This window comes from Primulina eburnea, chromosome 1, assembly GCF_022965805.1.
Source record: "Primulina eburnea isolate SZY01 chromosome 1, ASM2296580v1, whole genome shotgun sequence".
Classification (NCBI taxonomy): Eukaryota; Viridiplantae; Streptophyta; class Magnoliopsida; order Lamiales; family Gesneriaceae; genus Primulina; species Primulina eburnea.
In genome coordinates this window covers 45170920-45243008 of record NC_133101.1, presented here as the reverse complement: position 1 = coordinate 45243008, position 72089 = coordinate 45170920, and the positions used below count along the sequence as shown (strand labels likewise).

General features: G+C 34.6%; 1 protein-coding gene across 1 annotated transcript; it reads right to left on the bottom strand.

Moving 5' to 3' along the window:
- Positions 1 to 38221: 38221 nt before the first annotated feature.
- On the bottom strand, positions 38222 to 51720 carry LOC140807248 (uncharacterized). The gene is made up of 3 exons (XM_073164030.1): positions 51465 to 51720; positions 38828 to 39837; positions 38222 to 38728 (listed from the first exon to the last, which is right to left on the bottom strand). Exons 1-3 carry the CDS (start codon positions 51718 to 51720, stop codon positions 38222 to 38224), a joined length of 1773 nt encoding a protein of 590 aa, XP_073020131.1.
- Positions 51721 to 72089: the final 20369 nt, after the last annotated feature.

The window sequence follows — 72089 nt, the reverse complement described above, 5'->3', positions numbered from 1 at the left end:
GATATTGACCGATGGGATACTTAGTTCAGTTTGTAACAAAACTGAACTACCTTTTTCGAAAAACATTTAAATTCCTATAAGTGTTTATTCAACCCCCCTTTCTAAATACTCCTTAGTCAATAACCGATCCTAACAAGTGGTATCAGAGCAAGGCATATCCTGTCAAAGATTATCTATCCTCAATCTAATCACTATGTCTTCATTCAATAAGATTCCAATGTTCTCCAGGGAAGATTTTGATGATTGGAAAATCAGAATGCAGGCTCATCTAGTTGCACAAGACGATGACATGTGGTATGTCATAACTGACGGACCGATGAAAATTTTGAAAGCAAACACAGCTGTTGCTATTACTGAAGGGGCACCTCACCGAATTGAAAAGCCTCGAGATGAGTGGACTACATAGGACAAAAGAAAGGCAAATCTAGACAATGTTGCAAAAGACATATTGTATAAGACACTGGACAAAGTCACGTTCAGTAAGATCAAAATGTGCAAAACCGCCAAAGAAATTTGGGAGAAGTTAATTCAACTTTGTGAAGGAAATGATCAAACAAAAGAAAACAAACTTTCAGTTGCCATGCAGAAGTTCGACAACATCAGAATGAAGATGGGAGAAACAATGGATGAGTATGATGAAAGAACAAGCTGTATCATCAACGAACTAAATGAACTTGGAAAAGTATATACAAATAAAGAAGTAGCGTTGAAAGTAATCAGAGGACTTCCCAAAGAATGGGATGTCAAAACTATGGCAATGAGGGAATCCAAAGATCTTAACAAAGTTGAACTTCATGATTTATTTGCAGATCTAAAAGCATATGAGTTTGAACTTCAAACTCGAGAAGGAGAACCATCTACTCCAGCAGCAACTACCGCCTTGACTGCTGTTAGAAATGAATCAACTGGTTCAGTTGAGAAAAATGCTGATCAGCTGAGCAATGATGCCATGTCTCTATTCATTAAGAAATTTGGAAGATTCATGAGGAAAAATCAAGGAAATTTTCAGAAGAATTATCAAAGAAACAACTCCAGAGAAGAGTCTAATGTATGTTTCAACTGTGGCAAATCCGGTCACTTTATTGCCAACTGTCCAAAGCCTAAACAGGATAATCAAACTTCAACTGAAAGAAAGAAGAAGATGTATGAGCACAAAAGAAGATCTAAGGACGAAAAGAAGCCTTACAAGAAGAAACATGAAGTACTCCTAGCTGAAGACAGCAAAGCCAAATGGGCAGAAACTGACAGCGAAGAGTCAGATCCAGAAAGTTCTTGCAGTTCAAGTGAGGATGAGGAAGAAGTAACATGTCTATTGGCAGATAACATAGAAGATCAATCAAGCTGCGAGCAGGTATTTGATTTTAGCTCTATTGATTTTACACGAGAAGAACTTATCTCAACTCTTCATGACATGGTCAATGAGTATCAAAAGCTTGCTTTATCATTTTGAAAAACTCAGAGCAAAGCAAGATGATCCCAAAGACAATAAAACAAAAACTGATGAATCAGTTGAAATGTTGAGTCTAAGAAGGGAGATTGCTGAACTCACTGATGAAAGAAGCAGGAATCAATCAATGATTCAAAAAATGTCGCTTGAAAATACAAAGCTCAATGAGCTCATTCAAGTTTGGAACAAATCATCTAAAGCTTTAACTAATATACAGAATTCTCAGAAATCAGTTGATGATAAAACTGGTTTAGGATTCTGTAGTAAAAATGATTTGTCTTCCCAAGATACTCAACCAAAACTGAATATGAACAAAGGGAAATATATTCACTTTGTAAAATCAGTTATGGTACAAAATCAAGAAGAGTCGAGCAAACTGATTGAACAGCCATATCAGAATATGATTAAAGGCATAAGATGTGGAATTGGATATAATCCAAAGGGTAAGACTGACTCATGGAATCAGCAACCAAAAAATCTCAGCAGAAAACATTCATATGGCTACTCAAACTACTACAACAGTAAGCCAATTCAGAAAAGATATCGGCTGAACAATCAGTTGAAAAAGAACAAAACACATGTTGTATCATCCACACACCATACACCAAGCACACACAGACAGGGAAGGACCATATGGAATACAGCAACAGGACGGTCAGTTAGACTAATTCAAGTCTGGATTCCTAAAGGACTAATCAACTTTGGACCCAAATAGAAAACGGTACCAGAATCTTATTTTGTGTTTAATTACAGGCAATAGAAACAAGCATTGGATCAATATGGTATCTGGACAGTGGATGTTCACGACACATGACAGGAGATTCAAAATTATTGTCTCAACTAGTTAAATACAATGGTCCAAACATCAGTTTTGGGGATAATTCCAAAGGTAAAACTGTGGGTAAGGGTAAGCTTATCCATGGTAACTTCACCATTAATGATATTTTATTAGTCGAGAATCTTAAGTATAATCTGATAAGCATTAGTCAGTTATGCAATAATGGATTCTCAGTTCAGTTTGACAAACACTCTTGTTCAGTCAAAAACTCAACTGAAGAGATTATTCTAGCTGGCAAAAGGTGTGGAAACACTTACAAAGTCAGCTGGAATGATCAACCTTATACACCAGTATGCTTTATTGCGTCTAAATCATCTCAAAACTGGTTGTGGCATAAACGGTTAAATCATTTAAACTTTAAATCTCTTGCCTATCTGAGTAAGCATGAACTTGTAACTGGTTTGCCCAAAATAAATTTTTCACAAGAAAAACTTTGTTCAGCATGTCAGTATGGAAAACAAGTTCGATCCTCTTTCAAAAACAAAGGCTGTAAATCTTCATCCCGATGCTTAGAATTATTGCACATGGATCTCTTTGGTCCAATACCAGTCATGTGCTTAGGGGGAATGAAATACACTTTGGTGGTCGTAGATGACTTTTCAAGATTTACTTGGGCTATATTTCTCAAATCCAAAGACCATACTGCTGCACAACTGATTAAACTCTTCAAAAGACTTTTAAATGAAAAATCAGTTGGGATTGGTCGAATCAGATCTGATCGAGGAACTGAATTCATCAATCAAACACTTTCAAACTTTTTAGAAAATACTGGAATCAAGCATGAATTCTCAGCAGCAAAAACACCTCAGCAAAACGGTGTAGCTGAGCGAAGGAATCGGACTCTTAAGGAAGCTGCTAGAACGATGCTTGCTGATTCAGGCATTTCTCAAAGATTTTGGGCAGAAGCAGTAAACACTGCATGCTACACTCAGAACAGATCAATGACTAATAAAAATCACAAGAAAACACCATATGAGATCTGTCATGGAAGAAAAAGCATAATCACTTACTTCAAAATATTTGGCTGTAGATGTTTTATTCATAACAATGGTAAAAATTATCTAAAAGCATTCGATGTCAAATCAGCAGAAGGAATATTCCATGGATATTCATCAGTTAGCATAGCTTACAGAGTATTTAATAAGAAAACCTTGAATGTTGAAGAATCTGCACATGTTAACTTTGATGAAACTGCACTAATCGATAAGCCAACTGATCAAGTTGAGCTAGCTGATCGATTTACAGATATCAGTCTGGAAGATGATGACTCAGACGAAAGTTGTAATAATCAGAATATTTTTCATACACTTGAACCTGAGATATTGGATCAACCAGCTGAATTGGAAGCAAATCTTGACAATCAGTTAATGGAGCAAACTAATGGAAATCAATTATCAACTGAATCAGCTCCAACTGAAACTGAGAACATTCAGTTACCTAATGAAGAATTTGCTGGCTGTGAAGCACCCAACACTGAATTTAGATGGAAGAAACCACATCCTCCAGAACTAGTAATAGGTAACCCATCTGATCCAGTAAGAACAAGAAATCAGATGCTCAATTTATTTATTCATTCAGCTTTTGTATCTAAAATCGAACCAAAGAAAACTGACGAAGCTCTTGCTGATCCTAATTGGATTAATGCAATGCAAGAAGAGCTAAATCAGTTTGTTCATAACAATGTCTGGAACTTAGTTCCAAGACCAGCTTCTAAAACTGTTATAGGTACAAAGTGGGTATACAGGAACAAACTGAACGAAGACGGTTCAGTTGTGCGCAACAAAGCAAGGCTCGTAGCACAAGGCTATAGACAAGAAGAAGGGATCGATTATGATGAGACATTTGCACCAGTTGCAAGACTGGAGGAAATCAGAATATTTCTTGCCTATGCATCCTTCAAGAACTTTAAAGTCTATCAAATGGATGTGAAAAGTGCATTTCTAAATGGCCAATTGCAAGAAGAAGTTTACGTTGAACAACCTCCAGGTTTTGTCAATCATAATTTTCCTAATCACGTTTATCATTTGAACAAAGCATTATATGGTCTCAAACAAGCTCCACGAGCTTGGTATGAAACCTTATCAAAATTCCTAACTGATCATGATTTTACTGTTGGATCAGTTGATAAGACTTTGTTTAAATTCTCGAAAAATGATCATATCTTACTTGTTCAAATTTACGTTGATGATATTATATTTGGGTCAACTAACCCCAAATTATGCAAGAAATTTGCTAAGTTGATGCAGGAAAAGTTCGAAATGAGCATGATGGGTGAGCTGACATTCTTTCTTGGTTTACAAGTGAAACAACTGGACTCAGGAACATTTATCAGCCAAACCAAATATACCAAGGAATTGCTGAAGAAATTTGGCATGGAATCTTGTTCAACAGCAAGTACTCCAATGAGCTCATCAGTTAAATTAGACACTGATCAAGGGGGAATATCAGTTGAGACGACACTTTACAGAGGTTTAATAGGTTCTTTATTGTACCTAACTGCTAGTCGTCCTGATATTATGTTTGCTGTATGTATATGTGCAAGATTTCAAGCTAATCCTAAGCAATCACATTTTTCTGCTGCCAAACGTATCTTGAGATATCTTAAAGGCACGCAAAATGTTGGATTATGGTACTCAAAAGACTCATCTTTCAATTTAGTTGGCTATTCAGATGCAGATTATGCAGGATGCAAGCTTGATCGGAAAAAGCACAAGTGGATCATGTCAGTTTCTAGGAGACAGACTGATCTCTTGGTTCAGTAAAAAGCAAACATCCATAGCAACTTCCACAACTGAAGCAGAATATCTTGCTGCTGGAAGCTGCTGTGCCCAACTGCTTTGGATTCAGCAACAACTGAAAGATTATGGTGTTGATGCAAAGGAGTCACCGATATTCTGTGACAACACAAGTACAATCGTTATAACATATAATCCAGTTCTTCACTCCAGAACCAAGCACATAGATGTCAGACATCACTTCATCAGGGATCATGCACTGAAGAAGAACATCAGATTGGAGTATGTATCAACGGAACAACAAGCAGCAGACATCTTCACAAAACCACTACCAGAGGGTAAGTTTTGTTATTTTGGAAAGATTGTTGGTTTAATTGATTTATGTTAGATATTATAAGAAATATAACTTCTTCAACAGAATTAAATACAGAAAATAAGAACACAAGAAATTAAAAATAATATTTCATTAAGAATACCAACGTTCCCAATTTACAGAAGAAATCATAGACCCAACTGTATCTAGCCATGCTCTAACCCAATCATTCAACTCATAGATTCGAACTCTGGCAAATGCCCTAGACTTCAAAATCTTATCAACAACATGCCACTCCTTCCACAGCAGTGCCTCTAAAAGACATTTATCTTCAACCAACTCTCTAACATGGCTAACCTCAAAACGAGCAAGATATTTCAGTGCTCTCCTTTCCTGAGCACGAGTAGGAATGACACCACTATCACTCACATTCTTCAACTCTTGAATCTTTTCCCAGGATGTCAATACCTTTTGAAAGACATACTTCTCCATTTTCCTTTTAATTTCAGCTAAACGAGGGGCTGACTGATCAGTCACATGGACATGAGTGCTACTGCCTGTATCAGAATCAGACATATTGAAAGTTTTACTGATAATATATCACATTGTGATTACTATTTATAGGAAAATGAAGAAGCCAAAGAGTTTTAAGTCATTAAATATGTCTTTCCTATTTACCAAGGACTTTAAGTTATAAGATTAATCATTAATTACTCATATTAGTTTGAATCTTATAACCAAATTATTAAAATTAATCCTTTATCAGTTTATTTCTTTATCACAACTGATATCAGTTAGCGTTTAAGTGTTTATATCTCATCGCAGATCATTGTGCACAAAAACAAAATAAAATGACACATTAATCAAAATAAATATTTCATTCATCCATAAATATTTGACAGGATTACATGATCATAAGTTTCCTTCACACTAGCTATCCACATGTTCATCCAAACAGCTAGTGCTGAGGAAGAAGTTTTGCAGAAACCATGTGAAGATGCGATGCTGTTAAGAGTCTCCAACTCCTTACGCAACATCAATTCATAAAGGTGGCCCTCCTTGAAGGCATCCACCTCTGCAGAAATTTTTAAGTGCTCTCGCACTTCTCTCAACTGGGCCATCCGCCTAAAGGTGGTGACCCTTCCTGAGTTGTACAGAAGCTCTAGCTCCTGTAACTCTTCCCAGTAGGGAAGACTAGCATAGAAGACCTTGTCTTCTATCGCAGCTTTTTGTGCCTCAAGTGAAACTGGAACGACATTTGAACTACTTGCTCCTGCCATTTCTTCTTAAAAGTTTTTTGCTGATACTTGTGACTAACTTTTCAGTCTTATTTATAGGACAAAACAAGGAAAACGAAAGGACACTTCTCTCTGTGACGTTTGATATGCCAAGCACTATACTCGTCTTTAATCATTACTGTCTATTACCGTCATTTTTCCTTAATGCATTTATTTAGGGGGAATGATGGTTTAAGAGATTAACTGAGAAGACAGTTGTTAGTGAATTCCTAACTGAAAGGACTAAATTTTTCCTAAACCGATCGTTCAGTTGAAAATTCTACTAATCTTCTCATCAAAGTTAATAAATTAAACCTATTATATTCCAAATCAAATGACGTGACTATCTGCTAAATCATGATGAATTTAAGTTTACAACGTGTACACGTTTTTAACCGCTCAAAATTGCACACACATGGCATGCGTACATTATTTAAAAAAAAAACACAAATTATTTACGGACTGACACGTGTCCAAAAATTTGAATAGTCACGAACATATGTACAATTGCCCGCTTCATTTCAGTTCTACTTTTTGATTATTCACAAACTGCCGAAAGTAAGAACAAATATCTTCTCTAAATTTCTCTTTCAGCAAATCACCCAGTACGAAATGACGACTCAGATTCCCGCTTACATGCTTAATGCTATGTCAATCAATTTTGGATCCATTTTATCTTTCGGAGATGATGAGGTCAAAAAGGTGTTTCAAAAACTCGAAAATGCTGGACTGAGAACATTTCTGGGACAATCATCGCAGGATATATATCCAAAAGAACTTCAAGATTTCTATTCCTCTGGCAAGGTTGACTCAGAAGGTATCATAAATTCTACTGTCAATGATCAGTCGCTAACTATATCTGAAGATTCTTTTGGGGAATTATTCTCTTTACCTTGTGACGGATTAGCACAACTTTCGGATGTCAAAGCATCTGATATTGATGAAATGCAAATCCTTTTATCTGCTGATGGACGGAAAATTAAAGTTTCCGATCCTAAGAAGGAACTGAAACATGAAATTCAGTTGCTTGCTGATATACATACATCAAACATAATATCAGTTGAGACGACACTTTACAGAGGTTTAATAGGTTCTTTATTGTACCTAACTGCTAGTCGTCCTGATATTATGTTTGCTGTATGTATATGTGCAAGATTTCAAGCTAATCCTAAGCAATCACATTTTTCTGCTGCCAAACGTATCTTGAGATATCTTAAAGGCACGCAAAATGTTGGATTATGGTACTCAAAAGACTCATCTTTCAATTTAGTTGGCTATTCAGATGCAGATTATGCAGGATGCAAGCTTGATCGGAAAAAGCACAAGTGGATCATGTCAGTTTCTAGGAGACAGACTGATCTCTTGGTTCAGTAAAAAGCAAACATCCATAGGAACTTCCACAACTGAAGCAGAATATCTTGCTGCTGGAAGCTGCTGTGCCCAACTGCTTTGGATTCAGCAACAACTGAAAGATTATGGTGTTGATGCAAAGGAGTCACCGATATTCTGTGACAACACAAGTACAATCGCTATAACATATAATCCAGTTCTTCACTCCAGAACCAAGCACATAGATGTCAGACATCACTTCATAAGGGATCTTGCACTGAAGAAGAACATCAGATTGGAGTATGTATCAACGGAACAACAAGCAGCAGACATCTTCACAAAACCACTACCAGAGGCTAAGTTTTCTTATTTTCGAAACATTCTTGGTTTAATTAATTTATCTTAGATATTATTAGAAATATAACTTCTTCAACAGAATTAAATACAGAAAATAAGAACACAACAAATTAAAAATAATATTTCATTAAGAATACCAACGTTCCCAATTTACAGAAGAAATCATAGACCCAACTGTATCTATCCATGCTCTAACCCAATCATTCAACTCATAGATTCGAACTCTGGCAAATGCCCTAGACTTCAAAATCTTATCAACAACATGCCACTCCTTCCACAGCAGTGCCTCTAAAAGACATTCATCTTCAACCAACTCTCTAACATGGCTAACCTCAAAACGAGCAAGATATTTCAGTGCTCTCCTTTCCTGAGCACGAGTAGGAATGACACCACTATCACTCACATTCTTCAACTCTTGAATCTTTTCCCAGGATGTCAATACCTTTTGAAAGACATACTTCTCCATTTTCCTTTTAATTTCAGCTAAACGAGGGGCTGACTGATCAGTCACATGGACATGAGTGCTACTGCCTGTATCAGAATCAGACATATTGAAAGTTTTACTGATAATATATCACATTGTGATTACTATTTATAGGAAAATGAAGAAGCCAAAGAGTTTTAAGTCATTAAATATGTCTTTCCTATTTACCAAGGACTTTAAGTTATAAGATTAATCATTAATTACTCATATTAGTTTGAATCTTATAACCAAATTATTAAAATTAATCCTTTATCAGTTTATTTCTTTATCACAACTGATATCAGTTAGCGTTTAAGTGTTTATATCTCATCGCAGATCATTGTGCACAAAAACAAAATAAAATGACACATTAATCAAAATAAATATTTCATTCATCCATAAATATTTGACAGGATTACATGATCATAAGTTTCCTTCACACTAGCTATCCACATGTTCATCCAAACAGCTAGTGCTGAGGAAGAAGTTTTGCAGAAACCATGTGAAGATGCGATGCTGTTAAGAGTCTCCAACTCCTTACGCAACATCAATTCATAAAGGTGGCCCTCCTTGAAGGCATCCACCTCTGCAGAAATTTTTAAGTGCTCTCGCACTTCTCTCAACTGGGCCATCTGCCTAAAGGTGGTGACCCTTCCTGAGTTGTACAGAAGCTCTAGCTCCTGTAACTCTTCCCAGTAGGGAAGACTAGCATAGAAGACCTTGTCTTCTATCGCAGCTTTTTGTGCCTCAAGTGAAACTGGAACGACATTTGAACTACTTGCTCCTGCCATTTCTTCTTAAAAGTTTTTTGCTGATACTTGTGACTAACTTTTCAGTCTTATTTATAGGACAAAACAAGGAAAACGAAAGGACACTTCTCTCTGTGACGTTTGATATGCCAAGCACTATACTCGTCTTTAATCATTACTGTCTATTACCGTCATTTTTCCTTAATGCATTTATTTAGGGGGAATGATGGTTTAAGAGATTAACTGAGAAGACAGTTGTTAGTGAATTCCTAACTGAAAGGACTCAATTTTTCCTAAACTGATCGTTCAGTTGAAAATTCTACTAATCTTCTCATCAAAGTTAATAAATTAAACCTATTATATTCCAAATCAAATGACGTGACTATCTGCTAAATCATGATGAATTTAAGTTTACAACGTGTACACGTTTTTAACCGCTCAAAATTGCACACACATGGCATGCGTACATTATTTAAAAAAAAAACACAAATTATTTACGGACTGACACGTGTCCAAAAATTTGAATAGTCACGAACATATGTACAATTGCCCGCTTCATTTCAGTTCTACTTTTTGATTATTCACAAACTGCCGAAAGTAAGAACAAATATCTTCTCTAAATTTCTCTTTCAGCAAATCACCCAGTACGAAATGACGACTCAGATTCCCGTTTACATGCTTAATGCTATGTCAATCAATTTTGGATCCATTTTATCTTTCGGAGATGATGAGGTCAAAAAGGTGTTTCAAAAACTCGAAAATGCTGGACTGAGAACATTTCTTGGACAATCATCGCAGGATATATATCCAAAAGAACTTCAAGATTTCTATTCCTCTGGCAAGGTTGACTCAGAAGGTATCATAAATTCTACTGTCAATGATCAGTCGCTAACTATATCTGAAGATTCTTTTGGGGAATTATTCTCTTTACCTTGTGACGGATTAGCACAACTTTCGGATGTCAAAGCATATGATATTGATGAAATGCAAATCCTTTTATCTGCTGATGGACGGAAAATTAAAGTTTCCGATCCTAAGAAGGAACTGAAACATGAAATTCAGTTGCTTGCTGATATAATTGCTAAAGGGCTCTTAGCAAAAGCAGGATCATTTGCTGCCCTTACATTGGAAAAGTTTCAAGCCATTACTGCTATTATGACTGATCAAAAATTCAACTGGAAACGGCTCATCTTCAACATACTGAAGAATATGTTTTTATCGTCAAAACAATGCAAGGGTTTTGCCGTACAAATCAGTTATCTTTTGAAAGTAAAAGGTTTAGTGGATGCTAACTCTGAAAGATTATCGAAATTCAAAGTGTTCAATGCAAAGAACACTATGCCACCAAAATTCAACCTGGACATTTCTCCTGCCAAATTTGTCAAGATTAAGAAAGAGATTGGAATTGATAAGGCGACTACAAAATCAGAGAAGAAAATCAAAACTCTACCTCAACGAAAGATTACTAAAAGAAAATTGATTCTGAGTACAACTGATTCAGAGAGAACTCCATCACCTCAGATTATCAAGAAAGCAAGAACTCAAAGAGTGTGGTCGGTTACTGAAGTCACCATTGCTGCTGATCAGTCAATGACTACTGAGAGTCAGCAACCGATAGAAGCTGTTCCCTTGAACATCATTCCACCTGACGATTCAGCTAGAACAAAGAGGGAATCAGTTAGGGCCAAAGCTCCCTTAACTCAGATATCTCGACCAATTGGTGTCGCACCCGCACGCCCGAAAGGCATCAAGTTTGTAGAAATGGTGGATTCAACTCGAACTGGGTTAGAAATTCCACACCTCATGAGTTCTGACAAAGGAAAAGGGAAGATGATTGAAAAACCTCGACCAACAAATCCGATTCAAACCCACATTGACCTTGTCTGGGCAAAGGTTAATGATTTTGCAGCTTCAAAAATTCAGGCCTATGATGATTGGAAGGCCTACCGAACTGAAATTTTTGCTAAGAAACTGAAGAACAAATCTCAACTGAATAAATTTATTAAACTGGAAGATTATGTTCTGAAGACAGTAAAAACAGCCTCCATTACTCTAGCTATGGAAAGGAAAACCTACTTATTTGATCAAGTGAGAGCAAAGAAGTTGGCTCATATTATCAGCAAATTGAAGAACAACTATATTCCCACAAATCCAACTGCCTATGCTGATCAAGCAGTGATCACTCAGCTAGATTCTGATTTGGTTGGGTTGCTATCTCAGATTAAATTTTGGGAAATGGATCAGGAATTAGTCATTCATCAAGGAAATTCAGACACTGATGAAGAAAACGAAGATGACGAATCACTCACTGAACAGCAGCAACCATGGTCGGAACTGGCTCTTGTTACAACTGACGTACCAGTTCTAGAAAAGCTTCAGTCACCTCCTATTGAACAACAACTATACACCGAAGCTGAGATTTCCTTTGCTAACATCGATGAGATCATTTCAGTAATCGTTCAGGATTCTCACTTGAGTAAATCTACAAATGACAATATTGATCATCCAGTTGATCAAACCGATGAAGAGGCTCCTATCTCTGCAAAAGAACCAATTCAGCAAGCTTCATCTGCTGACATGAATACTTCAACGGACGATCTTCTTGCTTGTCAAGATCCTCCGCTACAGGAACCGGTGCTCAATTCTCCACCATCTGTTATTCTTAAGACCAATTATTCTGCTGAACATAATTCATCTCCTCCACTTACAGTTCAAGGAGAAATAATTGAAACTGATGTTTCGATTCAAAATGTTGATGATCCAGTCTCAACTGACCACAAATTAGTCGTTTCTGAACACATCACCAAAGAAGCAGGATCCTCCTACCAATCTCCTCCTCAAAATTCTTCAGATATTGATCTTATTCTGGAAGAAGTTCAGCATTTACAGAATAATATGGAGCAAATGATCTCTACCATCTCTAAAATTCAGAACACGCAACTATCTCATACTCTAAAATTGGATCATCTAAATGAGTCCAACTTAGAGAAAATGAATGCTCTTAGAGTCAAAATGGACTCCCTTGTCAAAACTATGGATCAAACAAAGCAGGGGTTACTCGATTCCTTATCTACAGATCAAGATGTAAACAGTCAAAGATTTCAGCGACTGGAAACCTTTGTTTCAAAGCAAATGGAGTTACTACAGACCTCCTTCACCACTATTGCCTCAAGCATCACATCAGATGTCAAAATTCTCTCCCTTCATGTTAAAAAGCTATCGGACAAAATGGAGGTATTTGACAAAAAGGGGGAAAACAGCTAAAGAATTATCTGAATGAATCAGATTATTATCAGATTATTATCAACTGATGTTATTTTCTCCAACTGATGTTATTCTCTCAGAATTTATATTATCTACAAGGAATTCTGCTATCTTATGATTCAGTTGCATAATCTATTATCAACAAAGAGCTGAGTTAAAACTCTTGGTTTTGTCAAACACCATAAAGGGGGAAATTGTTGGAAACTAAATTCTGGAGTTTGACAAAACATAAAATCAACTAATACATGAAAGCATATTCGGCAGCTGAACATTCAACTAAAATCAGTGGACACAAACTGATCAGTTGAGAACTGATCAGTTAAAACATTCAGCCGAAAACATTAAAGCTTCTCAACTGAAGATACCTCGGGAAAGATAATTCAACAGACAAAAAGACATATCAGACAGCAACTGAATATGGAAAGCCGCACTGCATAGAAAAACGTATTTCGGCTATTGAGATTAATACGCCGTCTTACAATAAATGATGAAGCGGCAATCAAGAACTTTGTCCAAGAAATGATAAGGTGGCAATCAACGGATACGAGAATTTGAAATTACCGTTGAAAGATAAATCTATAAATATGACTAAAGAGCAGTTGACAGATACACGATTGACCAATCTCAAACTTGCCATTACCTTGTCAAAATCTCAGCTCACACTTATTAGATCTATTCGTAGCAATCAAGGCTACACATTGAGCAAACTAGCACTCTGAAATATTGATAATTCGATAAGTGCTAAGTCCAGTTACTTACAGAGATCATTGTATTATACTAAGAGTTTCAGTTCAGGCAATAGATAAGTCCTAACTGAAGTGGGTCTGTACAAGCGTTGTACTCGATCAAAGTCTTTTAGTGAACAACCTATCTTTGTGATAGAAGGGGTGACGTAGGAGTTATTCAATTCTCCAAACATCCAGAAACATATTGTGTTATCTTTACTTCAGCTTTTTATTTCCAGTCAGATATTCTATCTTTCAATTAGTTTATTTTCCGCAACTGCTTATTCAGTTTAACTGATTGATATTGACCGACGGGATACTTAGTTCAGTTTGTAACAAAACTGAACTACCTTTTTCGAAAAACATTTAAATTCCTATAAGTGTTTATTCAACCCCCCCTTCTAAACACTCCTTAGTCAATAACCGATCCTAACACAAGTATTCAAGGGTTTTATAAAAACCTCTGGCAAAATCTTTGCAGATGGACCAAATATCTTCCACCAGATTAAAAACCAATTTGGAACTGGATAGTGAAAAACATTTTCACAAATCTTTAAAAACCAAGTATGTTTCCATTTTTCATTTTTATAAAACAAAGTTTTATTAAAACTTTCAATATAATCCCAAAAATTAAATTTAAAACTCATTTTATGATTTTCAGAATAAAACTCTTTTTCCACCAATGGGGATATACCCCATTCTTCAATAGATATGATCTTCTTGATGATAACTTTGAGAAGTTATAACTTCCTTTCTGCTGAGTATTACTGAAAAAGTGAGTTATATCAACACTTTTTGTAGATATCAGAAGATTTTCATAAAATCCTCTTTGATTATAAGAACCATATACATATGATGTATTGGTTAGATATCTTTCCATGATAGTCCATGAAGTTTTTTCCCATTGTGTTAGATATGAATTTTATTGTGGCGATGATAACTAAAACCAGTAGACCAGCAGACCAGAACAACAGACTAGCTTATCAGTAGCTGCTGCTCTAGTAAAACTAAACCAGTAGAAAAGGGATAACTACACAAACCAGTAGAGAACGTTTTCTAACGTTGCTATCTTAATTGTTACCGTTAAAGAGTTCCTAGTACTAGTATTAATTGCAGCATTAAATACTATACGGAGTCATTTAATGCATATTACCCAATTAAGTATAAAACAAGACTGATTGTTTTATAGCTTTTCTGCAGGAACTTGTTTCGGTAATAAAGCTGATTGTATCAGTTATCTGAAGACTTCTCTGATTGTGAACGTTGAACTCAGTCGATTATATATACTTGGATTAAATCCTTGTTCGACACGACACTTCGCATAATAACATTTTCAAGGAACAAAGCTACTCTCTTATCAAACGAATATCATAATTCCTTGAGCACTTTAAAAGTTCAAAACAAAGAAAAGTAGCACACGCTTCATAGCTTATATCTGATCTTTTGTAGATCATCTTGTGCTACTAATTCTTACACTCTTCACGATCTTTACTGCACTTATACTTTATCAGAAGAGTCTGTAATCTGAAAAGAGACTTTTCAGAACTTTGTGTTTCGCATTTTTGTGAGTTGAGAAACTAAGAGTTTCAGTAGGCTGAGGTGTAAGTCCTTCTGAAGTGGGTGTGTACAAGTGTTGTACTGTAATATCCAAAGTTTTTTAGTTATACCTTCTGGAAACAGAAGAAGGGGAGACGTAGAAGAGTTTATCTTCGAACTTCCATAAACAACTGCTGTCTACTGCTTTATTGTTTTTCAACTACTTCATCAGATTGTTTCCGCACGTTTTATTGTAATCAGGTGAAAGTATTCGCACAAGATCAACTACTATCCTTAACAGGATTTTAGTACCTCATCAGAACGAAAAACGAGTAGAGTTTATTCACCCCCACCCCCTCTAAACTCAACTTCGATCCTCAACAATTGGTATCAGAGCAGGTTATTCTTGTTTGTGAAAAATTACAACAAATGGCACACTTCAGCAAGATCCCAATGTTCTCTAAGGAAGATTTTGACGACTGGAAGATAAGGATGCAAGCTCATCTTGCAGCACAAGATGATGACATGTGGTATATCATCACAGATGGTCCACTGAAAATCTTGAAGCCTAACACAGCTGTTGTTGTTACTGACGGTGCACCACAGATGGTCGAAAAATAAAGAAGTGAATGGACCAGTGAAGATAAGAAAAAGGCCAATCTTGATAATGTGGCGAAGGATATACTGTATAAAACTCTCGACAAGAACACTTTCAGCAAGATAAAAATGTGTTCTACTGCAAAGGATATTTGGGAAAAGCTCATCCAGATATGTGAAGGAAATGATCAAACGAAAGAAAATAAACTGTCTGTAGCAATGCAGAAGTTTGAAAATCTGAAAATGAGAGCTGGTGAAACTCTAAATGAGTTTGATGAAAGATTCAGTAGCTTGGTCAATGAGCTAGCTGCTCTGGGTAAAGAGCATAGCAACAGAGAAATAGCCCTCAAGGTGATGAGAGCCTTACCCAGAGAATGGGATGTTAAAACAATGGCTATGAGAGTATCCAAAGACTTGAACAAGTTGGAACTGCACGACTTATTTGCAGATCTGAAGGCCTATGAGTTCGAATTGGAAGTTAGAAGTGGAGAAGAGCCTTCAAGCTTACCCACCAAGGCTCCTGCTGCTACTGCTACTGCTTTTACTGCTACTGCCTCTACCTCTTCTACTGCTGCTGCAGTTGTACCTCAGGCATTACCTGCTGTGATCATTGACAATACAATGGAGAAGACTGCTGAACAAATCAGTAGTGATGCTATGTCCTTATTTGTAAAGAAATTCTCCAGGTTCATGAAGAAGAACCATCGAACCTATCAGAGTTCCAATCGCAATTTCAAGAAAGATTCACCATCTGGTGATATGGGATGCTTCAACTGTGGAAAGATAGGTCACATCATTGCTGATTGTCCTAAACCAAAGAAGGATGACCAAAAGAGAAAGGATCACAAGAGGAATGACAAAAAGTCCCGAAGAGATCGAAAAGAAATGATTGCCGAAGAAAGCAAATCTAAGTGGGCAGACTCTAGTTCTGAGTCATCTGACTCAGAAAGTCATTCCAGTGATAGTGATATAGAAGAAGTCAAATGTCTAATGGCAGACAATGACTCAACCTCGACATCTGGAGAGGTATTTGATTTTGACTCTAATGAATTTACACGAAATGACTTGATTGATGCACTGCATGAAATGGTAAAAGAGTATTCCAGACTTTCTCAATCATTTGAAGAAGTTAAGATTGAAAATCAGAACTTAAAGAATCAGAACAGTAAGTTAACTTGCTTGCAAGTAGACAGCTGCAATGATTTACAAGTTAAGATGAGTAAATTAATAACTGAGAATGAAAGAGCCAAAGCAGATTACCAGAAGGTGCTTTCTGAAAAACAGAAGTTGTCGCTACTGGTAAATGCTTGGAACAAGTCTTCTGTTTCATTGGAAAAGATGCAAGAATTACAAAAACAGTCAGGAGATAGAAGTGGTCTCGGTTTTTGTAATAATGAAGGCACTTCTGAAACGAATACTAAGCCAACACTGGATATGTGCAAAGGGAAATACATTCACTTTGTGAAATCCAGTGTGGTACAAGAACCAGAAGTACCTACTGCTTCAGTTGAAAGGAATGTAAATCTGACGAACAGAAAAAAGAGAAGGCAATACTTACAGAGTCTCTTGGAACTCAAATCATGTCAATACTCCTACATGCTTAGTTGCTTCTCTTAGCAATAAACACTGGCTATGGCACAAGAAACTGAATCATCTGAATTTCAAGTCAATCAATTATCTCAAGAAGCAGAATATAGTTGATGGATTACCTGACATTAATTTCGTTAAAAATCATGTTTGTTCTGCTTGTCAGCTTGGGAAACAGATAAGATCCAGCTTCAAGACCAAAGATATCAAATCAACTTCAAGATGTCTGGAACTACTGCATATGGATCTATTTGGTCCTATCCCCATCATGAGCTTAGGGGGAATGAAATATACTCTTGTTGTTATTGATGATTTTTCTAGATTCACTTGGGTAATCTTTCTCGCAGGAAAAGATCAAACCAGTAGTCTCTTGATCAAGCTTCTGAAAAGGATTCAAAATGAAAAATCTTCTACCATCATTAAAATCAGAAGTGATCGGGGCACTGAATTCACTAACAAGTATCTTGAGTTATATTTGAATGAGCAGGGGATTCATCATGAATATTCAGCTGCCAGAACTCCTCAACAAAATGGAGTAGCTGAGAGGAGAAATAGAACTCTAAAAGAAGTAGCTAGAACAATGCTAGCAGATGCAGACATTTCTCAGCGCTTCTGGGCTGAAGCTATCAATACTGCTTGTTACACGCAAAACAGATCTATGGTCAACAAAAGACACAACCAGACTCCGTATGAAATATGGAAAGGGAAGAAGCCCAATGTATCTTATTTTCATGTGTGTGGTTGCAAATGTTTTGTACTAAATAATGGCAAAAATCATTTGACGGCATTTGACTCAAAATCAGATGCTGGAATATTTCTTGGTTACTCTGCTGTAAGCAGAGCCTTTAGAATCTTCAACAATAGAACTCTTAATGTTGAAGAATCGATTCATGTTGTCTTCGATGAAGACAGCAGTGCTGAAATTTCTAACATATCTGATTTAAGTAACATGTTAGACAGAATTCACTTGGAAATTGACAGTGAAGATGATGTAGATACCAAGGATCTTCAAAATCCAGAACCAGACATTCCAATAGTGGAACCAGAAGTACAGACTTTGGATCTACCAATACCAACAGAAGATATTCAAGAACCTACTACTGGTTCTGTAGAAGACAATCTTAACATAACAAATCAGGAAGATGTCCATTCAAATCCGTTTATCTGGAGAAAATCTCATCCTCCATCATTGGTTATTGGTAATCCAGCAGCGCCGTTGAGAACCAGAAGGCAAATGCTTAATGAATACATGCATGCTGCTTTTATATCTCAGGATGAACCAAAGAAGATTGAAGAAGCTCTTCTGGATCCTAGTTGGATTGAAGCCATGCAAGAGGAGCTGAATCAATTCAAACGTAATGAAGTTTGGTTTCTAGTACCTAGACCATCTCATCAAGCTGTCATTGGAACTCGGTGGGTATTCAGAAACAAACTCAATGAAGAAGGCACAGTGGTGAGAAATAAAGCTAGATTGGTAGCTCAAGGCTTCAGACAAGAAGAAGGCATAGACTTTGATGAGACTTATGCACCAGTAGCAAGGCTCGAAGCAATCAGAATATTCTTAGCCTTTGCTGCTTTCAAGAATTTCAAAGTATATCAAATGGATGTGAAAAGTGCTTTTCTAAATGGTCTTTTCTAAGAAGAAGTATACGTCGAACAACCTCCAGGTTTTATCGATAATTTCTCTCCGCATCATGTATTTAAATTACACAAAGCATTATATGGTCTAAAACAGGCACCTAGAGCTTGGTATGACACTCTATCACAATTTCTTATTGATCATGATTTTACCATCGGAGCAGTAGATAAAACTTTATTTACTTTAGTCAAGAATAAGCACATTCTTTTAGTACAGATCTATGTTGATGATATTATTTTTGGGTCAACTAACCCAAAATTATGTGCAAAGTTTAGAAAATTGATGCATGATAAATTTGAAATGAGTATGATGGGAGAATTAACATTCTTCCTAGGATTACAGATTAAGCAATCAGAGACTGGAATCTTTATAAATCAAGCAAAGTACACCAAGGAGCTTCTGAAAAAGTTTGGAATGGAAGCATGCTCTGCTGCTTCTACTCCAATGAGCTCATCTATTAAGCTTGATAAAGATGAAAGTGGTATTCCAGTAGAGGTAACTCAGTATCGAGGTCTTATTGGTTCTTTATTATATTTAACTGCCAGTAGACCAGATATCATGTTTGCTGTTTGCATTTGTGCTAGATTTCAATCTAACCCCAAACAATCTCATTATATTGCTGCTAAACGTATTTTGAAGTACTTGAAAGGAACTCAAAACGTCGGCTTATGGTATCCCAATGATTCATCGTTAAATCTTATTGGATATTCAGATGCTGATTATGCAGGTTGCAAACTAGACCGAAAAAGCACAAGTGGTTTTTGTCAATTTCTTGGTGATAGGCTGATATCCTGGTTTAGCAAGAAACAGACTTCCATAGCCACATCTACTGTAGAAGCAGAATATCTGGCTGCTGGAAGCTGCTGCTCTCAGATACTGTGGATTCAACAACAGTTAAGAGATTATGGGATTCAAGCTCCGAATCACCTATATTCTGTGACAATACCAGTGCAATTGCAATCACACAAAATCCAGTACTTCATTCCAGAACGAAGCACATAGACATCAGACATCACTTTATTAGAGATCATGTGCAGAAGAAGAACATTCGTCTGGAATATGTTTCTACTGATCAACAAACAGCAGATATCTTCACGAAACCCTTACCAGAAAATAAGTTTTCTTACTTTCGTAATTCTCTTGGTTTAATAGATTTAACTTGACTATTTTCTGATATCTTAGTTAAACTTCTATTATTACTTGTTTGTTATCGCATTGAACTAACAGTTATTTGCAGAAAAGCAGAAGAGAAAAGTCAGATAGGCAAAACTGGAATTTTATTAGAAACCATTTCAGTACTTTACACGATGCAAAAGGAAAAACAGTAGATCTTCTTTGCTATTTAACCAGTAGCGTTACATGTAGTGCTTGTCTTCTGAAATAGGAGCTTTCTGACATTTGCTTGCAAAGTACTTCAACAGGAAAAAGATGGTCTTCTTCGAAAGAGAAAGGCCTAGAAAGAATCTAACAAGCTTAGGTCTTGCCAGCACTAATGTAATTTTTAGATGCCTTACAGGGCATCAGAGAGGATTTCAGCATCATCAATCCACCAGCACTCTCTTACTGCATTAGCATGCTTCTGGATGAAATCGATGCTATATTTCAAACTGAATCGAAGCAAAAGATCTGCATAACTGTGGAAACTACAACTCAAGGAGTGTATTTCAAAGATCATTACGAAATTTATGATACCCTCAAACTTCTCTCTGGGCAATTTTGCTTCATCTCCTGAATCTAACTCTAACTCTCTTTTTACTTGAGTTTTCATTGTTGTTGTTTAACTTCGTTCAAGCCTTGCAGGTATTTATAGAGGGAACAAAGACTCTTGTGAATCGCAAGATTGCGACTGTTCATTTTCAACGGCTCAGATTGAGAGATGGCCAAGAGTCACTTGTCGCAATTATGACTACTTATTAATTGCATTTACCGAGGGGAACAGTATATTGGTCAGACTAAGAGTTTGACATCTTTTCGGAAAACAGATAGGATGTTTGTCTTTTCGATAAAACTACAAGTCTGCTGGTTTTGACAAAGTGGTCTAATATTTCAGCACCTTGAAACTTCCAGCAGACGTTATCATAAAATGACAAATCCTTTTCTGAATTCTTTTAGTAACCGTCTGGACAGCCCGCTCTTTTTCAAAATTTTCAAAACCATTCGTCTCTCTGACAGTTTCTGCAAAACTTTTCAAACACTCAACCAAGAACATACTGACACGTGTCTGTATGTTTATTTGACGGCTGTATATCTATTTCCTATTTCACATTTTCACCTTTACTGTTTCATAACTATCGCTATTCAGCTACTGCTTTCTCTATATCATAACTAACTACTGCAAATTTTTCTGATCTCATCTGCATACAGAAATGGCTGGAGCATATACTCTTAACGCTTATCAAGTTAACTTTGCTTCCGTTCTCACCATCAAGGATGAGAATCTCTTGAAAATGTTTCAGGATATTGAGAAATCAGGACTCCGGAAATTCCTGGAAGCACCAGCAGTTATCTACAAAAATGCTCTCCTGGAATTTTACGCCAAAGCAACAGTGCATGAAAGAAGGATTGTTCATACCCAAGGAGATGCTTCTATCTCCATTGATGCCGCACACCTAGGAGCAACCTTCCTCCTTCCACTTTCGGGTATTTCTGAACTCTCTGATATTTCCAAGACAGATATGTCTGTTTCTCTCAGCTCTTTCTCCGCATCTGGAGAAGAAGTGTCTCCTTCCTGCCACAAGAAATTGCTCAAAATAGAGTATCAGATTCTGGCCGATATTGTGGCTAAAGCTATTTTGATCAAGGCTGGCACCTGCGACAAGCTGACAAAGGAGAAAGTTCAGGTAATGACTGCCATCACCAAGGGGATTAAAGTGGATTGGAGTCATTTTATTTTCAGAATTATGAAGGATATGGTTATTCGGAAGAGTTCTGGTTTCGCAGTTCAGATCAGTGTTTTGCTCAAGGATGCTGGTTTCGCATCTACCAGTGATCTCGATGCTACTTCCGTTACCATGATTGATGCAGCAAATGTATTGGCTCTAAGGCCTAAGCCAACAGTGGCGGAGTTTGTTGCGATGAAGAAGGAAATTTGGGAAACTGCTTCTGAGGCTCCCAAACCTCAAAAGAAAATTTCAAGGAAACGATTGATTATTTCGATGGATTCCGATAAAACACCATCAGAAGAGTCTGCTGCTATTGTTCAACCAGCAGTGCCAACCCCAGCCAAGAAGAAACCGCGCACTATTCTTAAGATTAAAAAGACAGCAGCACTGTCTGAAATTGAGAAAGTACCTATTCGAGAGGTCTTTCCAGAAGCGGTTCCTTCTGCTCGATCGACTGTTTCTTCGACTGCACTCGCTACTGCGTCCATCTCAGCACCTTCTTCTGCTACTGCTTTTAAGCCAACATCTGGAATCGTTATTCGGGAACCAGCAAGCGGGTCTTCTGCTTTCCGACCTATTGCGCCTATTCCATCTTCTGACAAAGGCAAAGGGAAAATGGTGGAAGAACCACCTGTTTTTAGTCTCAAAACCTCTGTCACTACCGGCGTTGATCTTCATCTAGCAGAGATTGAGACCTCTGCAAACGATGACATTAAATTCTTTGATGAATGGCATACTGTCCGATTGTTCCATTCTTTTGACTACTTCAAAACAAAAGGTAATTATAGCAAGATGATTAATGCAGAAAGGAGGACTTTTCAGCTGGCAAAAACAGAAAATGTCATCGAGGCCTTGCGCAGAAGGAACTTCATCCTCGATCAGCTGAAATGTCAGAAATTAGAATCAGTTCTGAAAGTTCTTCAATCGAATTTTGATCCTGCCGTTCCTACTGCTGTTCAGGATCAAAATGTTATCATGATTCTATCTGACATATTAAAGCAAATGAATGAGCAACTTCTTGCTCAAGAACAAGGCTTTGGAGAGCCTACTGTTTATCATGTTGGCCTTGTCCCGATCTTTCAACAGAATCAGACAGTTGAGGAAAGGACTGCAGCCTCCCCAAAGGCTGCTACTCTCAGTACTCCTGCATCTCCGACTAGGCCCATTCAGTCCTCATCACTATTATATGTGCATGAACTGGCTTCAGTTGAGGAAGTCATTGAATCAATTGTCCCTACTGTTTCCCCTACTCAAGAAGCAGCACCGGCTACTTCGTTGCCACCCTCTGATTCTCCTACCCCAGGGCAACAATTAGCAGAACCAGATGCTACTTCTTTACTGCCAAATTTAGAGTTGTTTTCTACTGCACATCAAGCAGAAATGAACGTTCTTCTGGAACAGCCTTCTGCACCTTCTATTGAAGCATCTTCAGTTTCACAGGTTGTTACTGCACCAATGGAAGAAGTTTTGGCCTCTGACTTATCCATTCCTACTGAAGACATTACTCTTCCTCTAATTGTTGTTGAACCTACTGCTTCTGCAATTCCAGCAGAAAGCACAGCAGACCTTGCCGTTCCTACTGCAGGGTCTGCTGTGCTTAGATAATCGCATCTCTTCTCAGACCCCGTATCTGGAGATGCTAACCGATGGCATTCAAAATATTTCCGGCAGGCTGAATGATCTCTTTACCCATGTGGTGGCCGCTGATGCCAAAAAGGGGGTAGATAGAGGAGATCAAGCAGGAGCTAGGCAAACAGATGATGAGGCTGAACCTTCTAACAGAAGAGATCAAGAACCTCAAAATGAAAAAATCATTTACAGGGACATTAGAACCGATTGATTTGTTTACTTTAATGAGTTATTAAAATTATCTGTTTGTTTAAATGATTATCTGTTTTACTTAACAACTTTCTACTGTTTAGGTTTTGGCATCACCACAAAGGGGGAAATTGTTAGATATGAATTTTATTGTGGCGATGATAACTAAAACCAGTAGACCAGCAGACCAGAACAACAGAATAGCTTATCAGTAGCTGCTGCTCTAGTAAAACTAAACCAGTAGAAAAGGGATAACTACACAAACCAGTAGAGAACGTTTTCTAACGTTGCTATCTTAATTGTTACCGTTAAAGAGTTCCTAGTACTAGTATTAATTGCAGCATTAATATTATACGGAGTCATTTAATGCATATTACCCAATTAAGTATAAAACAAGACTGATTGTTTTATAGCTTTTCTGCAGGAACTTGTTTCGGTAATAAAGCTGATTGTATCAGTTATCTGAAGACTTCTCTGATTGTGAACGTTGAATTCAGTCGATTATATATACTTGGATTAAATCCTTGTTCGACACGACACTTCGCATAATATCATTTTCAAGGAACAAAGCTACTCTCTTATCATACGAATATCAGAATTCCTTGAGCACTTTAAAAGTTCAACACAAAGAAAAGTAGCACACGCTTCATAGCTTATATCTGATCTTTTGTAGATCATCTTGTGCTACTAATTCTTACACTCTTCACGATCTTTACTGAACTAATAACAGAAGAGTCTGTAATCTGAAAAGAGTCTTTTCAGAACTTTGTGTTTCGCATTTTTGTGAGTTGAGAAACTAAGAGTTTCAGTAGGCTGAAGTGTAAGTCCTTCTGAAGTGGGTGTGTACAAGTGTTGTACTGTAATATCCAAAGTCTTTTAGTTATACCTTCTGGAAACAGAAGAAGGGGAGACGTAGAAGAGTTTATCTTCGAACTTCCATAAACAACTGCTGTCTACTGCTTTATTGTTTTTCAACTACTTCATCAAATTGTTTCCGCACGTTTTATTGTAATCAGGTGAAAGTATTCGCACAAGATCAACTACTATCCTTAACAGGATTTTAGTACCTCATCAGAACGAAAAACGAGTAGAGTTTATTCAACCCCCCCCCCCCCCTCTAAACTCAACTTCGATCCTCAACACATTGGATATCTTTTTCTTCTATAAGAAGAATCAATTCTCGATGTTTTGTCTCTGTATATAGAGTTGAATCATTATCATCATCTTTTATGATGTAAGCATATGATGCTGAACCTTGAGAATCTGTATTACTTATCTATTTTTGTTTCAAGAATTCTTGAAATTCATTGTATAACTCAGTCTGCTCAGTATTACTGGCTGATGAACTAGATAAGTTCTGGGCTATTAGCCTCTGTTTACCATGTTGTGCAATAATATTAGGGGGTTATCCCCTACCACCTCGCCCTCTATAAGAGGACTCTCCTCTTCCTCGGGAATACATATCTGTAAATGAAAACATTAGGATAAATATTCTCGAGTTAAGAAATCAGGGAGATGATTATCTTCACCTTTTTTATAAATGATTTCAAAATGAAAGGGAGCTAAATGAGCCTGCCATCTTGCAAACATTTGTTTAGACACATCATGTAAATCTTTGTTAAACATACATTTTTCAGATTTGCAGTCAGTTTTTATAATAAACTTTTGATTATATAAATCATCTTTAAATTTTAAAATACACCTAACAATAGCTAAGATTTCTTTCGCTACTGTGGAATAATTTTTCTGGGCATTATTCCATTTACCAAAATAAAATCTTATAAGATATTCATCTTTTGTTTGGGGATCTTTTTGTTTTAAAATTCCTCCAAAACCTATATCTGAGGCATCAGTTTCAACTATTTTAACCCATTGGGGATTAGCAAGCATAAGACAAGGAAGATTTTTAACTTTTTTCTTAATATTTTTAACAGCTATAGTATGTCTTTCAGACCAAGGTAAAGTATTTTTCTTTAACCTATCATATAAGATAGCATAATCTTTAGTAAGATCTTTTATATAAGGAGAAATATAATTTAAACTTCCTAAAAATCTTTGTAACTGAGTTTTATCAGTTATTATATCTGGAAATTTCGATCCAAATTCGATGTTTCTTTGAATAGGAATTATTTTTCTTTTCTCAATCATATGACCCAAAAATCTGATATTAGTTTGAAAGAAAATCATTTTAGATTTTGAAATAACAAGACCATTTTGAATAACAATATTTTTAAACATTTCTAAATGTTTAAAATGTGTTTCAATATCATTGGAAAACACTAAGATATCATCAATATAAACAATTATAAAATTGTTGTAATTATAAAAAAATATCATTCATAATTTGTTGAAATTCTGAAGGGGCATTTTTAAGGCCAAATGGCATTACTGTCCATTTATAATTTCCTATTGGAACATTAAAAGCAGTTTTATATCTATCAGATTCTTTTATTTGAATCTGCCAAAATCCTGATTTTAAATCAAATTTTGAAAATATGATTGCATGCACTAATCTATCTAATAAATCTTTTTTATTAGGAATAGGATGCCTAATCCATTTTAAAACCTTATTGAAGGGTTTATAATTTATGACTATTCTAGGAACACCTCTTTCTTGTTCAGAATGTTTATTAACATAGAAAGCAGTACATGACCAAGGAGATTGAGAAGGTTTTATTAAACCTTTATCTAATGAAGAATGAATTTCATTCTTGCATATTTCTAAATATTCAGAATTCATTTGACAAGGACGAGCCTTGGTTGGAATATTCTTTTCATCAAAATTCTCTTCATATGGAAGAGATATAATATGCTTCTTTCTATTCCAAAAAGCATTTGGTAAATCATTACATATCTCTAATGAAAATTTATTATAAATAATTTTTATTTTTTCCGGTAATTTAGAATTCTGTAATTTATCATATATTGTGAGAAATTTTATTTCTTCTTTTAAAGAATTTATTTGAAAGATTTTTCTTTCAATCTGTTCTTGTAATTCATTTAAAACTCTATGAACAGATTTATTTATAAACTGAAAAGAAATAGGATTACCTTGATAAGTTCTTATTATACATGTTTCATCAACATAAGTTAAAGGATAAATTTGATAAATAAAAGGGAGACCAAGTATAAGTTGGCTAGAAATATCTTTCGCTAATAAAAAACTAGTTTGAATACAGTTTTTATCTTTGCAAATATAAGCTTTAGGTAATTTATAATTTATTTCTAAAGGTTCTCCTCCTGCATGAGAAAGAGAATGAGTAGTTTTATGAAAATATTTTGTAGGAATTAATCCTTCCTGTATAACATTTAAATCTGCACCACTATTTATCATAGCAATGAAATTCTTTTTATAAGAATTATCAATTAATAAAGTAATATTAGTATACCATTTTGAGATATTATCATACTTAAAACAGATAAATGTTTCTGATTATTATCAGGAAATGAAATATCTTGAATATTTTCAAAACTTTCAGAAATTGAATTATTATTATTTTCAATTATTGAGATACGATAATTTAAACTATTATCGTTATGTTGTAATATTTTTACTTGTTCTTTAAGATTATCAATCTCGATCTTTAACTAAATCATGTATAGTAACTGGATTTTGTTGACTATATTTTTCCTGTAAAAGATTTTTAACTTCTTTCATAGAATAAGCTTGTTCTTGTTTAACAAGAATGTTATTATCATTATTACTTGTTGAAGCAGTATTCTCCATTTGATCAATAATAGTAGAGTTTAATAGTGGATCCTTAATCATTTTAAGGAATTCTAAAATATTGTTGTTTGTTAAAACATTAATATTTAAATCTTGAAATTGAGACATAATTTTATAAAACTCATCATTTTTATTATTATCCTCTATAGGACTGATACAAGATTTTCCTAGTATACAGTTATTGCATTCTTCTAAATCTGAAATATCAGATTCATTATCTATAATATCTTCTGAATTATAAGATTCTGAAGAATTCTCAGTTTCACTATCAGAATTATTATTAGAATCCATTATTATTTTAAATAATGTTTCTTTCAAATTATCATCTATATCTATATTATTAATTTTATTTTAGCCCAACATTGATTAGTATAATGTCCTGGCTTTTTACACTTTCTACAAATTATTAATTTATTTTTAGCTTTATCAGCTTTTCTATCAGCTTTCCATGATTCACGGATTTCTTTTCTTTTGCTATCTTTTTGTCTATCAGACAAATGTCTTTTCTTATAAGTTTTTTCAACTTTATCTTTAATTTTCTTCTTACCTTTATTAGGTAAGTCCATGCCAAATTGATCACAAAATTTACCTAATTGTTTTTTCTCTAGTAAATTATGTCTTTTAATTTGATTATTTAATTTTAATTCATTACAGAGAGCTAAACCCTCTTGAATACAAGTATTTATTAAATTTCCATATGTATAATTATCATAAGAAATATTTATATCATCTTTTCTTAAAACTTTTCTAACCCTTTCAGCAAATAAGAAAGGTAAGCCATCTATAAATCTAGCTTTCCAAAGACTATTATTACAGTCTAGAATTTCATAAATACGAGATAAGAAAGTATCTTTATACCATCTAAAATCAGTAAGCGTTTTACATTTTAGATTATTTAATAAAGTTCTAATTTGTTCACTATTATCAGTGAATTTTCCAGTAAAATGTTCAATCATAGTCATTATTAATGAATATACTACATTTTCTGATTGAATATTATTCTCTATCTTTATAGAATTAAAGATTTCATCTTTTTGAGAATAATGTAAATAATTGTCCCACCAACCTTTAAGTTGGCCAGTAAATCATGCTGTTATCATTTTAGCAATATTTTTATCAGTATTACCAGATGTTTTACAAACAGTACTATACATGAGCATTATGTGAGCAGTATTATAAATTTGTCTGTCACTTAAACCATCAATATTCCATTCATAAATATTTTTCCCATTATAACTATTAGCAAAAATATATTCATTTTCTTCAATAAGAACATCCATTGGAGTAGGTTTATTATAATAATATTTGGATGTCGTAGGTCTATCTGCACATTTAATTTTATTAATTTCTTCATCAAAATGATTATTAATTTTTTTTAATTCTTCAAACTCTTCATTAATAGTTTATAGATTAAGATTTATAAATTTTTCTTCTAATAATTTTTCTATATCAGAAGCAGAAGATTTAAATTTAAAATCCTTAATATCAGGAGGGGATTGTATAGATGAAGTAGCAACAGAAACAATATTAGTTTCTGGTTCTTCTATATGAACATCTGGTTTAATTTTATTAATAGCTAAAATAATTTTATCAATACAATCTTTTAAAGAATTAATTTCTTCTCCTATAATCGTAAGATATAAATTTGTATAATTTTGTTTTTCAATTATCTGATTTATATGTTTAACAGTGATTTGGAACATATCATTCTCAAATAATTTTGAAAAAGCAGTAAAATTTAAAATTTTATTATTCTTTTCTATTATAAAGGATTTTTGAGGAAGATAAACAGATTTTTGAATATGTCCTGAAGAAAGTTTATAATTTCTTTCAAGAATAGAAATATAATCTATAATAAATTTTTTGAAAAACCAAGGAACAAAATGCATTAATTTATTCTGGTTTCACAATATTTATAAAATGTTGAAATAATATATTCAAACTCTTCTTCAGAGAAACTTTTAAAGTACCACTCTCTGAACGATTCTCATTTGGGTAAATAAAATTTTGCATTGATCTTTGCTCTAGCAGAAGATCCTTTAGTAAAATCAATTTTTGGTTTAATATCCATTAAATACTAAAATTCATTTCTGAAACTGTATCAGTTTCTCTCACTTTTTGAAAGTTACTTTTATGAACTATATTATTCTGATTTATAATTAAATCATCTACTGTATTAGTAGATTCTAAATCTTCTTGAGAAGTAGATGCTCTAGAAGTTTGTGGTATATCTACCATATAATCTAGAGGAGAAATAAAAGAGTGACTAGATCTTGATCTAGCATAAACAGAAGAGAGTAATAATCTTCTTTGTTCATTATTAAACTGTATTTGAACAGATCCTTCATTAGTTTGTATTACTTGTTGTAAATCTCTATTTATTATAGGATTTCTAGGAACAACTTATTCAATTATCCAGTTTTCTGGAAATTCAATTTCTTCCCATTTTATAGATCTACGAGTTGTAATATTAGATGTATTAAAATTAGTTTTTATCAGAATAGTTTCATTTAATTTTTTATCTATTCTTTACACATAGGATTAAGTGTAAATAATGGTTTATAATAAATACGATAACATATACATATAACTTCTGTGCCATGAGTATAATTATAACCATGAGTTTTAACATTTAATGTTAAAGAATCTAATATATTAATGTCAGACAAAGATAAAGTTAAATTAGAATAAACATCAAAATATACTGGACCATGTGCCAGACTAGATTGTATTATTCCCATAAGGGATTGTTTCCAATTCAAATTTCTACCATATCTTAAAGCTGCTATGAAGCTTTCTGGTAGTCCTTCTAAAGTTATAGGTCTAAAAGCAATTTGAATTAAACCTATATGAATAAATTTGTAATTTTCCCTATAAGGCATAATATCTTTATTATTTAACAATCTAATAACCATTTCTTCATTATGAAGAGGTACTGATAATTCTGTAGTTTTAACTACTTGTTTAAAACCAATTCTTTCAAAAGTTCCTAATTCATAGATCATTTTAGATTATATCTTAGGAAATGGATGTCGTAGGTCTATCAGCCCATATAATTTTATTAATTTCTTCATCAGAATTATTATTAATCTTTTCTAATTCTTCAAACTCTTCATTAAGAGTATTTAAATTAAGATTTCTAAATTTTTCTTCTAATAATTTTTCTATATAGGAAATAGAATATTTAAATTTAAAATCCTTAATATCAGGAGGGGATTGTATAGATGAAGTAGCAACAGAAACAATATTAGTTTCTTGTTCTTCTATATGAACATCTGGTTTAATTTTATTAATAGCTAAAATAATTTTATCAATACGATCTTTTAAAGAATTAATTTCTTCTCCTATAATCGTAAGATATAAATTTGCCTAATTTTGTTTTTCAATTATCTGATTAATATGTTTAACCGTAATTGGTAACATATCATTCTCAAATAATTTTGAAAAAGCAGTAAAATTTAAAATTTTATTATTCTTTTCTATTTTAAAAGATTGTTGAGGAGGATAAACAGATTTTTGAATCTGTCCTGAAGAAAGTTTATAATTTCTTTCAAGAATAGAAATATAATCTATAATAAATGTTTTGAAAATCCAAGGAACAAAATGTATTAATTTATTCTGGTTTTCACAATATTTATAAAATGTTGAAACAATATATTCAAACTCTTCTTCAGAGAAACTTTTAAAGTACGAATCTCTGAACGATTCCCATTTGGGTAAATAAAATTCTGCATTGATCTTTGCTCTAGCAGAAGATCCTTTAGTAAAATCAATTTTTGGTTTAATATCCATTAAATTCTAAAATTCATTTCTGAAACTGTATCAGTTTCTCTCACTTTTTTAAAGTTACTTTTATGAACTATATTATTCTGATTTATAATTAAATCATCTACTGTATTAGTAGATTCTAATTCTTCTCTGGCTTGAGAAGTAGATGCTCTAGAAGTTTGTGGTATATCTACCATATAATCTAGAGGAGAAATAAAATAGTGACTAGATCTTGATCTAGCATAAACAGAAGAGGATAATAATCTTCTTTGTTCATTATTAAACTGTGTTTGAACAGATCCTTCATTAGTTTGTATTACTTGTTGTAAATCTCTATTTATTATAGGATTTCTAGGAACAACTTGTTCAATTATCCAGTTTTCTGGAAATTCAATTTCTTCCCATTTTATAGATCTATGAGTTGTAATATTAGATGTATTAAAATTAGTTTCTATCAGAATAGTTTCATTTAATTTTTTATCTATTCTTTTACACATAGGGATTAAGTGTAAATAATGGTTTATAATAAATACGATAACAGATATATATATAACTTCTGTGCCATGAGTATAATTATAACCATGACTTTTAACATTTAATGTTAAAGAATCTAATATATTAATATCAGACAAAGATAAAGATAAAATTAGGATAAACATCAAAATATACTGGACCATGTGCCAGACTAGATTGTATTATTCCCATAAGGGATTGTTTCCAATTCAAATTTCTACCATCTCTTAAAGCTGCTATGAAGCTTTCTGGTAGTCCTTCTAAAGTTAAAGGTCTAAAAGCAATTTGAATTAAACCTATATGAATAAATTTGTAATTTTCCGTATAAGGCATAATATCTTTATTATTTAATAATCTAATAACCATTTCTTCATTATGAAGAGGTACTGATGATTCTGTAGTTTTAACAACTTGTTTAAAACCAATTGTTTCAAAAGTTCCTAATTTATAGATCATTTTAGATTCTATCTTAGGAATAGTCCATTTATTCAATAAATCTAAATTTTCAGGTAAATCATATTCTTCTTTTAAACTGTTATGAACAGTTTCTTTTAAACTGAAAATACTCATTTGAATAAAAAGTGCTAAATTATTAACCAGACTATTTCCATGGCTCTGATACCATCTGAGGCTTGGAATCAAAGAGGAATCTGATACGTCGCGTTGTTTTACCAAACTTTTCCTTAGTGGCTTTCGCACACATGGAGGTTATTGGTTTTAAACCTACATACCATCTTCAACTCAAATTGAGCTAAGAAAAGGAGAAATTTAAACTCCAGAATAATAATGAATATAAGATTCTTATTTGGAATTTTACAAAATATAAAAGGATTTACAAAAGATATACCAAAGAAATTAAACAACAGAGGATTTACCGAGGGCCCAAAGAATCATAAATTCATAAAAAAATCACCCATAAACGCCTTAAACGCCATTTCTCGGCTAAGCAGGCTGAAGGGCTACAACATGAATTTATTTTTCTCGGATAAACTCGAACCTTGTGTTCACTATTTCCTGGTTCATCTTCTTACCTTATGTTCTAACCAAAGACTCTTATATTACATTAGATTCCAGAAATTAAAATAAATCTTTTATTATATCAATCTGATTCAAAGTTACAAATAAATATAGATCATGTCATAGTAAGGTAAATAATTTAGCACAAATGCATTAGCCTATCATTCAGGCTAATCTATTTAATATAAAAATTTAAAACAGTAAAATAAAAAACAGAAATAAAAACAATAAGAACTTACAAAGTTGTTATCAGAACTTCAAGCTTTTATTTATGAACTTCAGAATGGTTTTTACAAGAGAGAATAGAGGGGAGCAAACTCGACCGTGTCCTTTTAAGAACACAAAAATAACCTATATATAGATAGAAGAGCCGGACATGAAACCTCGGATTCCATCTCAAAATAAAAACAGTAAAATGCTTTATTAAAGCAAAAGCATCATTGTTACAAAATTCAAAAAGTATACAGTGATATTCCACCCACTTTTGTCATGTTATGCCATGATGTGTTATTCCACCAACTTTGAATAGTGAGATTCCACTTCCATCGATTTTCTAATCATCTTTGAGATTGTCCTTTATCGATTTCTTCAGATTTTCAAAGATATCTTCTATTTGAGATAATTGAGGAGTATCATCCTCTGGATCCTGTGCATTCTGCATTTGCATCAGGTGTATGAATTGATTTTCACTGGATTCAGACGCCATAGATTTATCTGATTTTGAATCAGAACATCCAATATTCTGAAAAAGATGATTCTTGATTTCTTCAATGTAAATCTCAATCATTTTGTCTTTTGAATAAATCTCAGAATATTTCTGAGTGAGAATCTTGAATGGACTCATGGAGGTTTTTTCTTTTTCTTGTTGATTATTAATTTCTTTTGGGTATAAAGAAATTTTTTCTTCCATTTGATGAAGAATTTCATAACCATATGGTTTTCCAGTTTCTGGATCATCTCATAATAATTTGTCCCAAAATTTTGTAGAACTGACCCTCCATATGCAAGGGATACCTTCATCAGTGTAACCGAATTCTGGCTGCCATTTCCATATCCATGGGATTCCAAATTCCATGAAAAATAAACATAAAGTCTTTCCATCGATCCAATGTGTCACGCCTCGAGTCCGAAGCATCGGTGACATCCGGCATTGTTTAACAATTATTTGAAAACAATTAATCCTCGTATCTAAATGCGAAAAACCAGTCTTTTTCATAAATAAAATATTGTCTTACAACGACAATGCAAAATGAAGATTACATCTGAGTTTTCGAAATGAAACAGAAGGAAAGATAGACATTTTCTGAATTCTTGATCTCAGCAGTCGATCACCATCCTCAGAATGCCTCTTGCTCCTCCTCATTTACTTGTTCCTCAGTTTTATCTGAAATTTGTAAGGGGTGAGTGTTTTGGGAAAACACTCAGCGAGTGGGGGTCGATCGATTCCATATAGAACTTAATTCTTTAAAACATTTCTTTAACATACTTTCAAAACTAATATTCTTAACTTGGCACAACGGAAACGAATCGAATAAGAGACATAACTTATCAAATGATTCAGAACAAAACAGAAGCAATACAGATCATTTCAATTCGGAACAGAACATATCAGAACAGACAGAACACTGTTACTCATCTCATTTACATGGTCAAATTGTCCCCAATATGTTAGTCCTCTAAGGGGTGAGGCTAGAACATGGTTTTATACCCACCAATGGGGGCCGAACAGAACATGGTTTTATACCCACCAATGGGGGCCGAACAGAATCACAATTCTCATCCCATTTCAAATCAATTTGTAACAGTGCAACAAAGACTTCAGAAGTTACAGACAGAACTTTTCAGATATTCAAATCTCAGAGTTTCCATACTGACACAGCGGAATCAAGAAATTCGAAGCACAAAGGAAAACACATAATCGATCGAAATTTTAAATAAATCAGACTGATATTTTCGAAAAAAGGACACACCAACATGCATGTCACGTTATTTATATCAAGGTTTAAAAAATACAATCGATGTACATAGCAAAAGCCCACTTACTGTATTTTGAGGTTAGAACTGAAATTTGTAGACTTTTGCACGAAGTTTCCTCTCGGAATTTGGGCGGCACTTTGACGTAGAACTTTAGCTCTTGACTGATCACACGAACCGTTCGAACGATGCTTCCTCCTTGCTTGAATCGGCTGAGGCTTTTGTGAAGAGGGGAGAGCCGAAATTATTGAGAGGTTGAGGGGAAATTGTGAAGTGCATTTCCTAGCCTTGCATGTCATATTTATAGATGAGTCTTGCCCTTTTGTCTACCCCTTGGCCGAATTCTTGGGTCTCAAGAATGGAATAATGGTGCTCATAATGTAGGTACAAAGTTTCATGCATGAAAATCCAAAATCCCATGCATTCATCAAGTTCTAGATTAGTCATGAATGTGGCTCAAAATCTCATGCACTCCTTAAATGTCATCTTGATCTTCTAAAAAGTCATTTCCTGCATCATTAATATGTCCTAGTTCTTACTCCCCCTTAGTTCCTTCATGGGTTAACTCAAAGGTCATCGCTTTCATAATAAGTTTGTCCAAACTCTTAGCTCAACTTTTTGGTCCTGTTAGGACAAGCTTGGTTGAGCTGCTTTGAGCTGCGAGATCGAGTCCTTGAGCTGGGGTTTTACTCCTCCGGTGACAATACTTCGATGGATGTGGTTACTTGCAGCTAAGCTTCCGATTGAGCTCATTCCCGAGCTTTGAATTTACTTACAAGAGTCAAGTTAGCAGAAAATCTTAGTTAATATCCAAGTTATCTAGTTATAACGAAAATTGTTGAGTTTATTTTAAGTAAATTTTCAAGTTCATACTACTTACTTGATTTCCTTAAGAACGAAAAAAATCTCGGGTTCTCACATCCCTCCCTCCTTATTGAAAGTTTCGTCCTCGAAACTTGCGTTAGCTTGATTTTTCGAATAGATGAGGGTACTGAGATCGCATTTTCTCTTCTAGTTCCCAAGTTGCCTCCCTTTCAGTGTGATTTGACCACTGTATCTTGACATAAGGTATGGTCCAACACTTGGTCTTTTGTATCCACTATTTGAATAGGGACTTCTTCATATTTGAGTTCCTCTTTCAGATTACCTTCGATCATCAGTGGTGTGACTTCAAGTACATGGCTCGGGTCCGAGACATATTTCCGTAGTTGTGAGATGTGGAAAACATTATGTACTCTAGACATTTCCGGAGGTGAAGCCAGTCGATAAGCTAAAGTTCCCACCATCTCCAATATCTCGAATGGTCCTACATATCTCGGATTTAACTTTCCGGATTTACTGAACCGTACCACTCCTTTCATTGGTGAGACCTTAACATAAGCCTTTTCTCCGATTTCCAGTTCTAACGGTCTTCTCTTCAAATCGGCCCAACTCTTTTGTCTATCTTGGGCGGTTTTGAGCCTTTCCTTGATTATGGCTACTTTATCCACAGTTAGTTGAAAAAGTAACGGCTTTTTCTCCGACTTCATCCCAGTACAAAGGCGATCTACACTTTCGGCCATACAATGCCTCATACGGAGCCATCTGAATGCTACTATGGTAGCTGTTATTGTAGGCAAACTCGATTAACGGTAGCTGCTCACTCCAATTCCCATGAAAATCTAATGCACATGCCCTCAACATGTCCTCGAGGGTTTGAATTGTCCTCTCAGTTTGGCCGTCAGTTTGTGGGTGATAGGCCGTGCTAAGAGTCACTTTAGTTCCCATGGCTTTTTGAAAACTCTTCCAGAATCGGGATACGAATCTTGGATCTCTATCAGATAATATATTCGCCGGTACTCCATGTAGTCTTACTATATTATCCATATATAAGGTAGCCAGCTTATCTAAGTTGAAATTCATCCGCACTGGTAAGAAATGTGCCGACTTGGTTAATCTATCAATGATCACCCAGATTCCGTCGTGACCCTGCCTCGATCTTGGTAACCCGACTACAAAATCCATAGAGATGTTATCCCACTTCCACTCGGGTATTTCCAATGGTTGCAGAAGTCCCCCAGGCCGCTGATGCTCTGCCTTGACTTGTTGACAGGTTAGACATTTTGCAACAAAGACAGATACATCTTTCTTCATTCCATTCCACAAGTAGTTATTCTTCAGATCCCTGTATATTTTGGTGCTTCCCGGGTGTACTGAAAATCTTGATTTATGTGCCTCGGCCATTATCTCTTCTCGAATTCCATCGATATTCGGCACATATAATCGTCCTTTCATCCAGAGGACACCCTTTTCATCAATTTGAAATCTGGTATCTCTCCTTCCTGCATTTGTTCCTTTATCTTGAAGATACTGGTGTCTTGACTTTGTTTCAGTTTGATGGTTTCTTGGAGACCTGGCTGCACTGATAGTGACAATAAGCTCACCTTTCCAGGGTTCCTCCGGCTTAATGCATCTGCCACCTTATTTGCTTTTCCTGGATGGTAGTTGATTACCAAATCGTAATCTTTGAGAAGTTTCATCCACCTTCTTTGCCTCATGTTTAATTCCTTCTGAGTGAAAATGTACTTGAGGCTTTGATGATCAGTAAAAACTTCGCATCTTACTCCGTAAAGGTAGTGCCTCCAAATTTTAAGCACAAAACTACTGCGGCTAGCTCCAAGTCATGAGTGGGGTAATTCTGTTCATATGGTTTTAGCTGTCGTGAGGCATAAGCAATTACCTGACCCTCTTGCATAAGTACACACCTAATCCTTCTTTGAAGCATCGCTGTAAACAGTGAAATTCTTACCATCCTCGGGAAGAACTAGTACTGGTGTGGATGCGAGTTTTGACTTTAGAGTTTCAAAACTCTTTTCTTTTCACAAGCTTCACTCCAAATGAATTTTGAATTTTTTTCTGAGTAAGTTTGGTGAGCGGAATGGCTATCGAAGAAAATCCTTCCACAAATTTTCTGTAGTAGCCCGCTAAACCCAGAAAACCCCTTATTTCAGTCACTGTCTTTGGTTGTGGCCAGTCTTTAATTGCTTCCACCTTCTTAGGGTCTACTGACACCCCTAATTCAGAGATTATATGGCCTAGGAACGCCACACTTTTTAATCAAAATTCACACTTCTTGAATTTGGCATAAAGTTCCTTCTCACGCAGTGTTTGTAGAGTGAATCGCAGATGTTCTCTGTGTTCTTCCTCACTTGGCGAGTATACCAAAATTTCATCTATGAAAACGACCACGAACTTGCCGAGGTATGGTTTAAATACCCGATTCATCAAGTCCATGAACGCTGCAGGAGCATTTGTTAGGCCAAAAGGCATTACTGTGAATTCGTAATATCTATATCTTGTCCTAAAAGCAGTTTTAGGAATGTCCTCGGCTTTGACCTTCAACTGGTGATATCCTGATCTTAAATCAAGCTTTGAGAAAACTTTGGCTCCTTTTAGCTGATCGAAAAGATCATCTATTCTCGGGAGTGGGTACTTATTCTTTATGGTGATCTTGTTTAGCTCCCGGTAGTCGATACATAGCCTCATGCTTCCGTCCTTTTTCTTTACAAAAAGCACTGGGGCTACCCACGGAGATGCACTAGGACGAATCTGCTTCTTGTCCAGCAATTCTTGGAGTTGCTCCTTTAACTCCTTCAATTCAGCTGGAGCCATTCGGTATGGTGCCTTTTATATTGGTGCAGCACCAGGGACTAAATTGATTTCAAATTCTACTTCTCTATCGGGTATCTCACCCGGTAGTTCCTCGGGAAATACATCTTGAAATTCTTGAACAATTGGAATTTCTTCCAACTTTGGAACTTCTTCTCCTTTGACTTCATTAAGTACAGCTAGGTAAATTTCTTCTCCCCCTTTTATAGCCTTCCAGGCTTGTGAGGCTGACAGTAGGGATTTTCTTTCTTTGGATTTCCCGTGAAATAAGACTTCCTCTTTAGTAGGAGTCTGAAGTTTCATTTCTTTCTTTTGACAGTCTACAATAGCATGGTTTTTAGCTAACCAGTCCATTCCAAGTATAATGTCAAACTCAACCATATTGAGTTGTATCAACTCTACTTCAAAAGTTTGTTCATTGATACAAATTTCACAGTTTCGATATACTTTCTGGGTTTCAATTGTTTTGCTGGCAGGTGTTGCTACTCTTAATGGTTCACTAAGAATATCATGCTCAAGTTTAAGCTTCTTAGCAAATCTTTTAGACACAAACGAATGTGTAGCACCACAATCAAACAAGGTATAAGCAGGCATTTTATTGAGTAAGACAATACCTGCCACTACTTTGTTGTTGTTATCGGCTTCCTCCTGGGTTATTTCATAAACCCGAGCATTAGTCTTGTTTTCTTGTTGTTTTCCGGGCCCTGTCCCTTTGTCCTTGATGTCTGGACAATCTCTAATTCTATGGCCCACTTTTCCGCATTTAAAACAAGCGCCGGTCTTTCGATAACATTCTCCCACATGCTTCTGTCGACATGTCTCGCACCACTTTCCTTCGGTGCTTCTCGTATTGTTAAAACTCCCTTTGAAAGATCCACCTGAATAATTTAGTTTCTTAAACTTGGGACCATTCTGCATGGATTGACTATTCGACGGCCTTTTGTTCCTGTTTTCTTCCTCGCGCCTCTTGATATCAGTTTCTGCGCTCATAGTAGCGCCCATTAAATCAGCAAAATTGATAGGTTTGAATACTGCCAGTGCTGACTGAATTCGACTGTTGAGTCCCTTTTTGAAACGATGCATTTTCAATGTTTCATCTGACATAATCGTTGGGACATATGTTCCCAGATCATTAAATCTTGACGTGTATTCCATTACCGTCATGTCCGGTGTCTGTCTGAAATTTTCAAATTCATTCAGCTTTTGTAGGCGAAACTCGGCGGGATAGTATTGCCTCAGAAATTCTCTCTTAAATATCTGCCATGTGATTTCCTCTACTTCTGCCAAAGATGGCGGCACGGTTTCCCACCATTTCCTAGCTCGATCTTCTAAAAACGGCGTTACAACTTCTACCCTCAATTCTTCAGGTACCTCCAGTAAGTGTAATTGTGATTCGACGTTTTTGAGCCAGTTATGACTGACTTCCGGGTCTGGGTTTCCATCGAAGGTCGGAACACGGTTCCTCATGAGAGATTCGTAATGGTACTTAATTCCTCGAGGTTGTGGTTCTGGTGGTGGCTGAATGGCATTGGCGAGGGGATTCACGATTCCTTGCAATGTAGCGGCTACGATAGTTGCTATTTCCCTAGCGTACGGAGAGCAGCCTGTGCGCGAGTACGAGGGGCAGCCATTTCCTAGGATAAAAATGGAAGATAAAACATCAGAATCGTATAAAGAAATAAAGCGGTCGTGGAAAATTTTCGATACTAAGGGATTTCAGAACGATTGAAGGAATACATTTTTTAAGTCTATTCGAAATTTAGGAAACAGATGAAAGTTAGACTTCAGATGAAAGTTGAACTCGAATTGGGATACACTAGGCTTTTGCCAAAACTTGACTTCGCCAAATTGTGTCTGTCAAAATCCCAGCGGGATTATGAACCTGGCGGCTCTGATACCACTTAAATGTCACGCCCCGAGTCTGAAGCATCGGTGACATCCGGCATTGTTTAACAATTACTTGAAAACAATTAAGCCTCATATCTAAATGCCAAAAACCAGTCTTTTTCATAAATAAAATATTGTCTTACAACGACAATGCAAAATGAAGATTACATCTGAGTTTTCGAAATGAAAGAGAAGGAAAGATAGAGATTTTCTGAATTCTTGATCTCAGCAGTCGATCACCATCCCCAGAATGCCTCTTGCTCCTCCTCATTTACTTGTTCCTCAGTTTTATCTGAAATTTGTATGGGGTGAGTGTTTTGGAAAAACACTCAGCGAGTGGGGGTCGATCGATTCAATATAGAACTTAATTCTTTTAAACATTTCTTTAACATACTTTCAAAACTAATATTCTTAACTTGGCACAACGGAAACGAATCGAATAAGAGACAGAACTTATCAAATGATTCAGAACAAAACAGAAGCAATACAGATCATTTCAATTCGGAACAGAACATATCAGAACAGACAGAACACTGTTACTCATCTCATTTCCATGGTCAAATTGTCCCCAATATGTTAGTCCTCTTAGGGGTGAGGCTAGAACATGGTTTTATACCCACCAATGGAGGCCGAACAGAACATGGTTTTATACCCACCAATCGGGGCCGAACAGAATCACAATTCTCGTCCCATTTCAAATCAATTTGTAACAGTGCAACAAAGACTTCAGAAGTTACAAACAGAACTTTTCAGATATTCAAATCTCAGAGTTTCCATACTGACACAGCGGAATCAAGAAATTCGAAGCACAAAGGAAAACACATAATCGATCGAAATTTTAAATAAATCAGACTGATATTTTCGAAAAAAGGACACACCAACATGTTGTCACGTTATTTATATCAAGGTTTAAAAAATACAATCGATGTACATAGCAAAAGCCCACTTACTGTATTTTGAGGTTAGAACCGAAATTTGTAGACTTTGGCACGAAGTTTCCTCTCGGAATTTGGGCGGCACTTTGACGTAGAACTTTAGCTCTTGACTGATCACACGAACCGTTCGAACGATGCCTCCTCCTTGCTTGAATCGGCCGAGGCTTTTGTGAAGAGGGGAGAGCCGAAATTTTTGAGAGGTTGAGGGGAAATTGTGAAGTGCATCTCCTAGCCTTGCATGTCATATTTATAGATGAGTCTTGCCCTTTTGTCTCCCCCTTGGCCGAATTCTTGGATCTCAAGAATGGAATAATGGTGCTCATAATGTAGGTACAAAGTTTCATGCATGAAAATCCAAAATCCCATGCATTCATCAAGTTCTAGATTAGTCATGAATGTGGCTCAAAATCTCATGCACTCCTTAAATGTCATCTTGATCTTCTAAAAGGTCATTTCCTGCATCATTAATATGTCCTAGTTCTTAACTCTCCCTTAGTTCCTTCATGGGTTAACTCAAATGTCATCTCTTGCATAATAAGTTTGTTCAAACTCTTAGCTCAACTTTTTGGTCCTGTTAGGACAAGCTTGGTTGAGCTGCGAGATCGAGTCCTTGAGCTGGGGTTTTACTCCTCCGGTGACAATACTTCGATGGATGTGGTTACTTGCAGCTAAGCTTCCGGTTGAGCTCATTCCCGAGCTTTGAAGTTACTTACACGAGTCAAGTTAGCAGAAAATCTAAGTTAATATCCAAGTTATCTAGTTATAAAGAAAATTGTTGAGTTTATTTTAAGTAAATTTTCAAGTTCATACTACTTACTTGATTTCCTTAAGAACGAAAAAAATCTCGGGTTCTCACACAATGTTCAGAAAATGATTTTTTAATACTTGGAGAAACATTTAACCAAGTATTCATGGGTTTTTTAAAAACCTCTGGCAAAATCTTTGCAGATGGACCGAATATCTTCCACCAGAATAGAAACCAATTTGGAACAGGATAGTGAAAAACATTTTCACAAATCTTTAGAAACCAAGTATGTTTCCTTTTTTCATTTTCATAAAACAAAGTTTTATTAAAACTTTCAATATAATCCCAAAAATTGAATTAAAACTCATTTTATGATTTTCAGAATAAAACTCTTCTTCCACCAATGGAGATATACCCCATTCTTCAATAGATATGATCTTCTTGATGATAAACTTTGAGAAGTTATAACTTCCTTTCTGCTGAGTATTACTGAAAAAGTGAGTTATATCAACACTTTTTGTAAATATCAGAAGATTTTCATAAAATCCTCTTTGTTTGTAAGAACCATATACATATGATGTATTGGTTAAATATCTTTCCATGATACTCCATGGAGTTTTTTCCCATTGGATATTTTTTTCTTCTATAAGAAGAATCAATTCTCTATGTTTTGTCTCTGTATATAGAGCTGAATCATTATCATCATCTTTTATGATGTTAGCATATGATGCTGAACCTTGAGAATCTGTATTACTTCTCTGTTTTTGTTTCAAGAATTCTTGAAATTCATTGTATAACTCAGTCTGCTCAGTATTATTGGCTGATGAACTAAATAAGTTCTGGGCTATTAGCTTCTGTTTGCCATGCTGTGCAATAATATTAGGGGGTTTTCCCCGACCACCTCGCCCTCTATAAGAGGACTCTCCTCTTCCTCGGGAATACTTATCTGTAAATGAAAACATTAGGATAAATATTCTCGAGTTAAGACAAGGAAGACAAGGAAGATTTTTAACTTTTCCTTAATATTTTTAACAGCTATAGTATGTCTTTCAGACCAAGGTAAAGGATTTTTCTTTAACCTATCATATAAGATAGCAGAATCTTTAGTAAGATCTTTAATATAAGGAGAAATATAATTTAAACTTCCTAAAAATCTTTGTAACTGAGTTTTATCAGTTATTATATCTGGAAATTTCGATCCAAATTCTATGCTTCTTTGAATAGGAATTATTTTTCCTTTCTCAATCATATGACCAAGAAATCTAATATTAGTTTAAAACAAAATCATTTTAGATTTTGAAATAACAAGACCAGAATAACAATATTTTAAAACATTTCTAAATGTTTAAAATGTGTTTCAATATCATTGGAAAACACTAAGATATCATCAATATAAACAATTATAAAATTGCTGTAATTATAATTCATTCATAATTTGTTGAAATTCTGAAGTGGCATTTTTAAGGCCAAATGGCATTACTGTCCTGTAGAACCCGTAAATTGGACTGCGTATAAGCCATGCATAATTCTAGTATTTAAAATTAAAATGATTTTTATCGTATCAGTATTTAAATTCTTTTCTTTAAATTTATTTATTTTACGCAGTAGTTTAATTAATATCTTTTCAGTTAAATAAGTGAGGCCGGACTGGAGATGGAGTATTGGAATAAGTTAATAAAGACTTATTTAAGAAGTGGTAATTTAGCATGTTAGTAAATATATTTTAAAAAAAAAGTTGGCATGCATGCAAGTTATTAAACTTCTTTGGTATTTTATTAAATTCTTTTCAAGCATAAAATGCATGTTAATTTCATTAATTTATGTTTAATTAATTTTATGCATTTTAGTCATAATTCATGCATGATGGGTTTTGTTTCATGAAATTTTAAAAGTTCGTGCATTAAGATATTTTAAGTTGCATTCGATCGAGTAACGAAGACCGGAGAATTTTCAGGAAAGTTATTTTATTTCTCGAATTATTTTTATAAATTAAGTTAAAGCATTTTTAAGTGTATTTGGAAAAATGAGAATTTTTGGATATTTCTACCCGCAGATTTATTTTTTATCGGTACGCGAATTTTATCGAATCGGGAGACTTTTTAAGGGTTCGGCTAATATTTTCAAAACCTTTTCAACGCGAAATATTTTTCAGGAGCGTGTTTGAATTTAATGGGCCCAATTTTAAGCTTATTGGGTTTAATTATTTTTTTAACTTTTAAATATGAATTAGGGCCCATTTGTCTAATCTTAAACTATATAATTAGCACCTAATTGTTGCCCTAAGCTCCCCCACTAAACCTAATCACACCAATCAGCCGCCCACCCCCTCCACTCACAAGCTTTCTCGTGAGTTGCTGCTGCAAGGTGTCGGTGGAACCATTTTCCTCCTCAAGCAAGATTTTCCTCCCTTCGGTTGTTGAGTCACCGATCTTTTGTCCAAGAGTTTTCATCAGGCACGCATTTGTATCATTCTTTACGCATCATGTGGGGCCTTTTGCTCCTAATAGTTATTACAATGCAATCTGATTAGGGTTAAGTAATCACAGCGGAAAACGAGTTTAAATTTTCTTTACGACGAGCCCAAAAATATCTCTTCTATAATTTGAATACTAAAAATAGTATCTCATCTCACGTCATAAAACACGCCCACACGTAATCATAACCAATCACATACAAACATCTCATATCCTCGGGACATGCCCTGGTATATAGATACATATACATATATTGTAACGTACTGTATTTTCATACTTCAAAAAAAAGGCGGAAGAATTAAAAATTTTCTTAAATGTAAACATCCATACGGTCGTCACTCAACATTCATAATAATAAATCTCAAAGTCATCCGTCACCAAAAAAATTTTACTAAAAGAAACTGTCTCAAAATATTTCACATCCAGATATTTAAAATCATAGTATTTTAAACTTCGCATAAACGTAAACATTGCGGTCCTCGGGTCTAGCCTGCCACTCAGTCCAAGCCTGCCCCTTGGTCACCACCTCCTGTCTCCTCAACATAGTCACCTGCATCGATCGAGTCTAGTGAGTCTAAAGACTCAACACGTATAAACTGGAATAACGAGTACTACGTAATAAAATCGCATGCAACTTTAAAATAGGACATACATATCTTGAAACTTGAACTTGCATAATAAACTTGAACAAACGTACGTACATAACTAGACGTGCCAACAACATAAACTTTCATAAACATACTGCATACTTGAACATACATAACTTCATCATTTTGCGTAGAGGATGTTTCAAAGCAAGTGACCCGTAACATAATAAACGCCTGATCAGACAAACCACAGTACTGGGCTGACAGGGACGTATCCACTGCCACATACATGAGATCCCCGTTCATAATTTAACGGGCTGGTTGGTTCCCGTTCATAATTTAACGCATTCCAACCACGATCTAACCCGTTCATAATTTAACGGGCGGATTGGTCCCCGTTCATAATTTAACGCTTTCCAATCCTAAACATAATTTGGTCACAAGACATTTAGCATACCTCAAAAACTTGAAATATTTTCTTGCACGTCAACATACTGACTTGGTGTTGAGGGCTTCGTTGTATCTCACTTGGGGCCGCTACTGCATATACTAACATAAATTTTTAAATACTTAACTTGCATGTCTTAGACGTAGGTACTCGAGCTCACCACCAAAGTGAATAAGTATCTTAGGACATTCTAGTTCGCTCATGGCTTGATCTCGTTTAATCATCGTACTAAACCATGACGTAAAACCACAAAACAAATCCTATATTTTTTTTTTACATAAATAAATTTTAACCATGGTGCTAAACCATGATATAGAACCCCGAAGCAAATCCTAAAAAAAAAAAAATTTTTTTAAAAGGGTGTACACGGACCCCGTGCAGGGGTCCGTGTACGGGTCCAGGTAGACTCTGGAAATTCGTATTTTTGAAGGAAAAAGGACACAGACTCCGTGCCGGGGTCCGGGTACCCTCTGTCTTTGCAAATTCACGAAAATTCGCTAACTTAATCTTTCACCCATTCAATCCAAGCCTAAGGACCATGAACCAACACCTCTAGACTCATCCTAAGATGTTATTACATTGATTCAAACCTGAAAAAAACGCCCCAAACGTCCCTAAACATCAACAATTAATTCCAACACAACAATAACTCGTAATTAGGCATCGTTTCGCTTCCTACGACTTCTATTACATCCCAAGCCAAAACCGACCCAAACGAACCACCAAATAACACCTAAATACATCTCGTAAGATATATAAATGCAGTAGCACAAGCCCGGCGATGTCCAACGAAGCCTGCAACAAATAACTTCAAGAACACATTTTACATAAAAGTCGCAGCTTGAGCAATCCCACGAAAAACGTCATAACTCACTCAATTTTCATCCAAAAATCTCGAATTTTATATCAAATCGAATGCATCAAAAAGTTATAAAATTTTTTAGTTGAAAGTTTTCTCAAAATCCCGACATAAAAATCGCAGTTTTCAACAGAACAATAAGTTACGAGATTTCAGATCTAAAAATATTTCAAACGCATTCAAACCATTTTCCACTCAAACGACGAACGTCACACATGAGTTTTCACGCATAAAAATAACCCAACGCATACTATGACAAGATCGATGCAGAAAGAACAGAATATGTGTGCCTTTTGATAACAAACGTTACCGAACCGGCCATATCGAAGCGGAAACGGTGCGAGGCTTGATCCGGGACGACCGTGGCACTAAAATCCTTGAAGAATTCACACGAGAATTGCTAGAAGATGGAGAGGGGAGGGGGCGGCTGCTCTATGAGTGAAGAACCATAGTTTTCTCTCTTTCAAAATAATAAAATTCTGAAACGTGAAGTGAGTGTGTGTGTGTTTAGTCGTGTACAGGTGTGTGTAAAAGTGTGTACGTGTGTGTGAGGTAGAAACGTGTGTGTGGGTTTAAATTTCTGTGTAATTAGTACTAATTAACTAATAAAAATACTAATAAAAGGCTAACCCACCTAGTTTAATATAAACTCTACAATTAAAATAACACACACCCAAAAATGCTAATTTTAAAGTTTTAAACTCTTAAAATTACTAAATACATAAATAAGGTTTTAAAATGCTAAAACTAAATAAATCATCTAAAACGCCCCGTCCTTAACTTAAAATAAAATACCATCTTTTGAAATTGCCAAAAATCGTCACCGGGTCTTTTCCTCAATCCCGCCTCGAATAATCGCCTGAAACATGAAACTCGAAAAAAAACATTTTAACGTGCATCACATAAACATAATTAATTTAAAATAATGCATTTAAATAGATCATGCACTACTAAGACTCGTTCTAAAATTAAATAAATGCTTTAATAGTTAAATAAATGCATGGGTTATACATGTACTGAATTTGGGCACTACAGTTCCTCCCCCACTTATAAAAATTTCTTCCTCGAAATTAAGTCTTACCGAACAACTCTGGGTAGCGGTTCCTCATGTCCGCTTCTGCCTCCCAAGTGGCTTCCTCCACTGATTGATTCAGCCACTTGACTTTGACCAGCTTGGTCACCTTGTTCCGAAGCCTCCACTCCTGTCTGTCTAGGATTTGGACAGGCCTTTCCTCATAAGACAGGTCTGGAGCCAACTGTAACGGTTCATAGCTCAATACGTGCGAAGGATTGGCTAGGTACTTCCTCAGCATCGAGACATGTAACACATTGTGTACCCCGGCCAGGTTCGGCGGAAGGGCTACACGATAGGCTAGTGTCCCAACTCTGTCAAGAATCTCAAACGGTCCAATGAACCTCGGGCTTAGCTTGCCTCTTTTCCCAAATCTCATAACACCCTTCATAGGTGCTATCTTTATAAAAACGTGATCTCCTACGGCAAACTCGAGATCTCTTCTCCTTTTATCGGCATAGCTCTTTTGACGGCTTTGGGCAGTCTTCATTCTGTCACGAATCTTGACCACCACGTCTGCAGTCTGTTGAACTATCTCTGGACCAAGTTCTGCTCTCTCACCAACTTCATCCCAATGAACTGGTGATCTGCACTTCCTCCCGTACAACGCCTCATAGGGAGCCATACCAATAGATGCTTGGAAGCTGTTGTTGTATGTGAACTCCACTAGAGGTAGTCTAGACTCCCAAGTTCCTTGAAAATCAATCATGCAGGCTCTCAGCAAATCCTCTAAAATCTGAATCACTCGCTCAGACTGGCCATCTGTCTGCGGGTGAAAAGCTGTACTGAAGAGCAACTTTGTCCCCATGGCTGCATGTAAGCTCTTCCAGAAGGACGACGTAAACCTTGGGTCCCTGTCGGACACAATTGAAACTGGGAATCCATGTAAACGAACTATCTCCCTGAGATAAAGCTCCGCATACTGCGTCATGGAGAAAGTCGTCTTCACTGGTAGAAAATGCGTTGATTTAGTGAGTCGGTCCACTATAACCCAAATGGAATTCGATCCTCTGACTGATCTCGGCAACCCAACCACAAAATCCATAGTAATGTTCTCCCACTTCCACTCGGGAATGGGGAGTGGCTTAACCAATCCTGCTGGCCTCTGATGTTCAGCTTTTACTTGCTGGCAAGTGAGACATTCTGATACGAATCTACGGATGTCTCGCTTCATCCCTGGCCACCAATACAATATCTGTAGGTCTTTGTACATCTTGGTGCCTCCTGGGTGAATGGAATACGGAGATGCGTGTGCCTCTTTCAAAATATCCTGTCGGATCGAACCAACACTAGGCACCCACATTCTATCTCTGTACCTCACAATGCCGTCTGAAACTGTGTACAAAACACTACCCTTGGCTTAATCTTTCAGTCTCCATTTTTGTAACTGCTCATCTGAAGACTAACCCGCTCGGATGCGGTCTAGCAAATCAGATTTGACTGTCATATTAGACAGCATAGGGGCTCTGCCCTCACGATAAATCTCAAGACCCAACTTCTGAATCTCAGACTGAAGAGGTCTCTGTGCTGTTAACTGAGTTATGACGGAAACTTTTCTGCTCAAAGCGTCTGCGACAACATTAGCCTTTCTCGGATGGTAGCTAATTTCGCAGTCGTAATCTTTAACAAGTTCCAACCACCGTCTCTGTCTCATGTTAAACTCTTTCTGCGTGAAGAAATATTTGAGACTCTTATGATCGGTGAAAATCTGGCATTTCTCGCCGTATAGGTAGCGTCTCAAAATTTTTAGTGCGAAGACAACGGCGGCTAACTCAAGATCGTGCATCGGGTAGTTCTTCTCGTGCACTTTCAACTGCCTGGAGGCATAAGCTATGACCCGACCTTGCTGCATCAATACTGCGCCTAACCCGAGCTTAGATGTATCGGTGTAAAGCACAAATTCACCTTGCCCTGTCGGCATGGCTAGCACTGGCGCCGAAATAAGAGCTTGCTTCAAAGTATCAAAGCTCTTCTGACATTCTTCACTCCACACAAACTTAGCATTCTTCTTGGTTAGTGAAGTGAGTGGCACTGCTATGGACGAAAACCCCTTAATAAACTTACGGTAGTAACCAGCTAAGCCCAAAAAGCTGCGGATTTCTGATGCATTCTTCGGCTCAACCCATTCCTTAACGGCTGCTACCTACGCTGGATCCACCTCGATTCCACTGCTAGATATTATATGTCCCAAAAACGCTACTTTCTGCAACCAGAACTCGCACTTACTAAACTTCGCAAACAACTTGCGACTCTGCAGAACCTGTAAAACTGTCCTCAAGTGTTGGTTATGCTCCTCATGGCTCTTCGAGTATATAAGGATGTCGTCAATAAATACTATGATTAATTGATCGAGAAACGGCTGAAATACTCGGTTCAAGAGATCCATGAAAATTGCTGGAGCATTTGTCAATCCAAATGGCATCACCAAGAACTCGTAATGCCCATATCTGGTCCTGAAAGCTGTCTTGTGGACATCTGCATCCTTCACTTTCAGCTGATGGTACCCTGATCGAAGATCTATCTTAGAGAACACGGTGGCTCCCTGCAATTGATCGAACAAGTCTTCGATTCTAGGCAACGGGTACTTATTCTTGATCGTTACCTTGTTCAACTCACGGTAATCGATGCACAGTCTCATGCTTCCGTCTTTCTTTTTCACAAAGAGTACTGGCGCGCCCCACAGTGAGAAACTCGGGCGGATAAACTCCATGTCTAAGAGCTCCTGAATCTGCTGCTTAAGTTCTAACATCTCTACTGGAGCTAATCTGTACGGTGCCTTAGAGATTGGCACTGTGCCTGGCATGAGATCAATCGCAAACTCCACCTCTCTATCTGGTGGAAGGCCTGTGACGTCATCTGGAAAGACGTCTGGAAATTCTTTGACTACCGGTACCTCTGATATAGAAGGAGTGGGCACGTCAGGTGCTGAGATAACACTGGCCAAGAAAGCCTGACACCCCTTAGAAATTAGTCTCCTCGCCTGCATGCACGAAATCATGCTAGGGAAACTCCTCCATCTAGCTGGCTCAAATAGAAACTGTTCCATGCCCAACGGTCTGACCAACACTGATCTCTACTGAAAATCTATCAGAACTCTGTTCTTAGTCAGCCAGTCCATGCCCAAGATAATGTCGAATTCTGACATCGGCAATAGGATTAAATCTGCATATACTAGGTGGTTATGCAGTTCTAGATCAATATCTCTGATCACACTGGTAGCCAACAGCTCTTCCCCTGAGGGGACTGTCACTGAGAAGTTCACGTCTAGGTCAATGGACTTGATGTCCAAATGATTAGCAAAAGTCTCCGATATGAAGGAGTGAGTGGCTCCTGAGTCTATCAGTGCGGTTGTGGATAATCTCTTAATAAAAATGTTCCCTGGGATGCGTTAGCACAACACAACTTATAACCCCAAAAATACTATCATGAACCTAAAGTATAATAGAACTCAACGTCCCAAGTCACACAAAAATTACTAGCACGCTAATAATCCCAAATAAAATTTCACATGCAAGGCAACGAAATACTGGGCTTAGGTAGAAAGGTTTACCTGTCAGTAAAGTAGTGTCTGGATCCGCCTCCTGAGCATGCATAGCGAATACCCTGCCCTGAGTTGGCTGTTTCCACTGCAGGCACTCCTTAAGCATGTGGTCACTGGCTCCACACTTGAAACACCTGCCCGACCCATACAAACACTGCCCTGGATGCTGGCGATTGCATTTAGGGCACACTGGGAAAATAACGGGCCTCTGTGGCGCCCCTGCTGCTGAATGGGACCCTTGCCCTTCGGCGGTCCCTGAAAAAGTTTCTTCCCCGGCGGCCCTTGATACGGTTTCTTAAAATGTGGTCGCTGATTCTGCTGCTGCTGGTGTGGCTGCGGTGGAGCCTGATAGGGCCTCTTGCCCTGCCTGTCCGCCTCAATATGCCGCTGGTCTTGCTCTGCCGCCAGAGCTCTAGAAACGGCAACTGCATAAGAAGTAGGGCCAGCTACCCTCACATCACGGCGTAAGATCGGCCGCAGTCCAACCATAAAATGCCTCAGTTTTGCTTGGGCATCATTCGTAATTAGGGGTACGAAGTAACACCCCCTCTCAAACTTTCTGACGAAATCTGCCACACTGCTGTCTCCCTGCCTCAGTGTCATAAACTCCCTGGTCAGGCGGGAGCGTACTTCCTCAGTGAATTACTTGGAGTAGAAGACCTCCTTGAAACCATTCCAAGGCAGCACCTGCAAATTGACTGCCACTGACGCACTCTCCCACCATAGCCTAGCGTCCCCAGTCATTAAGAAAGTGGCACAACGAACTCTGTCAGCATCTATCAGCTCCATAAAATTGAAAATTACCTCGATGGACTTGATCCATCCCTCAGCTATCATCGGGTCCGTGGTACCCGCAAACTCCTTTGGGCTCATCCTCCTAAACCGTTCATACACTGCCTCTGGTTGGGGTCTCGCCCCTGCGCCTGCTGCTGCCTGGTTCCCCGCAAACTGTGCGAAGAACTGCGTCATACCCGCAAGCATATAGCCTGCATATCTGGAGGTGGTGGTGGTGGAGGATTGGCCCTCTCCTCAACTCGAGGCTCTCTGTCCTCCTCCCTTGTTTCACGGTCGATCACACGTCTAGGAGGCATGCTGTTCCAATGAATTACCCAACACGTAAACCCAACATGGATGTAAATATATGAAAATTTTTATGATGCACGTAAATCAAACTTAAAATATGCACATACTGAAATCATAACTTGATGCTTACTATATAACATAATGCAAAACTTTAAACTTACAGACTTGAGGTGTGACTTCGTGAGCTTCTTGCGACTGGCAGTAGGCGTAACCCTTTACAAGAACAACGCTCTGATACCAACTGTAACGTACTGTATTTTCATACTTAAAAAAAATGCTGAAGAATTAAAAATTTTCTTAAATGTAAACATCCATACGGTCGTCACTCAACATTCATAACAATAAATCTCAAAGTCATCAGTCACCAAAAAAATTTTACTAAAAGAAACTGTCTCAAAATATTTAACATCCAGATATTTAAAATCAGAGTATTTTTAAATTTCGCATAAACGTAAACATTGCGTTCCTCGGGTCTAGCCTGCCACTCAGTCCAAGCCTGCCCCTTGGTCACCACCTCCTGTCTCCTCAACATTAGTCACCTACATCGATCAAGTCTAGTGAGTCTAAAGACTCAACACGTATAAACTGGAATAACGAGTACTACGTAATAAAATCGCATGCAACTTTAAAATAGGACATACATAACTTGAAACTTGAACTTGCATAATAAACTTGAACATACGTACGTACATAACTAGACGTGCCAACAACATAAACTTTCATAAACATACTGCATACTTGAACATACATAACTTCATCATTTTGCGTAGAGGATGTTTCAAAGCAAGTGACCCGTAACAAAATAAACGCCTGATCATACAAACCACAGTACTGGGCTGACAGGGACGTATCCACTGCCACATACATGAGATCCCCGTTCATAATTTAACGGACTGGTTGGTCCCCGTTCATAATTTAACTCTTTCCAACCACGATCTAACCCGTTCATAATTTAACGGGCGGATTGGTCCCCGTTCATAATTTAACGCTTTCCAATCCTAAACATAATTTGGTCACAAGACATTTAGCATACCTCAAAAACTTGAAATATTTTCTTTCACGTCAACATACTGACTTGGTGTTGAGGGCTTCGTTGTATCTCACTTGGGGCCGCTACTGCATATACTAACAAAAATTTTTAAATACTTAACTTGCATGTCTTAGACGTAGGTACTCGAGCTCACCACCAAAGTGAATAAGTAGCTTAGGACATTCTAGTTCGCTCTTAGCTTGACCTCGTTTAATCATCGTACTAAACTGTGACGTAAAACCACAAAACAAATCCTATATTTTTTTTTTAACATAAATAAATTTTAACCATGGTGCTAAACCATGATATAGAACCCCGAAGCAAATCCTAAAAAAAAGAAAAAAAATTTTTTTTAAAAGGGTGTACACGGACCCAGTGTACGGGTCCGGGTAGACTCTGGAAATTCTTATTTTTGAAGGAAAAAGGACACAGACTCCGTGCCGGGGTCCGGGAAGGGGTCCGGGTACCCTCTGTCTTTGCAAATTCACGAAAATTCGCTAACTTAATCTTTCACCCATTCAATCCAAGCCTAAGGACCATGAACCAACACCTCTAGACTCATCCTAGGATGTTATTACATTGATTCAAACCCGAAAAAAACGCCCCAAACGTCCCTAAGCATCAACAATTAATTCCAACACAACAATAACTCGTAATTAGGCATCGTTTCGCTTCCTACGACTTCTATTACATCCCAAGCCAAAACCGACCCGAACGAACCACCAAATAACACCTAAATACATCTCATAACATATATAAATGTAGTAGCACAAGCCCGGCGATGTCCAACGAAGCCTGCAACAAATAACTTCAAGAACACATTTTACATAAAAGTCACAGCTTGAGCAGTCCCACGAAAAACGTCATAACTCACTCAATTTTCATCCAAAAATCTCGAATTTTATATCAAATCGAAGGCATCGAAAAGTTCTAAATTTTCTAGTTGAAAGTTTTCTCAAAATCCCGACAGAAAAATTGCAGTTTTCAACAGAACAGTAAGTTACGAGATTTCAGATCTAAAAATATTTCAAACGCATTCAAACCATTTTCCGCTCAAACGACGAACGTCACACATGAGTTTTCACGCATAAAAATAACCCAACGCATACTATGACAAGATCGATGCAGAAAGAACAGAATATACGTGCCTTTTGATAACAAACGTTACCGAACCGGCGATATCGAAGCGGAAACGGTGCGAGGCTTGATCCGGGACGACCGTGGCACTAAAATCCTTGAAGAATTCACACGAGAATTGCTAGAAGATGGAGAGGGGAGGGGGCGGCTGCTCTATGAGTGAAGAACCATAGTTTTCTCTCTTTCAAAATAATAAAATTCTGAAACGTGAAGTGAGTGTGTGTGTGTTTAGTCGTGTACAGGTGTGTGTAAAAGTGTGTACGTGTGTGTGAGGTAGAAACGTGTGTGTGGGTTTAAATTTCTGTGTAATTAGTACTAATTAACTAATAAAAATACTAATAAAAGGCTAACCCACCTAGTTTAATATAAACTCTACAATTAAAATAACACACACCCAAAAATGCTAATTTTAAAGTTTTAAACTCTTAAAATTACTAAATACATAAATAAGGTTTTAAAATGCTAAAACTAAATAAATCATCTAAAACGCCCCGTCCTTAACTTAAAATAAAATACCATATTTTGAAATTGCCAAAAATCGTCACCAGGTCTTTTCCTCAATCCCGCCTCGAATAATCGCCTGAAACATGAAACTCGAAAAAAAACATTTTAACGTGCATCGCATAAACATAATTAATTTAAAATAATGCATTTAAATAGATCATGCACTACTAAGACTCGTTCTAAAATTAAATAAATGCTTTAATAGTTAAAAAAATGCATGGGTTATACGTGTACTGAATTTGGGCACTACATATATACTAGGAACAAGACATAAACATAAATCTCAGCCCAAGCTGTTGCTCCCACCAGAAGTACCCTCTCCGGTCTCCTGATATCCTGGAGTACCTGCCATTGTCCACACACAAAGACAGCAACAGCCCCCCTTGGGGGTGAGCAAAGCTCCGTATGGAACAACCAATCATATATACCACATATATTTAAACAATGATATATGGTATGCAATGCATGTATGTCGTGGAGGTATCAGGTCAAATGCCCATCCACTGAGCACATGTTAGAATCAATCGAATCGCTATCAAATCCAATCAATGCTCGAGCTGGCACACCGGCCGATATGGGAATACACGTATGATAGCGTCGGCAAAGCGCAATCAAATCCCACATCTCATATCCAATCATATGGGGCCACAATTGTCTATGCTTTACGGGTCATATAATACCGGCATAGCGATTGCGTCCACAAACCCCGGAATCCAATCCAATCATATCAGGGTATCCAAGGATCATAGCTCAACGTGCATGTCATGTATCGATGTATACGTAAAATGATGTGTGTTAACAAAACATTTATTTTATACATCTATATCTCAATCACAATGTCATGTTTGTCACATCAAATCATCAAATAGGCACATAAACACGTATTCCAATCCAATCAATCCAACATATATCATATAATACAGATACCTGTCGTATGTTACCCGGTCGCAACATACCTCAATTCTTCGTTTCCAGTTGATGTAGCCTGAAGATATTGATATTACACTTTATCTACATCAATAACATATTCATTCCAATCAATAACATACTCCAAAATTAATATGAGTTTCAAATATCATTTGAAACTTCAATAATTCATACCAAATTCAAATCATATCATAATTCAATTCCGACTTCAAAACTTAGTTTCTTGTCAGTTATTCTACCGCATATATATATCAGAATTAATAACAACTGACAAATAATTCTCCGATCTCAATCCAACTATTAAAATTACATAATTATAATAAATTAGAAATAATTCAAAATAACATCTCTATAATCATCTTTTCATTGTTAAAATCATACATTATTCAAAAATATTGGATTCTCGTATGATTTAACAATTTATCGGATTTATTCCAAAAATCGACAAATTTCAAATATCACAAAAAATATAAAATTTATACCTCAAATCGAAGACCTCGTGTCAACGATCCCAAAACTGAAGTCGGTTTGTCGATTGGATAAACAGATAGACCGCATGACCAAAAAGAAAAATCAAAAACTCTATTCCCCTTCGTCTCGCCTATCTACTGTCTCTCTGTATCTTAAATGAGTTGGTGGAATTCATACGTGAATTCCACCGACTCAAATTATTTTTTTTTAATTTTAATTTTTTTTAATATTATATTATATTATTATATTATTGGTATCAGAGCCATGGAAATAATCTGGTTAATAATTTAGCACTTTTTATTCAAATGAATAATTTCAGTTTAAAAGAAACTGTTCATAACAGTTTAAATGAAGAATATGATTTACCTGAAAATTTAGATTTATTGAATAAATGGACTATTCCTAAGATAGAATCTAAAATGATCTATAAGTTAGGAACCTTTGAAAGAATTGGTTTTAAACAAATAGTTAAAACTACATAATCATCAGTACCTCTTCATAATGAAGAAATGGTTATTAGATTGTTAAACAATAAAAATATTATGCCTTATAAGAAAAATTATAAATTTATTCATATAGGTTTAATTCAAATTGCTTTTAGCCTTTAACTTTAGAAGGTTTACCAGAAACCTTCATAGCAGCTTTAAGAGATGGTAGAAATTTGAATTGGAAACAATCCTTGATGGGAATAATTCAGTCTAGTCTGGCACATGGTCCAGTATATTTTGATGTTTATCCTAATTTATCTTTATCTTTGTCTAATATAAATATATTAGATTCTTTAACATTAAATGTTAAAACTCCTGGTACAGAAGTTATATGTATCTGTTATCGTATTTATTATAAACCATTATTTACACTGAATCCTATGTGTAAAAGGATAGATAAAAAATTAAATGAAACTATTCTAATAGAAACTAATTTTAATAGATCTAATATTACAACTCGTAGATCTATAAAATGGGAAGAAATTGAATTTCCAGAAAACTGGATAATTGAACAAGCTGTTCCTAGAAATCCTATAATAAATAGAGATTTACAACAAGTTATACAAAATAATAAAGGATATGTTCAAATACAGTTTAATAATGAGCAAAGAAGATTATTACCATCTTCTGTTTATGCTAGATCAAGATCTAGTCATTCTTTTATTTCTCCTCTAGATTACATGGTATATATACCAAAAACTTCTAGAGCATCTACTTCTCAAGTTAGAGAAGAAATAGAATCTACTAATACAGTAGATGATTTAATTATAAATCAAAACAATATTGTTCATAAAAGTAACTTTCAAAAAGTTAAAGTAACTGATACAGTTTCAGAAATGAATTTTAGTATTTAATGGATAGTAAACCTAAAATTGATTTTACTAAAGGATCTTCTGTTAGAGCAAAGATCAATGCAGAATTTTATTTACCCAAATGGGAATCTTTCAGAAATTGGTACTTTAAAAGTTTTTCTGAAGAAGAATTTGATTATTTAGTTTCAACATTTTACAAATATTGTGAAAACCAGAATAAACTAATACATTTTGTTCCTTGGTTTTTTTAAACATTTATTATAGATTATATTTCTATTCTTGAAAGAAATTATAAACTTTCTTCAGGACAGATTCAAAAATCTGTTTATCCTCCTCAACAATATTTTATTATAGAAAAGAATAATAAAATTTTAAATTTTACTGCTTTTTCAAAATTATTTGAAAATGATATGTTACAAATTACTGTTAAACATATAAATCAGATAATTGAAAGACAGAATTATACAAATTTATATCTTACAATTATAGGAGAAGAAATAAATTCTCTTAAAGATCGTATTGATAAAATTATTTTAGCTATTAATAATATAAAACCAGATGTTCATATAGAAGAACCAGAAACTAATATTGTTACTGTTGCTACTTCATCCATACAATCCCCTCCTTATATAAAAGATTTTAAATTTAAATCTTCTGTTTCTGATATACAAAAATTAATAGAAGAAAAATTTAGAAATCTTAATTTAAATACTCTTAATGAAGAGTTTGAAGAATTAGATAAGATTAATAATCATTCTGAGGAAGAAATTAATTAAATTAAATGGGCTGATAGACCTACTACATCCAAATATTACTATAATAAACCTACTCCTATGGATGTTCTTATTGAAGAAAATGAATATATTTTTGCTGATAGTTATAATGGAAAAAATATTTATGAATGGAATATTGATGGTTTTAGTGATAGGCAAATTTATAATACTGCTCACAGAATGCTAATGTATAGTACTGTGTGTCAATCATCAAGTAATACTGATAAAAATATTGCTAAAATGATAACAGCAGGTTTTACTGGCCAACTTAAAGGTTGGTGGGATAATTATTTACATTATTCTCAAAAAGATGAAATCTTTAATTCCATAAAAATGGAAAATAATATTCAATCAGAGAATGTAGTTTATACATTAATATTAACTATGATTGAACATTTTACTGGAAAATTCACTGATAATAGTGAACAAATTAGAACTTTATTAAGTAATCTAAAATGTAAAACGCTTACTGATTTTAGATGATATAAAGATACTTTCTTATCTTGTATTTATGAGATACCAGACTGTAATAATATTCTTTGGAAAGCTAAATTCATAGATGGTCTACCTTTCTTATTTGCTGAAAGGGTTAGAAAAGTATTAAGAAAAGATAATATAAATATTCCTTATGATAATTATACTTATAGAAATTTAATAAATACTTGTATTCAAGATGGTTTAGCTCTCTGTAATGAATTAAAATTAAATAATCAAATTAAAAGACAGAATTTACTAGAGAAAAAAAAACTAGGTAAATTTTGTGATCAATTTGGTATGAACTTACCTAATAAAGGTAAAAATAAAATTAAAGATAAAGATGAAAAGTTTTGTAAGAGAAGACACTTGTCTGAAAGACAAAAAGATAGAAAAAAGAAAAGAAAAGAAATTCGTGAATCAGTGAAAGCTGATAGGAAAAAAGAAAAATACAAAAATAAATTAATAATTTATAGAAAATGTAAAAAGCCAGGACATTATGCTAATCAATGTTGGGCTAAAAACAAAATTAATAATTTAGATATAGATGATAATCTAAAAGAAATATTATTTAAAATAATAATGGATTTTAATAATAATTCTGACAGTGAAACTGAGAATTCTTCAGAATCCTATAATTCCGAAGAAATTATAGATAATGAGTCTGATATTTCAGATTCAGAAAAATGTAATAGTTGTATACTAGGAAAATCTTGTATTAATCCTATAGAGGATAATAATAAAAATGATGAGTTTTATAAACTTATGTCTCAATTTCAAGATTTAAATATTAATGTTTTAACAAACAATAATATTTTAGAATTCCTTAAAATGATTAAGGATCCAATATTAAAATCTACTATTATAGATCAAATGGAGAATACTGCTTCAACAAGTAATAATGATAATAACATTCTTGTTAAACAAGAACAAGCTTATTCCATGAAAGAAGTAAAAACTCTTTTACAGAAAAAATATAGTCAACATAATCCAGTTACTATACAGGATTTAGTTAAAGAACAAGTAAAAATTTTACACAATAACAATAATAATTTAAACTATCGTATTTCAGTTATTGAAAATAATAATAATTCAATTTCTGAAAGTTTTGAAAATATTCAAGATATTTCCTTTCCTGATAATAATCAGAAACATTTATCTGTTTTGAGTATGATAATATCTCAAAAATGGTATACTAATATTACTTTATTAATTGATAATTCTTATAAAAACAATTTCATTGCTATGATAGACAGTGGTGCAGATTTAAATGTTATACAAGAAGGATTAATTCCTACAAAAAATTTTCATAAAACTACTCATTCTTTTTCTCATGCAGGAGGAGAACCTTTAGAAATAAATTATAAATTACCTAAAGTTTATATTTGCAAAGATAAAAACTGTATTCAAACCAGTTTTTTATTAGCGAAAGATATTTCTAGCCAACTTATACTTGGTCTTCCTTTTATTTATCAAATATATCCTTTAACCTATGTTGATGAAACAGATATAATAGGAACTTATCAAGGTAATCCTATTTCTTTTCAGTTTATAACTAAACATGTTCATAGAATTTTAAATGAATTACAAGAACAGATTGAAAGAAAACCTTTCAAATAAATTCTTTAAAAGAAGAAATAAAATTTCTTACAATTGATGATAAATTAGAGGAAAAAATAAAAATTATTTATAATAAATTTTCATGAGAAATATGTAATGATTTACCAAATACTTTTTGGAATAGTAAGAAGCATATTATCTCTCTTCCATATGAAGAGAATTTTGATGAAAAGAATATTCCAACCAAGGCTCGTCCTTGTCAAATGAATTCTGAATATTTAGAATTATGTAAGAATGAAATTCATTCTTTGTTAGATAAAGGTTTAATAAAACCTTCTCAATCTCCTTGGTCATGTACTGCTTTCTATGTTAATAAACATTCTGAACAAGAAAGAGGTGTTCCTAGATTGGTCATAAACCATAAACCCCTTAATAAGGTTTTAAAATGGATTAGGCATCCTAATCCTAATAAAAAAGATTTATTAGACAGATTAGTTCATGCAATCATATTTTCAAAATTGATTTAAAATCAGGATTTTGACAGATTAAAATAAAAGAATCTGATAGATATAAAACTGCTTTTAACGTTCCAATAGGACATTATGAATGGACAGTAATGTAATTTGGCCTTAAAAATGCCCCTTCAGAATTTCAACAAATCATGAATGATATTTTTTATAATTATAGCAATTTTATAATTGTTTATATAGATGATATCTTAGTATTTTCTAATGACATTGAAACACATTTTAAATATTTAGAAATGTTTAAAAATATTGTTATCCAAAATGGATTAGTTATTTATAAAAAAGGTGAAGATAATCATCTACCTGATTTTTTAACTCGAGAATATTTATCCTAATGTTTTCATTTACAGATATGTATTCCCGAGGAAAAGGAGAGTCCTCTTATAGAGGGCGAGGTGGCAGGGGAAAACCCCCTAATATTATAGCACAACATGGCAAACAAAGGCTAATAGCCCAGAACTTATCAATTTCATCAGCCAGTAATACTGAGCAGAATACTGAATTATATAATGAGTTTCAAGAATTTTTGAAACAAAAGCAAAAGAATAATACAGATTCTCAGTCTTCAGCACCATATGCTAATATTATCAAAGAAGATGATAATGATTCAGCTCTTTATACAGAGACAAAACATCGTGAATTAATTCTTCTTATAGAAGAAAAAGATCTTCAATGGGAGAAAACTCCATGGACTATCATGGATAGATATTTAACCAATACATCATATGTATATGGTGCTTATAAGCAAAGAGGATTTTATGAAAATCTTCTCATATCTACAAAAAGTGTTGATATAACTCACTTTTTTAGTAATACTCAACAAAAAGGAAGTTATAACTTCTCCAAATTTATTATTAAAAAGATCATATCTATAGAAGAATGGGGTATATCTCCATTAGTTGAAAAATAATTTTATTCTGAACCTCATAAAATGAGTTTCAAATTCAATTTTTGGGATTACGTCGAAAGTTTTAATAAAACTTTATTTTATGAAAATGAAAAGAAGAAACATACTTGGTTTCTGAAGATATGTGAAAATATTTTTCATCATCCTATTCCAAATTGGTTTTATATATGGTGGAAAATATTTGGTCCATCTGCAAAGATTTTGCCAGAGGTTTTCATAAAACCTATGAACACATGGTTAAATGTGTCCCCTTGCATAAAGAAATCATTTTCTGATCATTGGATTGACGGCAAGACTTTATGTTTATTCTTCATGGAATTTGGAATTCCATGGATCTGGAGATGGCAACCAGAATGTGACTATACTGACGAAGGAATCCCTTGTTTAAAAAGAGTCAGTTATACTAAATTTTGGGATAAAATGCTACGAGAAGATCCAGCAACTGGAAAACTTCATGGCCATGAAACTCTTCAAAATATGGAGGAAAAGATTTCTTTATATCAGAAAGAATTCCATAATCAACAGGAAAAAGAGAAAGACTCTATGAGTCCTTTCAAGATTCTGACTCAGAAATATTCTGAGATTTATTCCAATGAGAAAATGATTGAAGTTTATATTGAGGAAATGAAAAAGGATTTATACTCCAACATTGGATGCTCCGATTCAAAATCAAATAAATCAATGGCTTCGGAATCAAGTGAAAATCAATTTATTCATTTAATGAAGATGTAGGATGCTCAAGACCCTGAGGATGATATTCCTCAATTTTCTCAGATAAATGACATTTTTGAGAATTTGAAGAATTCTTTAAAAGAAAATATTAAAGATGATTAATCTTGTCAGATGAAGAATCTGAAGCTGGTGGAATATCACATCTCATCATGGCATATTGTGACAAAAAGTGGGTGGCATAAAACTGTAGACTTTTTGAATTTATAGCATGTTACTATTTGCTTTAATAAAGCATTGTACTATTTACTTTAATAAAGTATTGTACTGTTTTTATTTTTAGATGGAATCCGGGGTTTCATGTCCGGCTCTTCTATCTATTTATAGGTTCATTCTGTGTCTTTAGGAGGACACGGTCGAGTTTGCTCCCCTCTCTACTCTCTCTTGTATACAACCCTTCTGAAGTTAATCAATAAAAGTTTGAAGTTCTGTTTACAACCTTGTAAGTTTACTGTTTTTATTTTTTGTTTTTATTTATTATTTTAAATTTTATATTTCAGAGATTAGCCTGAATGACAGGCTAAAGCATTCGTGCTAAATTATTTTCCTTACTATGACATGATCTATATTTATTTGTAACTTGGAATCAGATTGATATAATAAAAGATTTATTTAAATTTTTGGAATCTAATGTAATATAAGAGTCTTTGGTTAGAACATAAGGTAAGAAGATGAACCAGGAAATGGTGAACACAAGGTTCGAGTTTATCCAGGAAAAATAAATTCATGTTGTAGCCCTTCAGCCTGCTTAGCCGAGAAATGGCGTTTAAGGCGTTTATGGGTGATTTTTTATGAATTTATGATTCTTTGGGCCCTCAGTAAATCCTCTGTTGATTAATTTCTTTGGTATATATTTCGTAAATCCTTTGTGTTTTGTAAAACTTCCAAACAAGAATCTTATATTCATTATTATTTTGGAGTTTAAATTTCTCCTTTTCTTAGCTCAATTTGAGTTGAAGATGGTATATAGGCTGGAAACCAATAATCTCCATATGTGCGAAAGTCACTAAGGAAAAGTTTTGTAAAACAACGCCACGTATCAGATTTCTCTTTGATTCCAAGCCTCAGATGGTAATATAATATATACTATTTAACATTTTAACTTCGGTATATCCCTTCGGATCAGTCAAACAATCAAATTTTCCAAAACTCAAAACATGAAACTTCTATATCTTTGAGTTTTCTACGTCATATCCAAATCTCAAATCATTTGGGCTTCATATGAAAAAGATATGTCACTATTTACCATTTTGCCCTTAAAATTAATTCATTATTTTTCAACTTATTAACCAAAATGCCATCAAAGCTATTTTAGTCTCGGGGTCTCACACATCATACACGTTTTTATACTGATGTTTGTGTTCATGCATAAAGATTTCCGATCCAAGCATGTCATTGAAAGGAATTCTGTTTCCATGCGTTTTCTTGCATCTTATGATCGTTGTTCACGTTTTTCTGAAATTTTGGTGCAAGGGGGCTGCTGTTTTGTTTGTTTATGGGCTTCTAGTGGTGTTAAGATGCTGTCATGGGGTTTAGAATGTTGCTGGACGCCTACAGCTGAAGGGACGAGAGGAAGGTTCATCGGGGGTGGCACGTTCTTTGGTTCTTCAGCGTGCAGGGTTCGACCAGCACCACAAGGACCTCGCCGAGGCTGAGACCAGACCCTGGTGGGTCTGAGACGAGGCTTTGAGGGGCTCGGTCTGTGCTGGAACTGTCCCGAGCGCTGTAGATCGAGAAGGAAGAAGACGGGTTCGGTTTTGTCGTTTTGGGGTGATAGGCGAACTGATGGGAGCAGCGGCTTGCATGGATGGTTTGCTTGGGTTCAGTAGCTTCACAGGAGTCTAGGGTGGTCCAGGTGTGTTCAGGTATGGGCTGGTTTCATTGGATGAGGGTGTGGAGCGAAACTAAGGAGAGTGTATGAAATAGAGGGAGACTCGAGCATGATCTAAAAACCCAGCAGCTTTATGCTTCTATTAAGCTGGTTTAGGAGGTTAATTAAGGTGTTGTCGGTGACCCTTAGGGGCTAGACACGTGAGGACAGTGGTGGGTAGGAATATTAAATATGCTGGAAATGTGTTGGGATGTAAGAATGCAAAGAGGGCCAAGGGAAAATGATGGTAGCAGGTGCTGGCCGAGGAGTGTAGAGGTATGTCTTGGATGTTTTTAGGGCCCTTTAAATGTTTATTAGGTGTAGGAAAAAGTTGAGAAAAATTGGGTTGTGTTTCGAGTTGGTTCGAGTTAAAATCGAGACCCCAGTCCATGTTTTAAAACGAATTGGTTAAGTTCTGATTTTGGCTCGAGTTTACGTCTAGGAATACTTTTAAAATTGTTTTGGGACATTTTAAGGAGTTTGGTAATCTTCGGGTCAATTTTAGAGGTCCAGGGTTGAAACGACAATTTTTGGGTTTATAGGGGCAAAATGGTCATTTTGCACCCGGGGTGAATTTTTGGTCCTGGCAGCGCCCTGAGCACAAATCATGATATTTTTAAATGTCCATGCCTCACGTTTACAATTTTTACGCTATTATAATAATTATGGTGCATGCTTGGTTTAAAGGAATTAAGAGAGAAAAAGTAAGAAATTGAAGAGCACTCCGTCTCCGCCGCGCCGCGTCGTTATTTCGTTTGTTTTCTGTCAAAACAAACCAAGGCATGTTTATATCTTCTTTCACTCTTCAATCAAGCCATATAGATATTTTTTTAAATATCGCAAGTACATGATTTTAATGCAAGAAGATCGAAATTGTTCATATTTAATTATGTTGGTTAATTATATTACGTACAAAAATATTCATTTTTGAGATTTATGCGATATTGCTTGAGGTCACTTTACTATCATGATTAAATCCGGTCGCCAGTTACCTGTCCGGTTGTCAGTTACCGGTTATGAGAGCATTACTAAGTCCTGTCGCCAGTTACAGGCCCGGTCGCCAGTTACCGGTCAGTTCAGTTGTTTCACCCAGTACTGTGGCAGTGGTCTGATCAGACGTACATTACTAAGTCCTGTCGCCAGTTATAGGCCCGGTCGCCAGTTACCGGTCAGTTCAGTTCAGGGACCACTTGCGTATACCATAATCTCAACAGAAAATTATTACATCCTATTTCATTACAGGGCTCCAACGAGCAAATATTTTCACTATGATTTTCATTTCAGTTATGCACGTATTATAATTGCTCATAATAAATTATTTTCACGATTATGCCTCATGACATGATAATTTTACTTCCATGCAAAATTTACTATATTATTTACTCGTTATTTACGATATATGCATGCTGAGTCTTTAGGCTCACGAGACTTGATTGTTGTAGGTACTGATGAGGTCAGGGCCGAGGGCGGGGACCAGTGAGCTGGCTTGGGTCGGCAGTAGTGGAACCCGAGGACCTCATTTCAGCATTTATTATTTTTAATTCAAATCAAGTTTTTATGTTGCTGAATTATTTTTAAGGCATTATTTTGCAAACATTAGATTTCTTCCGCTGTTATTTTGAATATCAAACATTTTTATCAGTTTAACTTATGATCGAGACATTTTAATTATTTAAAAAGAAAATTTTTAATTTTCCTTAAATTTTCAAGCACGAATTTTCGTGCCGTTATATGTCCATTCATAATGTCCTATTGGAACATTAAAAGCAGTTTTATATCTATCAGATTCTTTTATTTGAATCTACTAAAATCCTGATTTTAAATCAAATTTTGAAAATATAATTGCATGCACTAATCTATCTAATAAATCTTTTTTATTAGGAATATGATGCGTAATCCATTTTAAAACCTTGTTAAGGGGTTTATAATTTATGACTAATCTAGGAACACCCCTTTCTTGTTCAGAATGTTTATTAACATAGAAAGCAGTACATAACCAAGAAGATTGAGAAGGTTTTATTAAACCTTTATCTAGTAAAGAATGAATCTCATTCTTGCACAATTCTAAATATTCAGAATTCATTTGACAAGGACGAGCCTTGGTTGGAATATTTTTTTCATCAAAATTTTCTTCATATGGAAGAGAATATGCTTCTTTCTATTCCAAAAAGCATTTGGTAAATCATTACATATTTCTAATGAAAATTTATTATAAATAATTTTTATTTTCTCCTGTAATTTAGGATTCTGTAATTTATCATCTATTGTAAGAAATTTTATTTCTTCTTTTAAAGAATTTATTTGAAAGGTTTTTCTTTCAATCCGTTATTTGTAATTCATTTAAAATTCTATGAACAGGTTTAGTTATAAACTGAAAAGAAATAGGATTACCTTGATAAGTTCCTATTATACCTGTTTCATCAACATAAGTTAAAGGATAAATTTGATAAATAAAAGGGAGACCAAGTATAAGTTGACTAGAAATATCTTTCGCTAATAAAAAACTGGTTTGAATACAGTTTTTATCTTTGCAAATATAAGCTTTAGGTAATTTATAATTTATTTCTAAAGGTTCTCCTCCTGCATGAGAAAGAGAATGAGTAGTTTTTTGAAAATATTTTGTAGGAATTAATCCTTCCTGTATACCATTTAAATCTGCACCACTATCTATCATAGCAATGAAATTCTTTTTATAAGAATTATCAATTAATAAAGTAATATTAGTATACCATTTTTGAGATATTATCATACTTAAAACAGATAAATGTTTCTGATTATTATGAGGAAATGAAATATCTTGAATATTTTCAAAACTTTCAGAAATTGAATTATTATTATTTTCAATAACTAAAATACGATAGTTTAAACTATTATTGTTGTGATGTAAAATTTTTACTTGTTCTTTAAGATTATTAATCTCTTTAACTAAATCATGTATAGTATCTGGATTTTGTTGAATATATTTTTTCTGTAAAAGATTTTTAACTTCATTCATAGAATAAGCTTGTTCTTGTTTAACAAGAATGTTATTATCATTATTACTTGTTAAAGCAGTATTCTCCATTTGATCAATAATAGTAGATTTTAATACTGGATCCTTAATCATTTTAAGGAATTCTAAAATATTGTTGTTTGTTAAAACATTAATATTTAAATCTTGAAATTGAGACATAAGTTTATAAAACTCATCATTTTTATTATTATCCTCTATAGGACTGATACAAGATTTTCCTAGTATACAGTTATTGCGTTCTTCTAAATCTGAAATATCAGATTCATTATCTATAATATCTTCTGAATTATAAGATTCTGAAGAATTTCAGTTTCACTATCAGAATTATTATTAGAATACATTATTCTGTTAAATAATGTTTCTTTTAAATTATCATCTATATCTAAATTATTAATTTGTTTTTTAGCCCAACATTGATTAGCATAATGTCCTGGCTTTTTACATTTTCTACATATTATTAATTTATTTTTAGCTTTATCAGCTTTTCTATCAGCTTTCCATGGTTCACGGATTTCTTTTCTTTTCTTTTTTATATCTTTTTGTCTATCAGACAAATGTCTTTTCTTATAAGTTTTTTCAACTTTATCTTTAATTTTCTTCTAACCTTTATTAGGTAAGTCCATGCCAAATTGATCACAAAATTTACCTAATTGTTTTTTCTCTAGTAAATTCTGTCTTTTAATTTGATTATTTAATTTTAATTCATTACAGAGAGCTAAACCCTCTTGAACACAAGTATTTATTAAATTTCCATATGTATAATTATCATAAGAAATATTTATATCATCTTTTCTTAAAACTTTTCTAACCCTTTCAGCAAATAAGAAAGGTAAGCCATCTATAAATCTAGCTTTCCAAAGACTATTATTACAGTCTGGAATTTCATAAATACGAGATAAGAAAGTATCTTTATACCATCTAAAATCAGTAAGCGTTTTACATTTTAGATTACTTAATAAAGTTCTAATTTGTTCACTATTATCAGTGAATTTTCCAGTAAAATGTTCAATCATAGTCATTATTAATGAATATACTACATTTTCTGATTGAATATTATTCTCTATCTTTATAGAATTAAAGATTTCATCTTTTTGAGAATAATGTAAATAATTGTCCCACCAACCTTTAAGTTGGGCAGTAAATCCTGCTGTTATCATTTTAGCAATATTTTTATCAGTATTACCTGATGTTTTACAAACAGTACTATACATGAGCATTCTGTGAGCAGTATTATAAATTTGTCTGTCACTTAAACCATCAATATTCCATTCATAAATATTTTTCCCATTATAACTATTAGCAAAAATATATTCATTTTCTTCAATAAGAACATCCATTGGAGTAGGTTTATTATAATAATATTTGGATGTCGTAGGTATATATATATATATATATATATATATATATATATATATATATATATATATATATATATATAAATATAAATATATATATATATATATATATATATGTATATATATATATTAATAATAATAATAATAATAATAATAATAATAATTATAATAATAACTTTTATATTTTAAAATAAAACCATGTTTATTGTTTGTATCTTAGTAATTTTTGCAAAGATATCATACATTACATGTTTGAAAGATTTAAATTAGAAAATGTATTCATATATCTAAGGATGTTTAAATTTTTATTTGAAAAAAAAGTAAATTTTAATATTCTGATCACTATAAATGATTTATGAAATCTTTTTGAGTGATTAACACTTGTAATAAGAACAATTATTAAAGTATATGGCCCAAGATATACCTGATAAGAATGCCTAAAATTTTAAACTCACACATATTTTGTGAATGAGTGGAGAGAATTGAGAAAACGGATTTCGAGCCTTTATTGATCATGAAAGATGTTATCTATTGTTTAGATCTTGAGTTCATATTTTTAAGGGGAAAAATAGATATTTTCTGAAGAAAAAAAAAAGAAAAAAAATGTGGAAGATCTATGTAATTTTAAAGTTATATGCTACGATCCAATCATATATCACAAAAAAAAGAAAAAAAAAAGAAAGAAAAAATAAAAAAGCGATAATTATATTGTACAAATTAAATAAATATGTGGTCAAGGAGCATATAATTAGTCTTATTCTATGATGTTATGAAAATAAAAATCAGGAAAAAAATTATATAATAAGAATAACTAGATTTTGAATCGATGTATTTCCTATTTTTTGGTTAATCTAGCTAGTTTGTCTGTTTGCATTCTGTAAACCATTTTCCTGAGCATTAATCTGTATTGCAAGTCCATGAGAGAAATCGTTCTCATGAATTGAAACATTTATTAACATATGAGATATGGAGTTGAGTCTCTTAATAGGAATTTCTGAAGGCCGTGTACATTATATTAACTGAAAATAGGCTTTGAATTGATCAGCTCAGATTATATCATAAATTAAAATTATGATAATTTTGACATAACTTTGACACTTTTAAACTTTAATTTAAACACTTGGATAGTTTCAATTACATTTATATTTAAATTAATCAATATGTTTTGTATTGCTATTAACGCTTAAATTGCTAGGCACTAGCAATAAGCTGGTTGGGGTGTGATAAACATGAAAAATTGTAGATTAATTAAATGTTTTATAATATAAATTTATATTTTTTGTTTTATTAAATGTTTAAATAATATATGTTTTAAAATAAATTGTATAAAATATAAGTTATTGTGTAATTATAAGTTTACACTATTTTTACATGTTTGATAAATCAAGAATAACCTTGGCTTTGCAAATTGGATTAAGATGATTCTTGGACCTGTAGAAAGTTGATTTTAATATTTACAATATTGGTGGCAAGTACGAGATAAAAATCTTCTTAAAATTAAGATCAAATTAAAAACAAATAAAGTTACCAAAAGAGTGGTAGTTTTACCATGTTCTAACATTTTGACTATATCTCTCAAATTACTTGACAAATTGAAAAAAAAAATGCCACAATTCAAATAACTCAATTATCTACATGTTTTGTTTTATGTGGAAAAGCAAACTCGGAAGGGAAGATTTTCAAAAATGATGTGTATAATGACATAATTTATTGGAACAACAACGAAGACATATGTGTACAAAATAATATTTTATTTGTGGTTGTCTGCCCAAATTCCGCTATAAATAAGGGGGCATTGTAATGTGTTGAGATATCCCTCATTTTATTAACAAACCTTCGAGTTCATAATATTTCTCTCTTTGTTTTTCCTTTATTTCTTCATTGAAATATATTTACCATGTTAATTTCATATTCAAAGCTTTACACTTTGAACAATGAATAGCTAACTTCCCAAAGTTGAGATTATTTGGTGAAACTCTTGGTATGATGATAAGGTTATTAAAAGATAATAATCTATGTTTTATATTATTTAATGATTATTTATTTTTTATGATATATTTATTTTTTTAAGTATTATTATACCCTACTTATAAGTGGCAGTTTTGATTTATTGTTGCTATATGTTACACTAAAGTCTTGGAACCATTTAAATGTTGTTTTGTTATTACCAACCATTTAAAGTGGATGCCTTGATTTATTATATATGAATATATCATAATATTAATTTCTTGGTACAATTTAAATTTTTGTTTGATTTTATCAACCATTTAAAATGGGAACCTTGATTTAGTGTTGACAAAAATATATATAGCACAATAAATAATTGACAACATTTATAATTTTTTGTATATATTATATACTTATAAGATAATAATATGTAACATAATATAAATATGATTATTTAATATATTGAAATCATTTTATTAAGTGGATTTCAATAATGATCATTAATCGTAACTTTATTAAAATACCAAAGAGTGGATCCTCTAATCTCTACTACTTGAATTAATGTTTGAACAATTAAAAATTAATAATTAAAGATTTCAAACAATTAAAAGAAAAAGAAAAAACAAAACAAAAGGACATCGTAGTGGACTTGTAAATACCTTAGTTTCCTAGTGGAAACGATATTCGAACTCACCGAATTATAGTACTTGTGGACAATCTGCCATAGAGTGCAAAATCAAAGTCGCATCAGACCTCCGAAAGCTCAAGGGCAAAAAAATCCCCAAGGACAGTTAAAGAAGCTGGGGCAACAGAAGCCACCACAGCTAGAGCACCAAAACCTGAAGAGAGGCCTTTATGCAAAGAATGCAATCGCTTACACTATGGCAAGTGCATGTGGGATCATATAGGTGCTTAATATGCTAGGAAGAGGGACATAAAGCTCCTCATTGCCTCAAGAAGAGAGGAGCAATTGTGCGCAGATCTTATGTGATGCATGTTGAAGAACATGAATAGGAGCCATACACGACTCTAATCACTAGAACAAAATTCATTCTTGGTGTCTTTACCTACGCATTGATGGATTCAGGAGCTACACACTAATTCATATCTGAGATATTCGTAAAGCGACTAAATATTATAACCGAGGATATTAGATTGGGCTTCAAAGTTTCTATTGCTTCCGTTGATCAAATGATCACTTCGAGCATTGTAAAGAATCTAGAGCTTCGTTTGCAAAAAGATCTGGTTCGAGTAGATCTCATCGTACTCCCAATGCCTGTATTCGACATCATTCTTGGCATGGGTTGGCTATCATTGAATGGAGCATCGATCAATTTTCGGCATAGGTCATTTTTATTTCGAACGCCCAGAGGGAAATTTTTTGTCTTTGACTCAGCGAGGAACAAGCAAATGGCGCACATTATCTCTTGCATGTGTGCGAGGAAACTTATTAAGCGAGGCTGCCAAGCTTTTCTAGCATGTGTGTGAGGAAACTTATTAAGCGAGGTTGCCAAGCTTTTCTAGCATGTGTTTATACAGCACATGTCCCTGTCAGTCAGAAGCTAGAGGATGTTGAGGTCATCGGAGACTTTCCTAGTGTATTTCCTTAGGACGTTTCTGGCATTCCACCGGACCGAGAAGTGGGTTTCCTATTGAGTTGATGCCGCGCACAGTGCCAAATTCGAAGTGTAATGTCCAAAATACGATAAAATGATCCAACTGCATGTAAAT

Coding starts and splice junctions, on each gene's coding strand:
- LOC140807248 (XM_073164030.1), bottom strand. CDS start 51,720: ATGACGCAGTTCTTCGCACAGTTTGCGGGGAACCAGGCAGCAGCAGGC. Junction 39,838..51,464: donor CGCTAGGCTATGGTGGGAGA/GTGCGTCAGTGG, acceptor TTTTTATCCTAG/GAAATGGCTGCCCCTCGTAC. Junction 38,729..38,827: donor AAGCCGATAACAACAACAAA/GTAGTGGCAGGT, acceptor TTTGCTAAGAAG/CTTAAACTTGAGCATGATAT.